We start from the raw sequence: 72,089 nt of genomic DNA on the forward strand, positions 1-72,089 counted from the left end.
CTTTTGGGACACGTGACAGGCCCCAGAAGACTACGGGGCCATTTGCAAAGCGCAGCGCTTCTCACGCATGCTGCCACAACCGGGTGCCCACACTGAAGATGCCAGCGCCGGGGAGAGAAGGTGGCCAGTGAAACCAGCGGTGTTGAGGACACCGCTGGACCAAGGGACAGGTAAATGTTTTTGTAGCTGCTGACTTTTATTTTTTTTTTCAGCTGGAACTCTGCTTTAAGTATTAAAGTGGTAATCCCAAAAAATTGTATTATATTGCAGCTCACTAATTCTTAGATGTGGTTGCCTCATTTGTTTCCTTTTTAGAGGCTTTTTCCCTTTATTTTCACCTGTTGATCCAAGCTCAAAAGTCTGTTGTTTTTCAACTTTGATAGGTACATAGTAAGGTTGAATAAAAACATTAGTCCATCCAGATCAACCTGTGTGGGTGTGTGTATTCATCTATCATAGCTCTCAACAGTCCCAACAGTCCCTGATTTCGAAGGACTGCCTCCGATTTGGAACAAAGTCCCTCTGTCCCTCTTTCCTCCTTATTTGTCACTCATTTTGGTCTTATCCATAGAGTTGGATAGAAAATGCACTTTTTATCTTTCAAAAAGTGTTTCCCAGGCTAAACCTTTCATCCAATGTCTAAATTGTTGCACTTGTAAATTTTAAAAGCCAACTTAAAGGAATAATAGTGGTAAAAAAAAATACTTGTGGGTTTAAATAATCATTTTTTTGTATAATTCTCCTTTAAGGAAGTGTGTCCAATGCAGGGGGTGTGTCCTATGCCTACATACCTTTGTTAACTACCTGCCGACCGCAGATAGCCGAATGACGGCTTCACTGCGGCCGGCCAGTTCTACGGACACAGCTGATCACGTGATGTGGTAAAAGGCCAATCACAGTGGCCTTTTACCACGTGATCAGCGGTGTCCAATGACACGCTGATCAGAGGGAAATGCAAGTGCCGGTTCTCGGCTGCACTTTCCTCACGCTGTCAGATCGTGAGGAAAGTACTGCCGAGAACCGGCAGTTGTCAGAGCGGGGATCGGCACCGATCATCAGGGCACTGATGATCAGTGCCCTGATGATCGGTGCCCAGCAGTGCCGCCCGCAAGTTCCGCCCACCTGTGCCCAGCAGTGCGCCCACTAGCTCCGCCCACCTGTGCCCAGCAGATCACCCACCTGTGCCCAGCAGTACACCCACCTGTGCCCAGCAGTGCACCCACCTGTGCCACTCTGCAGTGTCACACACCTGTGCCCAGAAGTGCCACCTACATGTGCCCAGCAGTGCCACCCACATGTGCCCACCCACCTGTGCCCACCAGTGCCACCCACCAGTGCTGCCCACCAGTGCCACCCACCAGTGCAGCCCAGCAGTGCTGCCAGTCAGTGCCACCAGTCAGTGCCCAGGGGTTGTGCCAGTCAGTGCCGCCAGTCAGTGCCCAGCAGTGATGCCAGTCAGTGCCGTCTATCAGTACCCATCATCAGTGTCACCTATCAGTGCCGCCTATCAGTGCTGCATATTAGTGCCGCCTATCCGTGACACCTCATTATTGCTGTCTATCAGTGCCGCCTATCCGTGCCACCTCATTAGTACTGCCTATCAGTGCCCTTTAGTGCTGCCTATCAGTGCCGCCTATCAGTGCCCATCAGTGCTGCCTCATCAACGCACATCAGTGAAGGAGAAAAAATGCCTGTTTGAAAAATTTTATAATAGAAACAAAGAAACTTTTTTTTTTTCAAATTTTTTGCATTTTTTTATTTATAGCGCAAAAAGTAAAGCGCCCAGTGGCGATTAAATACCACCAAAAGAAAGCTCTATTTGTGAGAAAAAAAATTATCAAAATTTCATATTATTATTATTATTATTATACAGTATTTATAAAGCGCCAATAGTTCGCTCAGCGCTGTACATTATAAAGGGGGACAGAACATGTGACAGAACAATACCAATACAATGCAAAACATGAGGGGATCGAGGGCCCTGCTCTTTCAAGCTTACAATCTAGGAGGGAGGGGATGGTGGCACAGGAGGAGATAGCTGTGGGGGATGGAGTGGTAGGAAGAGTGGAGGAGGTTGGCAAGTTAGCAGGGGGCGGGGTAGGCTTCCCTGAAGAGATGGGTTTTCAGGGTGCGCCTAAAGGAGAGGAGAGTAGGTGATAATCTGATGGGTTGGGGCAGGGAGTTCCAGAGGATGGGTGACACCCTGGAGAAGTCCTGGAGGCGGGCATGGGAGGAGGAGACCAGGGAACTAGAGAGAAGGAGGTCTTGTGAGGAGCGGAGTGTGCGTGTTGGGCGGTACTTGGATATTAGGTCAGAGATGTAGTTCGGGGCAGTATGGTGGACAGCTTTGTACGTCAGCGTTAGGATTTTGAATTTGATCCGTTGCGCAGTCGGAAGCCAGTGGAGGGATTGGCAGAGGGGGGTGGCGGAAACGGAGCGGTTGGAAAGGTGAATGAGTCTGGCAGCCGTATTCAGGATGGACTGAAGCGGGGATAGCCAGCGGCGAGGCAGGCCAGTGAGGAGGGAGTTGCAGTAGTCGAGTCGTGATATGATGAGGGAGTGGATGAGCTGTTTAGTGGTTTCTGGAGTTAGGAACGTGCGGATATTGGCGATGTTGCGGAGGTGGAGTCTGCACGAGTTTGTTAAAGAGTGGACTTGGGGCTGGAAGGATAGGTTGGAGTCCAAAATGACACCAAGTACTCTGGCCTGCGGGGCGGGTTTGATGGTGGCGTTGTTGGACATGATGGAGAAGTCAATGGGGGGTGGTGTCCGGGCTGGAGGGAAGACAAGAAACTCGGTTTTGGAGAGGTTCAGTTTAAGGAAGTGGAGCGACATCCAGTCTGATATGTCGCTCAACAGGTGTGTGATTCGGGCGGAGACCGAGGGGGTGAGGTGGGGGGTTGAGAGATAGATTTGTGTGTCGTCGGCATAGAGGTGGTAGTTGAAGCCGTGAGAGTGTATGAGTTGGCCAAGGGAGGAGGTGTAGATGGAGAAGAGAAGGGGCCCGAGGACAGAGCCTTGAGGGACCCCAACAGAGAGGGGGAGTGAGAGGGAGGTGGTGGCATTATAGGTAACGCTGAAAGAGCGTTGTGACAGGTAGGATGAGAGCCAGGAGAGAGCAGAATCTCTGAGGCCGAGGGAGTGTAGTTTTTTGAGGAGGAGGGGGTGGTCGACTGTGTCGAAGGCCGCAGAGAGGTCAAGGAGTAGGAGCACTGAATAGTGGCCATTAGCTTTGGCGGTTAGCAGGTCGTTGGAGAGTTTGAGTAAGGCAGTTTCGGTGGAGTGTAGGGGACGGAAGCCGGACTGTAGGGGATCGAGGAGGTTGTTGTCGTTGAGGTGAGAGCATAGGCGGGTGTAGACTAGGCGCTCGAGGAGTTTAGATGTAAATGGGAGCAGGGAGATGGGTCTGAGGTTGTTCGGGTCATTGGGGTCCAGGGAGGGCTTTTTAAGTATGGGGGTGATGTGTGCATGTTTCAGAGGGGAAGGGAAAGTGCCGGAGGAGAGGGAGAGATTGAAGATGTGGGTGAGGGAGCGTAGGATGGAGGGGGAGGGAGGTTGTAGGAGTTGTGAGGGGATAGGGTCAAGGGGGCAGGTGGTGAGGCGGGCATCAGAGAGGATCTTGGAGACTTCTTCGATGGTAGTAAGGTCAAAGGTGCGGAGTGTTGGGGGAGCTTCAGTATGAGGAATGTAGGGTGGGGTGGGAGAGGAGGTAAGAGCAGTGGTGGGGCCGTGGGAGAGGGGTGTAGAGGGGGTAGCTGAGTGAGGGGGAAGGGGGTTGGAGGGAGTTTGAGCAGCGACGAAGTCCCTGTGGGTTATTTCGAGGGGGAGGGGGGATGAGGGGGTAGCTGTGTGAGAGGGGACGGGTTGAGAAGGCGTGTGAGTTGCGGCAATGTCCTTGCGAATTGTGTCAATCTTGTTTTTGAAGTGATTGGCAATCTCAAGGGCAGTGAGTGAGGTGCTGGGTGGAGGTGGGGGTGGCGAGAGTAGAGAGTTGAAGGCGGAGAAGAGTCGGCGAGGATTGGAGGAGAGGGCCTTGATGAGGGTCAGGAAGTAGGCTTGTTTGGCAGTATGGAGGGAGGAGGTGTAGGTGTGGAAGGCAGATTTGTATCGGGTGAAGGCTTGTTGGGATTTGGTTTTGCGCCATAGTCGCTCCAGGGCACGACTGTGTCGTTTGAGGGTTTTGGTGTGATCAGTCTGCCAGGGCTGGAGCGGTCGGGGTCTGATGTTGCGTGTGGTTAAAGGCGCTAGTGAGTCAAGGGCTGTTGACAGCGCATTGTTGTAGGCGGTCATAGCCAAGTCGGGGCAGGACAGAGGGAGGATGCGGTCATGGAGTTGATCAACTGCGGAGTGGAGGGAGGCAGGGTTAAGGTTGCGGAGGTTACGGCTGGTAGTAGTGTGACATTTGGAGGGGTAGGCATTGGAGGATGAGGAGATAGAGAAGGTAATCAGGTTGTGGTCAGAGAGAGGGAAGGGGGTGTTAGTGAGGTTGTGGGGAGCGCAGCGGTTGGAGAAGACAAGATCAAGGATATTACCGTCGGAGTGGGTGTGGATTGTATGCACTGTGCAAGTGCAAAGGAGGAGGTTAAGTGGAGGAGACGGGCTGTGTCCGGGTTGTCGAGGTTGACAGGGATGTTGAAATCCCCAAGGATGATAGTGGGTAGCTCAGAGGAGAGGAAGAAGGGTAGCCATATGGGTACAATGTTGCATGACCGCGCAATTGTCAATCAAAGTGCGGCAGCGCTGAAAGCTGAAAATTGGCTTGGTAAATAAGGGGGTATAAGTGCCTGGTAGGCAAGTGGTTATTAGGTGTTTCAGAACGTTGAGAGGTATGATTTATGTCTACCAGTTCCTACATCTCTGTATGTTGTGTTCACTAAGATGTCCATCTAAAAGTTTTTTGAAATAGATGACACTTTCCTGCTGACATCACCGATTGTGGAAGAAAGTTCTACATGTTTACTATTCTAACAGTAAAGAACCCATTAGGCAGTGTAAGGTTAAACCTCTTCTCGTCCAACTTCATTGAGTGACCATGTCCTCTTCAGCAACCTGAGACTGAACAGTTTCTCCATATGCTAGGATCACCATATTTATATATTGCGATTATCTCTCCTCTTAAGCATCTCTTTTCCAGGGAAAATCAGCTTAATCTGTGTAGTCTTTCTTCATAACTGAGGACCTCCAGCCCCCTTATTAGTCTTTTAACGACCAAGCTGTCCAGAAAAAGTTACAGGGCTAAGGCAAGCCATTTACCACTTACAGGGCTGCTTCAATGACCAGCTTTTATTCATATCTGTAAAACCTTTCACCCCAAATGAAAACAATAACTGTTGTTGTAACTGCAATAAACTGGGGTTTGGCTTTAATTTGTTAAGCTGGCCATACACTTGTTCAAAATGTTTTGTTTTTAGAATATTTGTTACATGTTTTAATCATTAGTGGGGTCAAATTAGCGTTTGTTTTTGTTTGTGCGACAAGCAAATTCTAAGGAATAGAATGAAAAATTTTTCTTCAGCAAATGAATCCTGTATTGTGACAGTTCAGCTCGGCTGTCTGTTTTTACCACTCCCTTGCCACCCATGGCTGTGTAAAACCCTAGCCCTAACAGTGTGGTTTTCGTTCGGGAAATTTCACACATTCCAAAATTGAACATGAAAAGCAAACAATGTTTTAAAGTACTTTCAAACAACATTTGCCAACTCATCAAAAGTAGAATGAGAATTTTTGTTACATATTTTTGTCTACTAGTGTATGGCCAGCTTTAGTCACGTCCATCTAAATCTGCCAGTGCTTCTAACACTACCCTCTCCACAGATTGCTACTGTCCAAAGATGTCTCTGTTGCTCTTCTATTCAGAGTAGATACACCGTAAAACAGGGAATGTATTGCTGGCCGGATTATCAGGTGAAAATAAAGGAAAAAAGCCTCGGAAAAATACAGCCACCAGATTTACAGATTGGTAAGGTTTTTTTTCCAGAAAAACACCAAATTCAAACTCCAGTTATACAAGATTTTAGAAAGACACCTTATGACACATTGGACTGAACTCTGGGATGCAAACCATGGTTGGGGACCAGAATGGTGGAAGCATCATTGGTAACTAGGTTTCTGGCACAGGATATCCAGAGCAGGATGCTAAAGGAGTATAACATATATGGCATATTATATAAATGTAGATTATCTCCATAGCACAGTCCCTAGAGTCCTTCCTCAAACTGTAAACCCTATGCCTTTGTGCTCAACTTACCAATCCTCTGTAGGAGTTGTAACACTTGTATTAAAGGGAGGTGAGTGATCCTTCCTTCATGTTCCCTTCCTCTTTGGGCACCAAGTGTGGGTCACAAGAGGCCTACCCTGGGGTTGGTTCTTCTGGGCTACGCTGGGCACCTAGGACAGGTGATATCTTTAATTGTGCCATATTCACCAATGCCCTGGGACATAGCGGATGTCGCTTTCGGGGATAGCTCAACTTTAAGACAGACCTCTAACACAAAGATGGCCATACACTGAGTACACTTGAACAGATGACTGAACTCCAATTAACGCTCTTGAGACCCTTTTCAGGTACACCACTACTGTCACTTGTTGCATTTAGGAGGAACACGCATAGCCGATGCCAGTTCCACTTGTCCAGCGTATCTCCACTACCTCACTCCCAGTAAAGGAATGGAATACCGCCTTGAATCTAGCGTGGACTCCATGCATGCACTCACTTAACTATTTCTCTTCTGTACCTATGACCAGGGTGGGAACCTATGCAGTGCTGATCTGCTCCCATCACTATAAAAGACCAAACCACTTGGAGAGGGTGCCAACAACAACCCCCTTGTTGCTAGCGGACACCTTCACAACAGGCTTCTTATTAACCTGTTACCCCGGGTAACCTCTTGCTGTTTTCTGCATCACATTGACTCTCGCAATACCGTCTTCCTTCCCCAATGTGCTTTCTGACCCAGGCTGGAAATCATGCTGGTTACTTACGTACAACCCTTTAGAATAACTTCAGACCAGGTATGGCAAAATTTCAACACTTTACTTGGATAACTTGAGCATTACAGATGACAGAAACACAGTTCTAACCCTAACCTAGTCCCTAACTACAGCTGCTGCCCTAGCATACACAGGTATATAGGTGATAGTCCATACTTGGCATAGTTCCAACAATCCTCCCTACATTGTGGACAGGTTCTGGACTCAGCAAGCAACTGGATACAGTTATAGGACTTTGTGGATTCCCCAATGGGCTCATATAATGATTGTGATATAAATCATAGGTGAAACCCCTATATATCAGTCACTGAGTGTGAAGGAGACTACAACACCTTCCCCTGAAGATAACAGCTATATTGATAGTGCTAAACCACATGAAGTGTGCTTAGAAAAAGAAGAAAATATAAATGATATATACAAATCATAAACCATAAGTGAAAACATCCATATATCAATCTTCCAATATTGCGGGGACTACAAAACACCTTCCCTGGAAATGACCCTCAATAGATTGTGTTGAAATAATCCTTAAAAAAGAAGTGTCCCTAAAGATAAAGTCAATATATGAACAATAAATGTGCCAGTTCATATTAGGAAGCCCTGGTGCTACAGGAAACCTTCCACATCTAAAATGTCATAGTGACTTAGTGATGAGCTGGTGATCTTGACAACAATTTGTGATATGTGCTTCACTCGTGCTCCCCCCTCCAGAACCTCACTCATTGCAAGGTATTGACCACCTGAGCTTAGGTAGGTCAAAAGCGTTTTTGGGTGCTTCCTCAAGCCCCTGAAATGGAAAAACCAATGAAAGCTAGTCCAGGAAAGAACAGCACAGTATTACCCCCATCTTTCCTGGCTGGGGCAGGACCTAGCTAACTAGTAGCAGGCAACTTGCCTACACACTATACAGGCTTTACAGCCAAGATAGGTTTAATAACTTCCTATATCCAATTGGGATAGAAAAAAAAAAGTATGTTAAATCTTTGTTCTATGTGGATCCTGGTGGACTGAGTCAGTCCCTGGCTGCTGGCATGTTTTGGATGCTCTACCAGCAAGAACTCCATTTGTCATAATTCATGTCTACCTTGAAGTTTTGAGTGTCCACCACCATCTACATAGATAGCCATGTTTCAGCACCTCCTGTATAGGAAATATATTTTTATCAGCAGAACTGGAGTTACAGTAGATTTCAGCCACTGAGTGTCAATGCAAAGCACAGCTGCTCTGACCTATATAGAGAGTTCCTCCAGCACACTCATCTTGCTTCATTTACAGAATAGCGGAACTGCAGCATGCTGTGAAGGGGAGGCCATATACCTGTAGTATTTCATTTGAACAATTATACAGAAATTCTGTAAAATCCTGTCAGTGAATTTGATTTTGCCTTCAGTAAGTCAACTAATTTCTTTTGATCAATCAATCAATCAATCAATCAATCAATCACCGAACAAATCTCAGGCTTTGTAGAAAAAAATTTAAAACCGTTAGTCAAGAACACTGTTAGTTTGCTGCAAGACACAACTGACTTTCTGAACAAGATCAACAACATACAGCAATTACCATCTAATACACTTCTAGTGACTATGGATATAGTATCCCTGTACAGTAATATCCCTCACAAGGATGGATTAGCTGCCTGTCACAGATCCTTATCATCCTCACCAAACCACAAATACACTGCTGAGGATGTTACACAGCTCATTGAATTCATACTTACACACAATTACTTTGCTTTCAATAAAGACATCTATCTTCAATGTATGGGTACTGCGATGGGAAGTAAAATGGCACCCCAATATGCCAATTTATTTATGGCTGACCTGGAGGAAAAATTCCCGAACAGCATGGAACAAAAACCATACAGATACTATCGCTATATTGACGATATTTTCATCATATGGACAAAAGGTGAAGAAAACCTAAAACAATTTTACTCATTGATCAACACTTTTCATCCATCAATCAAACTAAAAATGGAATACTCAAACACACACACGTCAACTTCCTAGACATTCTTCCGGGAAATGGTGCTGCTGGCTACCCAGCATGCACCTCCAAATCTCGTGCCTGAGCTGTATAAAAAAGGTGCGGCACCTTCCTTGTATTAAAGGTTATCATAGCAATGATGGCGCTGGCGGAAGTTCTCGCCCTGTTGCTATGACAACTGTCAATCAATGCAGAAACCCGGAACGGAAGCAAGCCAGCCTTTCAAGCTGCCCATTGATCCCTGGGATTGATGATACAGTACATATATCCCAGGAACAAACCGGTGCGCAGATATAATGTACTGTACATAGGAAGTAAAGCATAGGAAGTAAAGGTACAAGGAAAAAAAGATATGAAAACAATGAAAAAAAAAAAGCCAAATATTGATGGGGCAGCAGGAAGAAAGAGATAGGGACAAACTTTAAAAATCAAGTGGAACTCTGTTTTAATGCATTCTCTGCCTTAAGTTAAAGAAAACAACCCACGACTTGTCCTACCCTCCATCCCCAAACATTTACCTGGCTCCATGTCATTGATCCAGTGCGGTCGCAGCTCCAGCATGGCTCTCTTCACTTCTTGCTTGTGGGCAGGGCCAGGTGTTTGGTACCCGAAGTGAAGAGAATACACACGGAGACCAAGGATTGCAGCAAAGTTTATTGACATAAAAGTTCCAACAAGGTGGCACCTAGGACATGTTTCTGCCTTGCACATGGAGTACCTTTACTTGTGCCATATTCACTTATGTCCTGGGACAGGGTGGAGGTAACTTTCAGGGATAGCCCAACCTTAAGGCGGACCTCTAACTCAAAGATGGCCATACATCGCATACACTTGAATAGATGACTGAACTCTAGTTAACTCTTATGAGCCCCATGTTTATGTACACCACTACTGTCACTTGTTGCATTTAGGAGGGACACACATAGCCGATGCCTGTGCCACTCATCCAGTTTATCTCTGCTACCTCACTCCCAGCAACTGAATGGAATCCCACTGTGCACCTATCCTGGACTCCATGCGCACTTCCAACAGCTGCTCTCCTGGTGACGTCTAAGAAGGCATCAGATGAACAAGAGTTCCTCCTGTCCTCCGTTCTTTCTGCATGGCGGCTCCCGTAATAGTGCCACATGTGCAAGGAAGCCAAACTGCACTTGCATACATGCTTTCACAGGAGAAACTGAGAGCAGTGGAGCATTAGCTCCTGCCGCTGTCAGTCAAATTCCTGTAAGGACTGGGGGTGCGGTGTACCCGTGCTGTGAGTATCTATGGACGCACACAGCCCTGGCTCGGGAGCATGCACAGGTGTCTCCTTAGCATTTGGCTTGCTACAGGAGACACCCAGAGGAGGGAGAAGCTGACAGTGCTGGTGTGAGATTGCCAGAAGGGGAATAAAGTGACCTCTCTGTGCAATATCATTACACAGAGCAGGTAAGTGTTGCCTCTTTTTATACTAAAACAAAAAAAAATTATATTTATTTATTACAGGTACTTATATAGCTTTACATATATTGTAAAGTCCCTAACCCTCAAGGAACGTACAATCTAAGGTCCCTAACTCTGTCTTAATACAATCATGGGCCCCTGGCAAAGTAATGCCCCGGGTCCCCTACCAGCCTGCTCCCACAGACAGGGGGAATCAGGAGGGCACAATATTGGGGTCAGGAGGGAACAATACTGCGCCATCTTGGGATAGTTTAATAAAAAGCATGACTGTCCAGGCAAATCCGGGACAGTTGGCAAGTATGATGTAATGCAAGATTATTATGGGGCCCCCGGGAAGTGCCCAAGGGCGCCCATGCATTAGGACATACACATACAAAGGCCAATTTAGACAGGAGCCAATTAACGTATAAGCATGTCTTTGTAGTGTGGGAGGACACCCACACAACCACAGGGAGAACATGCAAACTTCAGGCAGGTAGTGCTGTGGCTGGGGTTTGAACCAACAGCCCTAGTGCTGCCCTCCTAAAGTGCTACCCACTTAGCCACTGTGTTCCCTTTGGTGTAATTTTAGGCCCACTAAACATTGGGACATTAAATGAACTTTCTGAAAATGAAAAAATCTCATACAAAATTCTACTAATGTATGCCTGTTCTTCCATCCCACCTACGACTGACAGAGCCCTTTCTAGTCAGCTCTGACCAACCAATCAGAAATTAGGGTTTTAATTCTAAAAAAGGACCATCGTCCCAACTGAGGGACAGTAGAGAGATACTGTTTTCAAGACATACCGTATTTTATTGTTTCAGATGAAATCATGAGATTAGGGTGAGTGTAATGTGGTCTGTCCCCGAATCAAGATCTGGTAGGACGTGATCTGTCACCATGGCCTTTGATATTGTGTACAAAAACTCTGGCAATCTACTTATCAGGGAAGAAATACAGGGTGCTCTTTAATTATAGTGTTCCATCCATATCTTTTATCAATACTGCAAAATAGAGGCCATAAATCTGGGCGAGCGGATTTCACTGGCTCTGTAAAAACTATACAGGCTTCTCATGAGGAGCGGGCAATAATGAACAAATCCCTATTGCATTTTTCTAATATGAATCAGGAGCTGCTCTTCATCAGTTTTATGAGGGCCTGTCATATACTCAGCTCTCCTCTTAATGTACACTATCTCCTTGTACAATATGATTTAACATAAAACGTCCCTATAAAAATGGGAGCCGGGGCCGTCTGTCTCCTCGTTTTCCTGGAAGTCGCCCGTGTCAAGAACTGGCTCTTGCTGCCATCTACTGAATTAACTGCAGATTAATTAGTGAAATTAGTTACACAACATTTCCCCATCTACTCCTTGTGGAGGATAACGCGCAGGCTGCTCTTCCTACAGCGAGGAGAACTTCAGCTTAATGATAGCAGTAATAATTAGTAATACAATGCAATGAAATCTAAATTGTATCGTTTTAATTTAGGAAAGAAATAAAGGCTTTTTTACAGGAAAGAAATAGAATTTGCACAAGGTTTTTATTGCTATAACATGTTTATACAATAAGGCGGTAAAAAAGTGAACTGTATAACCCACAATAGCCAATCAAAAGGGTTTGTTAAAGCTGTATTCTTAATTGAATCTTGGCCTTCTTTGTGTATTTCTTCCATATCTGTGCAGTAATCTGATGTGAGAGTTTGCCTCTGTACTAGAGCTTCCTGTAATAAAGACCAGTCACCGTTACTCTCTCCTTGTGCAAGATGACTGGTCTTGTCTCCATTTCCTCCTGTAGTTTTTTGCAGGCGGCCTGTAGTGGGTGTAGCCTACAGGGTCCCTTCCACAGCTCTGCTGTCTGCGCAGGCTATGTACAGCACAGTGACGATGTCACTGCTGCTTTTACAATGTAATATCTGGATTTGAAAAGGCATTTGGTGTACAAAGAGAATACTTATATCTTGCGTGGCTACTGAGAACTATACTCAAAGGATTTTGTATGCCTGGAGGCCTCCTTTACACTTGCCATTAGTGGTGGTAAATACATGCAGCTGAAATGTAGTTTTACTGTCCCCCCATCCCCAACAGCTCCCCTTTAAGCTGCAAAGGCAGCAGAGGGGGGTGTGCATATGCCACAGAAAAATGTATTTTCCTGTTCAACTGATTCAGGCCGTGCTGCAACCAAGTGCAATGCGAGTAGTTGTGGCATGGTGGTGCGGGCTTCTAGGGGATGAAACATGCCTCCTCACCACCTGTCAAACACCCTCTAAAGAGTGATCCAGCGCAAATCTGTTCTAATAGAACTACTGACTATAATTGTGAAACCTCTGTCTGGCTGATATACCTGACAAGTTTTCCCATCCATTGAGTATACAAAGGTGCCATGAGACCAATGGCTCATTATATGTGTGGGCGGGGCTAACTGGATGGCAGTAATTTAAAGGGACCAGGAAAGACCACATCTTCTGGGAAATTTCTGGTTTTAGGTAATGGGTAAAGAACAGTACAGCAACACAGTAATAATCCCATGTATCCATAAGTGCAAAAAGGCACTTTACAGTTCTATAACAAGGTACTCAATATGCAGAACTTACAGGTGGCAGTGCACTTATAGGTAGGTGCAGTCTGCTTTCTCCACTGTAGGTGGCGATTGACCAGAGCAGTACTGCAGTCAAAGGGGAAATCAAGATAAACCTGTTGGCTACCTTGGTGGACATCTTGGGGTTTATTTACTAAAGCTGGAGAGTCCAAAATCAGACTCCCTTCTGCATAGAAACCAATCAGCTTCCAGGTTTCATTGCCAAAGCTTCATTGAACAAGCTGAGGTTAGAAGCTGATTGGTTTCTATGCAGAAGGGAGTCTGATTTTGGACTCTCCAGCTTTAGTAAATAAACCCCCTTGGGTCAGCAGAGCCTTTTTAAGTGCCTGGCTCCAGGATTTGGTGAGTGGATATAGTAGGGACAAAGCACCCACCTGTCAGGGAAAGTGATTAGCCACAGGAGAAGCTTCCGGATGAGTAGGGGCAGGATAGGGACACTCCATCCTGTTTTGGAATCCTTCTAAATGGGCTCAGACTAGCCTGATGACATTCTGCCCTTGGAGACAGATGATGTTGGTGCAACTGAACCTGCTCTATTCTACAAGTCGCACAGAACTGGAGTGCTTCCCCAGTGTGGCACTTTCCTGCTAGGCTGTTTGTACATTTGGGTCGTTTGTTCAATGAAAATCTTGTTATTTGCAACCAGACTGTACCACACTGCACCTACCCACACATTCAAGGAGTGTTCCATAACAGGTCTCATTGCTTGGATGCTGTGCTGACAGGGTGCACAAATGCATCAGACCAGCTACAATTTTGAACAAAGTCCTTTTCCACACTTAAAGCAGTCTCCAGGGGACATCTGGATCATCTGACACAGTTCCTCCACATCCCTGCACTAGGCCTATCTCTTTCTAGGCAACTTGTGCACTGCCCCTATTAGGTACCCCCCCCACACTGCTGGTGCACCATACTTACCCAATGGGGGCTATATAAAGCCTTTCTGGGTCCAAAATGTCTACCAAAATCTCAAGAGAACAGACACTGTTTTTTCCAAGATGTTCACTGGAAGCCCAGTAGAGAGGACAACGCAGTCCTCTGTAAAGCTCCCCTGGCATCAGAGGTAAGCTGTCCCTTGCTCGAGTGGTATCAATGCTGAATTTATGGGGTCAATTTATGAAAAAATGCTTTGTGAATGTCTCAGCATTTGTGTAAAATCATAGATAATATTGTGTAACACGGTGCTGATGGCACCACTAGTATCTCAGTATATAAAAGCACTTAGTGTACACAAAGTGGGTTTGCATGATTTTTGTGGCTATTGTAAAAAATACTTAAATGAAAGTATTTGTGCTCAGAGTTCAACTTTAACATCTATGGTTTAATAAGTGTTTACCCTAGGTTTAACATGATTTCCTATGGATCTAGGTCACATCTGTGCATTTTGAACAAGTGCATTTTTTGGAAAGGGTCAGGGACTTTTTTTCTCACAGGATATTGCGTTTTGCATGTAATAGACTTCAATAGACCTGTACCAAAAATGCAATGCAAGTGATGCGTTTTTGATGCATTTTCGATGCGTATTGCAGTTTGCTGGGTTTTTTGCTAATTCATGTAGTGCAAGTTTGATGCAACTTTGATGCAATGTGATTTACACTCTTTGGCTTTCAAGTAACATCAAAGTTGCATCAAAAGTGCACCAAACTAGCGCAGGAACCTTTTATGTGTCCAAAAGTCGCATATTAGGGTTAGGGTTATGGGTTAGGATTAGCGTTGAATATTAGGGCTAGGGTTAAATGTTAGGTTTATAGTTAGGATTAGTGGTAATTGATAGGGTTACAAATGGTAACCCTAACAATTACCGCTAACCCTAACAAGGACCACTAACCGTAATGTTTACCGCTAACCCTAGCCCTTAACCCTAACATAAACACATACAAACATAAACCAGAATGAGTTTGGAGTGCGCTACTATGGAGAAAGAATTGAAAGCACCAAAACTAAAAAAGTCACCAAATGAGTCTAAAGTAGTGTAAAATGAGAAACCTTATATGTAAACAATCAAGGTAAACCATCAAACCATACTGAAATTGAAAGAGTTAAAAATTGCAATAAAGGCTCATACTAAGTCATTACACATGTGTAAAGGCTAAGGTGCTATCGGAAATCCAAGGCCAGGTAGAAAAAAAAGGGGGCGGGGAAAGGGTCAAGGAATAGGGAGGGTGAGCATAAAGTACAGAGAGGATTTGAGTTAAAGGGGGAAGGGGGAGGGGGGGGGGAGAGAGACCCCTGGGATTCTAAATCATGGTTATCCAATGATATACAGTCCTTAACCTTAGGGGTAAAATTTAGAGATGTAATGCCCTGTGATTGGGTTGGAAGAAAAAAGGAAGTAAACATCAGTGAAACCCTTGTGGGTCCACCATAGGAATCTAGAGGGGGCATCAAAGCCCAGCTAAAACATTGGGCAGTGAACTAAGTTCAAGAGTGGCAAATATGGTGAGATGCAGTGGTGACTCAAGGAACAATAAATAGGGGGGCACATAAGATACCACAGTCAAAACGAAATACACATATACTGTATATATAACACTAATATTAGTGACTGCAACACTCAATCTCAGTCTCCATGGGACTGATATTGAGCTCTGCAGTCACTTTTGCAGCAATTGGTTTCTGCACAATGTCCATTTGTCTCTTTCGGTCAATTGACCACATCGACCGTGCTTATTTGAGATGATGTTTTCCCGTAAGCTGTATATGCTGTTATAACCTTTGATACTATACCCCGTGACATGGCAAATAAATTGGCAACTTCAATCATGTAGCGTTTCCATTTTTTTGTCTAACCCCTGTATATTTGTTTTTTTTATGAACCCAAACTTCTCCTTTAAATGGACAAGTCTGTGATAGGGAGCCCTTACCTCCCAGCCAGTTGGATGAGATGTTTTATAGCACAGTGAATGGAATACAGAAGAAGTCTTGCTGTGAGCAAGGCAGCAGATAAGGATATTGGTGATTGTCCTCATGGCTTTGGTCCTGGCCACCAAATAGAGGACTAAAGAGTTCCCAAACAAAGCCAGTACAAAAATGATGACACAGATGACAACAAAGGCGATCTTAAAAGGGGCAGAGAGCTCAGGGAAGTAGATCAAGGGCTGCAGCTGGTACAGCTCAAAAAAATGGTGACACTATTCTCCCGCAGAAGTCTGGCGTTCAGCTCTGGACTGATGTTCAGGGAACGCATCAGGCCAGCCTCAGGTTGACCACTGTACTTTGAACAATGACAAGACTCCCCATGAATGATAACATTCTATGGGACACAAGTAGAGGTGATCACACTGGAACACAACCCAATGGGAATGGCTTGTCAGGGCCCCCAGGTGGAAAAATGCCAGGGCCTGTTTGCTTTGACCCTGGTAGTTCTGCCACTGCCCATCAGCCTAATTTAGAGGGGGCACGGGGGGGGGCAAAGAATGACCTAGGGGGAGCAATTGCCCCCTTGTAGTGACGCCACTAGTGAGATGAGACCACTCAAGTATTTAATGGAGAACCAAACCATAAGGGAGTGTGCTAGAGGAGGAGCATGGACAGTAGCTGGATGGAAGCCAAATTAGTGAAGGTAAGGGCATATTACTGCAGTGTATCGAGTCTAACAGCACCTGATTTTGACTTTCATTGGTGGTATGTAAATGTGTGAGTGGGGCCAATTGTGCAGCCCTATGGTAATAGAGTGAGCAGGGGACCTTCCAAGCCTCTGCTGAGCCTATAAGAAAGCAAATAATTGCTTTGAGTTAAATTCCACTTTAACACATTACACTTTCTACCTCTATTTCTTTCTAAAGATCATTAGTGGAGCTCTCCTTTAATAGGTCTGGAAGGTTAGCAAGTAGATGTGTATTTATGGTCATACCAGCCATTTTATGAGCAGCAGTTTGGTATATGTTGGCTTGATCAAGCAGTGCACCCTCCCTTACCCATACAATGCTCTAATTCAGAACCTGCCAGCAGCAGAGAATTATATGGCTCAAAATAAAAAACATAAAAAAAGACATTTCAAAGTTCCTATGTTCGGAGTACTGGAAATTTTTATTGTGACTGGAATTCTCCTTTAAGCTCACCCCTCTGATTGTGTACCAGACTCACTTGGAGCTCAGTATTTTATGCCTGCTCCCCAATCTTTATTACCATGACCCCAATTCTTTGTCGCAGCACGTACTCTTGTGTCTTCCAGATGTTTCTATATTCCGCCTTTCTCATCTCTTCCTGATTACATTCCTGGAAATTGAAATATGCATGAGAGGCTTCTCGAGTGAAGCTGGGCAATGACTGTGTGCACATTTATTACAGGAATCAGGGGTTGCGGCTCAGAGATTTATTGGCAAAAAGGCGGACTCGGCTAAGAAGATACAATGCCTGGTTCTTGACATATACACAGTGATTGTGCTTATTCTAAAGCAACACTAGGGTCGCGGATCATGGGTAAGGGGCAGCTATTAAATTTCATTTTAGTGCCATCAGATCACCATATTATCAGACAATGGCTATTGGTCAGATGTTACTTTCCATTGTTCTGACTGTTCAGACTGATCAGGTGATTTTATACTGGTTGCTGCACCTTGAAATGGGGGTTAATGGTTGATTAAAAAAAGCACAATTTAAAAGAATACAGTTTGCAAGTACCAATATTTAGTAATGATCCTAAACATTAGGGGCAGTAGGGGTTCCCTGAGGGAATGGGAACCTGAGGACTTAATGGACTCTTAGCTGCCAGCTATGGACATATTACCTTTATGGCCATACTGCCAATTATGGACTTTAAGGATACCTGTTACTTCTTGTGGATAATTTGCTAACTCAAGTATGATTACCCTGTGGGCACTAGAGAACCTCTTTACAGGGGTGTATGTGAAGCTGTTACAAGAAGACTGTGGTGTATCTAAAGAACAGGGCTTACATCATGGCAGTAAGCTTAGAGGAGATATAATACATTTTAGCCCAGCATGTAGTTTTCTGTATAGTGTAGGCTATATTGCTGTTGCTAGGGACAACCATACATGTATCAGTACTTAAGGCAGCCAACCAGTTAGGAGACTGAAGGCTTGGTGTAGGGTGATGGTTACCCTGGTATTAAAGGGATGTTTTGCCTGGCCCCTTCTCTTACGGCCAGATTCCCAACATACTGGGACTGGATCCACACCACAGCATATCAAGAGAACTAGCATGGGAGTCATGGGAGAGGGAGTTATGAAAAGGGCCCCCTGGAAAGAAAACAAGCATGTAGTTGTGGTGGAGTTGTTTCCTATATCCATTAGCAACAACTGGACATGTCCATATCCAGTTTCCTTTGGAGGGTCAGGAAGGAAATTTGCGAAAATGCAGAAGCTGAGGAGACTGATCTAGCTGCGAGGTGTAGGATCAGGTAAGTATATTTGCTTTTATTGTTCCTCTAGACATAAGAACTCAATTAACCCTTTGCAGCGTGGGAACAGCCCCATTGCAATGGATCATTTATTATTTACCAAGAGTTGGGCTTTAAATGATAAAATGTTAAACTTTTTTTTCAAAATGTTATATTGCTGCCTTTTATTGTGACATATGTCATAAATGTATTCATGCATACTTGTAAAGTCCTGAAAGGTCCTCCTTTAAGGGAAAGTCAGATGAGACTGGCACAGCTGGTATGTTGGGAAGAGAGATGGTTCTGCAAAAATAGAAGCAAAAAGAGAGAAAAATGAAGACAATGCTGAAGGACAGAAGGACCAACTTGACATCTCTCTCCTCTGCAGTTCTATTCTCTTAAGTTTTCTCTCTTGAGATTGTTCTCAGGCTGGCCATAGATGGATAGAATTCTGAATGAACATTCTTAGCAAAAGTCTTAAGAAAATAAGTATGAAAACTCTCAGAACATTCAAATGTCATTTGAAAGATTTTCTTTGCTTTTAATAGCTGTTTTTGTAATGAATGGACTTTATATCTATGCCAAAGGTTTCAAGGCATTAGCTAAACCCCGGGATAAGTGTATAAATGTAGCAGGTGAGTATGTCGAAAAATAAATGCAGTTTAAACAGTTTACACTTTTTGAAATTTGTTAAGGTTACATAGTTGGTAAGGTTGAATAAAGACACCTGAGTGTGTGTGTTTATGTCACCACCATTTTCCATATCTCTGTACACTGCGTTTACTCAAAAGCACATCTAAAAGTTTTTTTTACTTTATCTACACTCCCCACTGACACCCCCAACTGTGGAAGGGAGTTCCGTATCCTTACAAAATAAAATACCATATTTTTCACTCCATAAGATGCACTTGACCAAAAGACGCACCTAGGTTTTAGAGGAGGAAAACTAGAAAAAAATATTCTGAACCAATGGACTGCAGACATAGTACAGGAGATGACCATAGACTGCGGAGATAGTACAGGAGATGACCAGAGACTGTGGACACAGTACAGGAGATGACCATAGACTGCGGACATAGTACAGGAGATGACCAGAGACTGCGGACATAGTACAGGAGATGACCAGAGACTGCGGACATAGTAAAGGAGATGACCAGAGACTGCGGACATACTACAGGAGATGACCAGAGACTGCGGACATAGTACAGGAGATGACCAGAGACTGCGGACATAGTACAGGAGATGACCAGAGACTGCGGACATAATACAAGAGATGACCAAACACAGCGGACCTTTGGGGAGCAGGGGGGGGGGGGTTGTACCCGAATTTAACAGATACCTGTTCCCACCTCAGCAGAGTTGTCCTCCCTCCCCGTCTTCTGGGACATGTGACAGGTCCCAGAAGACTGCTGGACCATTCACAAAGCGCAGTGCTTCTCGTGCATGCGCAGTGGGCACCCAGCTGTGAAGCCGCAAGCTGTCACAGCCGGGTGCCCATACTAAAGATGCCGGTGCAGGGGAGAGAAGATGGTGAGGACAGCGCTTGGCTGAGGAACAGGTAGGACCGAGGAGCACAGAAGAGCTGAGCGGATGGCCCGGTATTCTAACACAGCGGCAGCGGGAATTCCCGGCCGGTGGCTCCATATTCGCTCCATATGACGCACAGACATTTTCCCCCATTTTTTTGGAGCGACAAATACAGTAAATGTTGCGATGTCCAAAAATAGATAACTCATATATCATAACACGCGTGAATGAATTCAGTGTGAGTCCCAGGTGTAAACTATTAGGGTTTGTTCACACTTGACTAAATTTCTGACTCTTGAAAAGTGCTCCTATAGCGTTAGTATGGACTTTAGGCAGGCGTTAATGAGCTTTAGTACAAGCGTTAAAAATGCTCCCAAAACGCCCTATCTGTGGTTTTGAGGTGTTTTCTAAGCATTTTAGAGTTCAAAGGCTTCAAACTCTTCCAGACTGGACATGAGGCTTCACCTTTAAAGAAACGCAATGCTAACGCTTCATGTTTTGATAATGTGAACAGCACTGTGTGCTGTCCATAGTATCATTTGCATAGGCAATTGAGGAATGTTACAAATGCTCCTCAAATGACTGCTTTCAATGTCAGTGTGAACTAGACCTTAAGAATCTACTGTGAATCAATCTTGATACACCCAATGTGCACCAGCCACCAGGTATAAAAACAAAGCTGCTTACCAGAAGCCTAGATCTCACATTGAATAAGAGGTCTAAAAGCACATGTAGATGGGACAAAACCCACAGGGATAGATGGATGAGCAACTCCACACAGCCAGATATTTTTTGCTTAATTTTCCCTTACATCGAAATCAGACCACAGGATAAGCTCAGATCCACACAGTATATCCATTTTTTCACTATAAAAACATTCCCAATAAAAGCATCCCATAGTGAAGTACTGTAAGTGAATTTATTAAAAACAAACAGCAAAAGGTACTCACAAACATATGAGATTCAGAGCATTAAAACAGTGACCGCTACTCTCCTCCCAACCTACATTTCGTTCAATAGAACGTTTTCTGAGGCATCAGAGACTGGACAGTGCAAGGAGAAGCAGCACAGTGAAGAACTAATCTCTCTGTAACTGTTTTCTCCTCTTATGAGCATGCTATGTCAGCCTATGCTGACAAGATCATGTACTGATCTTCCTCTCACACTCCAGCTCTGCTATACAGACAGTGCAAGAGGCTGATACCAGGTCAAATTCAGGTACTAAACCGCTTGTATTTAAACAATGTATTAAAGTGACACTAGACAATATCCTTTTTTTCCAAATGATTCCATACACACCCACTACTTAATGGCCCTGTCAGGGGCGTACCTACAGGGGTTGCATGGGTTGTAATTGTGACTCGGCCCCATGCTCCAGGGGGCCTGTGTAGTCTACATCTTGCTGCCCCCAGACCACATGTGCTCCCCTCACTTGTAAACTTGCTTCTTCATCATGTGCCTGAAAACAAAGCATACAACAAGTTCAATCACATGTCTGAGCCTAATAATTAAAAAAAAAAACATTTACATTGGAAAGACAAAAGCCTGCTCATAATCTTGCATTATGGATCAGAAAATGCAGACTGCAAAAATCAGAATGTGCTGTAATCGGTAGCAACCAATCAGGAATGAGCCTTCTGTTGAGATACAGTCAGAGTTTGAAGCGATGAAATAGAGAAGGGATGCAGACATAGGGCAATGCCACATAGGAGATCTTGATGCTGGTGAAAAATCAGCAGTGTCAGGATCACATAGGCTGATGTCAAACGGACAAATCTACCACTGAAGACAAACCACCAGTGGTAGGATCGTCAAAAAGACTGCCTGTCTGTCCCTGTGGAGTCATAGTTACATAGTTAGTCTGGCTGAAAAAAGACAAAAGTCCATCCAGTTAAACCATTGAAAAAAAAAAAAGTTATAACCCTATACCCACAGTTGATCCAGAGGAAGGCAAAAAAAAAAAAAACCCAGCAAAGCACTATCCAATTTGCTCCTGCAGGGAAGAAAAATTCCTTCCTGATCCCCCGAGAGGCAATCGGATAATCCCTGGATCAACTTTACCTATAAATGTTAGTATCCAGTTATATTCTGTGTATATAAGAAAGAATCCAGGCCTTTTTTAAAGCAATCCACTGAGTTGGCCAGAACCAACTCTTGAGGGAGTCTATTCCACATTTTCACAGCTCTCACTGTGAAGAAACCTTTCCGTGTTTGGAGATTAAATTTCTTTTCCTCCAGACATAAAGAGTGCCCCCTTTATTCTGTGATGACCTCAGGGTGAATAGCTCTACACCGCGTTCACTGTATGAACCACTGATGTATTTATACATGTTGATCATATCCCCCCTTAATCTCCTCTTCTCAAGAGAGAATAAATTCAGTTCCTCTAATCTTTCCTCATAGCTGATCTCCTCCATGCCTCTTATCAGTTTAGTTGCCCTTCTCTGTACTTTCTCCAGTTCCCCAATGTACTTTTTGTGAGTCTCTTTTAATACAAGAGAGGATTTTGCTCGCTTTAGAAACCACAGCTTGGCATTGCATACCATTATTAAACTTGTGATCTACCAGAACTCCCAGATCCTTCTCCACCATTGATTCCCCCAGTTGTGTTGCCCCTAGTATGTATGATGCATGCATATTCTTAGCCCCCAATTGTAGAACCTTACATTTTTCAACAATAAACCTCATTTGCCACATAGTTGCCCAATTAAACAGTGCATTGAGGTTGGCTTGTAAGTTGAAGACATCCTGTAAGGACGTTATTCCACTGCACAGCTTGGTGTCATCTGCAAAGACTGAAATGGGATCTCTAATCTCAGATCCTATATCGTTTAAAGTAAGGGACCCAACACTGAACCCTGGGGTACACCACTGATGACCCCAGACCATTCAGAGTATGAATCATTAACCACTACTCTGAATATGATCTTTTAGCCAGTTTTCTATCCATTTACATATGGATTTTTCCTAGTTTATAGACTTTACCTTACACATTAACCGTGTGTGAGGAATTGTATCAAATGCTTTTGCAAAATCCAAGTATACCACATCCATCGCCATCCCTCTGTTCAAGTATACCATGTCCACCGCCACCCCTCTGTCCAAGGTTTTGCTCACACCCTCATAAAAAGAAATCAGATTTGTTTGACAACTTCTATCTTTCATGAATCCATGTTGTCTGTTGCTTAAAATATTTTTTTCCAGCAAGAACTCATCTATATGGTCTTTTATTAAACTCTCCAGTATCTTTCCAACTATAGAAGTTACCGTATATACTCGAGTATAAGCCGAGTTTTTCAGCACATTTTTTGTGCTGAAAAAAGGCCCCCTCGGCTTATACTCGAGTCAACGTCTGCAGATGTCTAGCAGGGGGCGCTGCTTCTAAAGCAGCGGTTCTCAACCCGTGGGTCGCGACCCCTTTGGGGGTCGAACGACACTTCCACAGGGGTCGCCTAAGACCATCGGAAAACACATATTTCCGATTGCCTTAGGAACCGAGACACCGCTCCTCTATCCGTCTCCAGGTGTGGGCGGGATGACATGCCGTCCCTGTCATCTGGACACACCCCCGGGATCAATCCTCGCCGGTGATTGGCCGCCGGAACTGTAGCTCAGGAGAGGCACACAGGCGCCCAATCACCGGCGAGGAGGTGGAGCTTGGAGAGGAGGAGCCGAGTGGCACCGCGAAGATCGAGCGAGTGAAGAGGAGGAAAGCGGCCGGAGAAGGAAGACATCTGACCGGTAAGTGTGTACCATGGGAGAGGGAGGGAGCGAGCGAGCCCAGGCTGGAACAGGGGTCAGCAAGGTAAGTATAATTGGTGTCAGTGGGAGGAATAGCGCCCAATCATTGGTGTCACTAATATCAACGATGGGGCACTATTCCTCCCCCCACTGACACCAACGATGGTGCACTATTCCTCCCCCCACTGACACCAATGATGGGGCACTATTCCTCCCCCCACTGACACCAACGATGGGGCACTATTCCTCCCCCCACTGACACCAACGATGGGGCACTATTCCTCCCCCACTGACACCCTCGGCTTATACTCGAGTCAATAGTTTTTCCCAGTTTTTTGTGGTAAAATTAGGTACCTCGGCTTATATTCGGGTCGGCTTATACTCGAGTATATACGGTAAACCTACCGTATTTGCCGGCGTATAAGACGACTTTTTACCCCTTGAAAATCTTCTCAAAAGTCAGGGGTCGTCTTATACGCCGCTATACGGCATACTGACACTTTTTAGGGGGGCGGCGCGGTGCCGCCGCCGCCCCACCCCTTCCAACGGAAGGGACACTAAGTACAGGAGTGGGCAGGGGCTGTTTCTTACCTGGCTCCGGTCCCACAACGATCCGGTCCAGGAAGCGCGGCTGCACCTTCAGTTCGGCCACTGGATGTTCGCGCGGCTGCTCGGCTCCGCCTCCTCACCGGTGATTGGCCGCCAGAACTGTAGCTCAGGAAAGGCACACGGGCGGCCAATCACTGGTGAGGGGGCGGAGCCGAGCGGCCCCGCGAAAATCGAGTGCAGGACCAGCAGGTAAGTGTTCAGTGTAGAGGTGCTGCTGCAACCACATATGCTGGCTGCAGCAGCACCATACGAGAACAGGGTCAGCAAGTGTCAGTGGGAGGAATAGTGCCCCATCAATGGTGTCACTGATACCAATGATGGAGCACTATTCCTCCCACTGACACCAATGATGGGGCACTATTCCTCCCACTGACACCAACGATGGGGCACTATTCCTCCCCCCTACTGACACCAACGATGGGGCACTATTCCACCCTCCACTGACACCAATGATGGGGCACTATTCCACCCCCCACTGACACCAATGACGGGGCACTATTCCACCCCCCACTGACACCAATGACGGGGCACTATTCCACCCCCCACTGACACCAATGATGGGACACTATTCCACCCCCCACTGACAACAATGATGGGACACCATTCCTCCCACTGACACCAATGATGGGGCACTATTCCTGCCACTGATACCAATGATGGGGCACTATTCCTGCCACTGATACCAATGATGGGGCACTATTCCTGCCAATGATACCAATGATGGGGCACTATTCCCCCCACTGATACTAATGATGGGGCACTATTCCTGCCACTAATGCCAATGATGGTGCACTATTCCTGCCACTGATACCAATGATGGGGCACTATTCCTCCCACTGACACCAATGATGGGGCACTATTCCTCCCACTGACACCAATGATGGGGCACTATTCCTCCCACTGATACCAATGATGGGGCACTATTCCTCCCAATAATACCAATGATGGGGCACTATTCCTCCCACTGACACCAATGATGGGGCACGATTCCTCCCACTGGTGTGCATTGGAAGAGGGGTAGTCTTATACGGCGAGTATAGCCCAAACACTACATTTTAACAGGAAAAGTAAGGGGTCGTCTTATACGCCCAGTCGTCTTACACGCCGGCATATACGGTAATTAACTTATTAATTACTTGGTAAAGATTTTGACCCCTTTTTAAATATTGGCACCACATTGGCCTTACGCCAATCCAGTGGTACTATGCCAGTCATTAAAGAGTCCCTAAAAATGAGAAAAAATGGCATTGAAATGAAAGAGCTCAATTCTTTAAGGACCCGTGGGTGTATGCCATCCGGTCCAGGTGCTTTATTCACCTTTATTCTGTCTAAATATTTTTTGGATCATATCAGTTGTGAGCCAATGTGGATCATCTGGAGCTGTGTCAATACCATGTCCATTATGGACAAGAGCTCCCCCTTGCTCATTTATATACACAGAGCTGAAGAAGGTATTAAATAAATTTGCCTTCTCTTTGTCCCCAGTCACCCACTCTAGATTATTTTGTAAAGGGCTTACGTGCTCAGACCGGACCTTTTAGCATTAATATATTTGAAGAATTTTTTGGGGTTGGTCCTGCTATCTTTTGCAATCTGTTGTTCATTTTCAATTTTTGCAGCCTTTATTTCCTTTTTGCATATTCTGTTATATTCTTTGTAATGTTTAAAGAATGATAGTGTTCCTTCATTTAAATATTTAATAAAAGCTATTTTCTTTTTATCTATAGCTTTATTAACTTTGGCCGTAAGCCACTTAGGTTTGATTTTTAGCCTTTTAAACTTGTTGCCCATCGGAATATATTTTGCAGTGTGTTTACATACAGTCTTTTTTAAGAACTCCCATTTCTGTGTTGTGTTCATCAATGTTAATTCCCTACCAGTCTAACTCATGGAGAGCATCTCTCAGCCTTGGAAAATTAGCTCTCTTGAAATTGAGCATTTTTATTTTTCCTGTATGTGTTTGTTGTTTACAGCTAACAATAAATGAAATCATGTTGTGGTCACTGCTACCCAGATGTTCTTTTATATGGACATACGTAATAAGCTCTCCATGGTTTGAGATGACCAGGTCCAGCAGAGCATCATTCTTAGTAAGGGCCTCTATGAACTGTACCATAAAATTGTCCTGTAGTAGGTTTAAAAATGTTTGCCCTTTAACTGTTCCTGCAGTACCATTACTCCAGTCAGTTTCTGGGTAGTTAAAATCCCCCATTATTATCACTGTCCCAGCCCTTGCAGCCCTTTCGATCTGTACAAGGAGCTGAGTCTCCACCTCCTCATTAACACTGGGAGGCCTATAACAAACTCCAATAGTTACCTTTGTAGTACGCACCCCCAAGTACAGTCCCACCCATAATACTTCAGCCTCATCACACTCTCCATCAACTAGGTCCTCTTTCTAACGCCCTCTGAGATCACTTCTCACGTACAGACAGACACCACCACCTTTCCTATTTATTCTGTCTCTCCGATAGAGAACATAGCCAGGAATATTAATGGCCCAGTCATGCAAAGAATGAAGCCAAGATTCAGCAATACCAATTAAATCATAGCTCTCTTCATGCAACAAAGCTTCCAACTCACCTTTTTGCTTGGCAGACTTCTGGCATTGGTGAACAAACACTTTAATTGATTGACACCTTGTTCACACGTATTTTGCTTATTTTTTATTTTCATACAAATGGTACCAATTCCACTGGTTGTTTATAACATGGGAACCTCTTTATCATCTGCCATAGCCTTCCCCTCATCTTTCCCCATTCCACCCTCCACTAAGTACTGACCCCTGTCTGATCTGTCCACCCCGTTATAATCTAATTCTCCCTCCCCCCTCGATCCTAGTTTAAATACGCCTCCAGCCTTCCCATAAACCTTTCCCCCAGCACAGCAGACCCCCTTCCATTTAGGTGCTCCTTCCATAGCTGGATCAGTGGTGGCCAACAAGCTTGATATGGGGTGTCAAGTGTGTCCCTCCACATCACCACAGAGACAGCTGATACACAACAGGGCATAGACAAAGACTAATGGCATGATACATGAGATGGTCAGAGACTGCAGACATTGATACAGGAGATGGTCAGAGACTGCAGACATGATACAAAATATGGTCAGAGCCTGTGGACATGATACAAGAGACAGTCAGAGTTTGCAGAGATGATTGCATTTGCGTTTATGCACAGGAGAATGGGGGTGCTTTTAAATTTTTTCTTAATTATTTTTGTTTTATTTACATTATATGTTTACACTTTTTCCCTTTAACCACTTGCCCTCCAGAGGATGTACACCCCTTCCTGACCAGGCCATTTTTTGCGATACAGTGCTGCGTTACTTTAACTGACAATCGCGCAGTCATGCAACGCTGCACCCAAATGAAATTTATGTCCTTTCTTCCCACAACTAGAGCATTATTTTGGTGGTATTTGAACGCCTGTGTGTTTTTTATTTATTGCACTGTAAACATAAAAAGACCGAAACTTTTGAAAAAACAATATTTTTGACTTTTTGCTATAAAACCTATGCAGTAAAACAATTGTAAAAATCAAATTTCGCCATAAATTTAGGCCAAAATGTATTCTTTTACATGTCTTTGCTAAAGAAAAATCCCAATATATGTAAATTAATTGGTTTACGTGAAAGTTGTAGTGTCTACAAATGACGGTATATATATATACTGGAATTTTTATTTTTATACTAGCAATGGCGGCAATCAGCGACTTATAGCGGGACTGCGGCGGGCATTCTGACACTGGAGAGGAACTGACTAACTGCCACTGACATCCCCACTGACATCAATACAGTGATCAGTGCTAATAAATAGCACTGACACTGTACTAATGACACTGGGCAGGAAGGGGTTAACATCTGGGGCGATCAAAGGGTTAGCTGTGTGCTGTTTTACTGTGTAGTCTGTGTGTGCTTTACTGTGTAAGCACGATGCTTTGTATTGCTCTGCTATGCTGCTCTGCATACAAAGCAGCATGCTGGAGCTGACAGGTGAGAGATCTGTATTGTTTACATACAGACCTCTCCTCTGTCAGTGTTCCTTGGTGGGGAATCTCCAGCTGGGACCCGGTGATTGACAGCTGAACCCGCCAATGGTGGTGCGGGTAGGGAGGCGCACGCACCTCCTACCCAGAAATACAAAATCATGTATATATATGTGATTTTGCATAGCCCTGCCACCCTGTAGCAGTAGTTCTATTATAGGGCAGTCGTGAAGCAGTTAAGGAGGGGTGGGAAGATGTCCATGATGACGCAAGAATGGATACAAATGTGGACAGAGATCGAATCCTCATATGCTCAGATCCAAGATTGAGTGTACGAATGATGATAGTAGAATTGAAAATGAACAAAGAAACACTGCTGCAGATTTAATGGAGGGCTTGGGAGTGAGAAAGATTTCCACAAACATGGTGCCTCGAATCTGAACAGAAGATCAGAAAGAACATCATCTTCAAATTTCACTCGATCTTTTGAAGAATGCAGAGGTGTTTGATAGGATTATTACTGGGAATTGAATTGTCGCAACTCGTATGTGTTGGTTCTATCTGCATATTTATTGCTATATCTACAACACACTGATCACATTAATGTACCGCAAGCTGACGATGAAAAATTATTTTAGGGGTTCCCTGAGATCTCCAAATGTTTTCAAGGGTTCCTCTGGGGTAAATAGGTTGAGAAAGGCTGCTCTAACACATCAGGCCCTATGTGGCTTACTCATTTTACCTCAGCAGATGTTCAGCAGAGATGCTGCGTTTCCTCGCTGATATACCATAGGGAGAACGGATGTTCTCTTCACTCCCTGCTATAATCTAGAAGAAGAATCTGCAAATCTCTACATAAAATATTGTCATGAAAATATAGAACAGCCAGAAAATAAAAATGCGAAAGTCACGTCAAAAATGACTATCGGCTAAACTTTTTGCTGCACGGCATGCAAATATAATGTTACTCTCTGTAGTAGCCTTCCACAAACATTTCAGCAGAGAAAGGGTGTTCAGCTATCATGCTGCGTTATGGGGCAACCCTGACCTACTCTATATGCTTCAAAAGCCAGCTGACACACTCAAGCTTTCAGCTGCCCCGTCTCGATGATCTCTCTTGAAAGCTTCATTCTAAAGTATCCACATCTAAGCCAAGCTTTATAAAATATAAATGGACAAAGCCACAATTCAGCTTGACAGAGCTGGCTTCCTCCTCGCAACCTTCTCGAAAAAACAAGAGACACAAACATAAGATGTTTGTTTGGACAAAAAAAAAAAAGCTCTCCCCCCCATCTCATCCTCATTTGTTACCGCTCACCTCAACCGCATTTCAGTCGTATCACAAGACAGTCCTTACATAAAGAGGGAAGGAAGAAAAAGGAGAAGGCGAGAGAGAGAGAGAGAGAGAGAGAGATGGAGAGAGAGCCTAGCAGGAAACAACTTCACAGTCAATTAGGAAGAGGTCAGAGGGATGTGAAAGGACTTCATAAAATGGTTAGGACAATATACAGAAGCCGTCATTCAGGGAACTACTGAAATATAAGCACGTTTTATTGCGATCAATATTTCCTGAAAATCATAGCTGCCATTCTGGCAGAGGTATTGACAATGCAATAAGGGGGAAGGCCAGGTGGTCATACCATTCCATTTATGCTGTTTGGAGAGGTCATTTCATAATGTGACATATATTTAACACGTCTTAACTATCATGTCCTGGTGTTCTCCTATAACTCAGGGGCAGATTTGACTGCTTCTGTAATTGATTCTTTTTTATTTCTATGCACAAGGGTAGCTAATGCTTCTTACATACAAGCAATCAAAATGGAGCAAGCGTGTGTACTAGCACTGCGTTGCATTTGTGGTGTGAAAGCTGATCTCTGGGAAAACATCCTAATTAAACCTCTGCAAAAAGAAAAAATGTTTTATTAGGCCCCAGGAGCTATTACCATATTGTGCTAGTATGCACAGCATAAAACACTTTATGGAAGACTTAAAGGAGAAGTAGGGTCCAAGCTCTTTTGGCCTTACTTCTCCTGTGACCCATATTCAGCCAACAGTGGGCTAACATCCACTGTTGGCTGACATCACTTAGCCAGTCCAGACTCCAGACTTTGGAAGGATCATGAATTTAATATCAGGAGTCACCCAAATTCCTGACTGGCAGCTGGCTCAGGCTCTCAGCATGCCACTGAGAGCCTAAGTTAGCCACTTCTGGCCTTTCCTCTTCCACAGCTTGGAGAACCAGTGAGCACTGGAGGGGCAGAGCACAGAGCCGGTGACTGACAGATAAACTGATAAACAAATAACCAGCGCACTTGGAGATTGCAGTTGCCGATAAACTGACTATGCCAATACATTCCAAAATCAAATACCAGTTTAGTCCAACAAAAAGGATAATTGATCCTTTTAATAAAGTCCTTTAAAAAATCACATGTATTGTATGGTAAAAACCACCATGTAGTAATGCAGACTAATCAGTAGCAAAGAACAGTCTCACCACACTGACGGTAACAATCCGTGGTAAAGTGTGGAGGCCAACAAGGCAGCTGGGACATGTGGCAGATGTAAAAGCCGCCACGGGTGGACCGGCTATAGTGACTGCAAAAAACACGAGCGGTACTGGTAGTGGTTCTCAAGTTCTGCAGTTTCTCATCCCATATACCCCTAGACTCCATTCAAGTTCTTAACTCCTAATAAAATCTCAAAACCAAGCTCAAGGACTGTTCTTTGACTTCAGTGTGCAAGGTGGAAAATGTGCGTTGCCTGGACATGTAGAGCTTAGGGGGATCCAAAAATCAGCAACTCCTAAGGGGGTAGTGCTACAATAATATACACTGTCATTGTACTAATGACATTGGCTGGGAAGGGGTTAAAATCTTGAGGTAATCAAGGGGTTAAGTGTGTGCCTAACAAGTATTAATGTGTGCAATATGTGTTCCTTTTTTTTTTACTAAAGATTGGTTTGTTCTTTCTCCCTTCTTTGCACACAAAGAAGAAACAAACAGATTGTTTCCTCTGTACAGAGCTCTGTGTTGATTGTCAACACAGAGCTCTGGGCTGTGATTGGACACAGCCAATCAGCAGGTCTCGGCCATGAATTATTGGCTGAAACCTGTTGACAAAATCCCACTGTGTCCAATTACCATGGGAGCTGGCTGGGGGGGGCAGCCTAGAGCCCATAAGACACTGCCAACGTACAAGTACAGGATCGTGCCTGTATGAGCCGCCCGTCCGCAGTAAAATGTGGGTGAGTAGTCAGAAAGTGGTTAAGGTAAAATAAGTTTTTCTATCTGCTGTACCCTTTCCCACTCCAACTACTTACCTAACTTCTGGATCGATCCATCACTGTGCCCAGTTTCAGTTCATCTCTCACAAGTGTGGCTAAGAGCAGTGGGAACCATTGGTGCCTGCTGCTGTCAGTCAAATTCTGTGAGCAGAGTATGGGGCGGGTCGAGCCAAACTGTGTGTCAATGGACACACATAGCCAGGCTCAGGACAGACACAGAAGAGGAGGCAGGAATGTCAGTGGGTTACCCCAGAAGGGGAGGTTTGGGGCTGCTCTGTGCAATACCGTTGCACAGAACAGGTGAGTAGAAAATATTTATAATTTACATTTTAAAAAATTTCCTTTTTAGGTGTCTACTAATCCCTTCCAGCTCTGTGCTGACTGCACTTTTGTTGGTCACGGGTGCTGCCATCCTCTCCCAGTGTTTCTTCTGAGTTCTGGGAATCTTCGGTTGCTTACTTGGCCATGCTGCGATGACGCCACTCCAATATATGTGCACAGCAGTCACATTATCACGGTACAGAGCCATGCTGTAAATGTATGCTGAGCTGCAAATGCACAGCTTAGTATGCACAAACGCTGACAGCCAGGGAGAAGGGTCTTAGACAGAAAAGACCAATAGGTGAAAAACACTGACATCACCAGAGTGTTACCAATTTAGCAAACCAAATTCAGCTGGAAAAAATATAGCACCTGAAAACAGAACAAGAAAATGCAGATTGTTGTTCTTTGTTCTTTTGTCTTTCTCCAGGCTTTCAGAGTACAAGAAGGCAGATGCTTTGGTGTATTAGTGTAATTTTGCTGGAGGCAGATCCATGCTGAAAGATTGTTTGAACTTTGCCGTTTTATTGGAGCTTGACATTTCAGTTGATGCAAGTGTTTGCTAATGGCATATTATATTACTGTTATTATTGTTACTAACTCCTTTCTGTCGTTACAGTTCATCGATCTATTGATTTATTCATGGCTTTTTGAAAATTCTCTTCACTTCCACCATTATTGGTTATATCAGTACTATAAGAGGGGGAACTCTGAGCATGTTCCTATCCATACACTCACCAGTATGAATGAGGCAAGTAACCTTGCAGCAAAATTGCTAATTTTGCAAAAATTTTAAAGAAACAATTTATTTTGCTGTGTGAACTGCTTGGGTGAAATTATGCTTTAAAGTGGAATTAAAGGCAAAGCATTTGTAGCTGGGTGCAGCTGTCTCTGTTCACTACTTTCCCTCTCCCCCCTGCTGCATAGTAACAAAGGTAATGTAGCCAGTGTTTATCTTTCTCATTCATGGTTGTACTGTAATTTTGTGTGTTGCCCGCTCGCTCCTGCTCACCCTTCTCCTTCCTGACAGATCAGTGTGGATGCAATCAGAGGGAAGAGAAGGAGCCAATGGAAGCCTCAGAGAGAACTTGCTGGGCATACTCTATGGATGATGGGAATTGTAGTTCTTAAAGAGGAACTGCACCATACTTAAAGTGGAACTTCACTCTCTCAATCAACATTGACTATTTTTCATGAATCATCTGCCCTTACTCAAGATGGCCACTGCCGGAAATAAAAAGTTTTTTTTTTCAAAATTAATTCTCAGAAAAATAAAGTATGTAAACATGGATGGATGGGTGAGTTTGCTTTGAATATTAACAATGAAATAAGTAACATTTTTGGTTTGTGGTTGTCAGATGCAGTGTAGTTCCACATTAATGAAGGCTAACAGACTGTGGACTTCAACTCCCACACATTTTTGCACCTAGAGGAGGAGAAGCTTCACTGTTTTCCAGGGAAGAGAGCAAAAAGGACAGATCTGTTGTCAGGGACTGTGCCTCATATCTGAGACACAGACACATTACAGAACAGCTAAGAGGAACTGTTGCCGCACTTGTTCCCCCATATCAGGGAGAGGGAACGGACCTGCACATGAGACTACCCAACCTGCCTTCAGAGACTAAGTTGAGAGAGTCACTGGGGTTTATTTACTAAAGCTGGAGAGTCCAAAATCAGACTCCCTTCTGCATAGAAACCAATCAGCTTCTAACCTTAGCTTGTTCAATGAAGCTTTGGCAATGAAACCTGGAAGCTAATTGGTTTCTATGCAGAAGGGAGTCTGATTTTGGACTCTCCAGCTTTAGTAAATAAACCCCACTGTGTCTTCAGCATCTGAGCTGAGCTGAGCATCTGAGCTGACCGCAGCTTGTGTGAGGATTTGTGGCCTGATTTCTGGGAACTGCTGACTACCAAGCAACCAGGACCTGATTAGGCACCTGCCCGGAAATGGTGAGCTGGACTACATGTTCTAAATGCCCACTACACTTTGTAAGCCAAACAGAGACTGCCCCTACTTAGCCTCTGTCGTCTAACACTCCTACAGAGACAAAATTATTTTTTTAAATTCTTTTGGGAAAAAAATGAAACATTAAATATTTAAAAAAGTATAAAGGAACTTCCCTAACCCTTGGGAGCTTTAAAAGTCCATTCCACCCTTTATTTTTACATTTTGGCAAAATGGCAAATTTTGCCAAAATATCTGGAATTTTTGCCAAAATGTCTGGAATTTTGCTTTAAAAGAGAAGCAAGGAGGTACTTCTAATACTGGGTAACAGGAGTGCACTCATTCTTGCACTCCCATGACTCAGAATCAACCAAGAGTGGGCTAAAGCTTGCTATTGGCCAGCCACTGCCGCCCCCTCTCCTGTCTGGCACTCAAGTGAACACTGGAGGGGCAGAGCATAGAGCAGTACCTGACCATCACTGCTCTCTGCTCAGAGAGGATATGAGAAATAGGTGAGTTGGAAGCTTTGGTGCATGAAGAGAACTAGGATTTAATTGGTATTGCTTAATCTTGGCTTCATTCTTCACATAACTGGGGCATTATTATTACTGGCTATATTCTCTTTTGGAAAAGGAAAGGTGGTAGTGTCTGTCTCTATGTGAGAAGGGATCTCAGAGCAAGTGTGAAGGAGGACCTAGTTGATGGAGAGTGTGATGAGGCTGAAGCATTATAGGTGGAACTGTCCACAGGTCAGGTGCAATGCTTTGGCCAATCACAGCACAATTGGGCGTACCTAGCATGATGTCACCATTATCTCCACCCAATTGTTTACATCTGACCAGCAAATGTCAGACAGCAGCAAATGCTCAGTGGGTGCAGATGGGTCAGCGGGCGGCGGGTCTTTTTATTTCAGCGAGTCGTTCCCATACTCATTTACAAGGGGGGGGGAGAACTGGGGGCTCCCTTGTTAAAGATAAGTCACCCCCCACAAACCCCCACAACCACAGCCCAGGATTGTGGGGAAGAGCCCCTTGTCAACATGGAGACAAAGCACCTTGGGGGGGAGGGGGCCTACTCCAAAGCAACCCCCCATGTTGAGGGCATGTGGCCTGGTACAGTTCATCCCCTCCCTTTCCAGGCCTGTGCTCGGATCAAGGGTCTGGTAGAAATTTAGGGGGGACCCTACGCTTTCCTCCCCCATTTTTTTGGGGTGGGGTTCCCCTTAAAAGTCCTATCAGGCCTAAAGGGTCTGATATGGCTTTTAGGGGGAAACCCATGCACTTTTTTCCCCTGATTTTTGGGAGGTGGGGTTCCTCTTAAAAGCCCTACCTTGCTGCTATATTTGCTCTTCATTGCCTTGAAGTGAGCATGGACTGCCAGACTTTAGGATGCTGATGCTGCAATTTCTGTTCACCTGCATTGCGTACCCCAGTACACTCCTACCAAACATATGCAGTATGGACATTGGATATACAGTACTTTACATCCAGCACACATGTGTACTCAGCCTAAGCCCATGGTCACATCGGGTGCGACTTGGCATGCAACCAACTAGACCAAGTTGGAACCGCACCGATTTCTAAAGTAGTGCATGTACTACTTTTGTTGTGACTTGCATAGACATCTGTGTCAGATGTCTTGCAAATCACAATGAAATCGGCAGGTCACCCGATTTTGAAATCACGCAACTTCACTGTAAGTCGCACGATTGTAAAAGCAGCAATGGAGGCCTTTAGGCTAGATACCCATAAGCTTGAAGCAGGGGCGGACTGACCATTTGTAAACTCAGGCACTGCCCGAGGGCCCGGGGTCAGTAGGGGGCCCCATGAGATGCCTCTGGTACCTTTTTCATAGGCTTTTTTGAGTTTGGCCAAGGACACAGGGGCCCCTTGATCCCCTATTGCCCGGGGGCCCCATGAGTTGTCAGTCCGCCCCTGGCTTGAAGTGTATGTAAGCATAAGTTAGTCATGGTGTAGCAAATATACTTTGCATACCTGTATCTGGAATCCCAGATGACAGGCTGTAAAGAGCTTGAGCTGTGCTCAGCTGTAAGCATGTATTCACACATCCAATGGTTACCTGTGGTTGGGGCCAGTTGTTAAGCCCTGGACGCAATGTAGGAGAATTACTAAAAGTGGGGCACACAGAATCTGCTGCAACTGTGTATAGTAACCAATCACCTTCCAAGTTTTAGTGTCAAAGATTAATTGAACAAGCTGAAGTTAGAAGCTGATTGGTTACTATGGAGAGCTGCATCAGATTCTGTGTGCACCAGTTTTAGTAAATCAGTCAGAACACCTGGGATCCCGATCACAGGTATCAGCAGCGTACTTGCCGCACCATCTCTGATTTAGAAAGTGTGAATGAGGCCTAACAATGAACTTTTCTTATTTCATTCATTTTGGTCTGTTAACCACTTCCAGGCCGGGCACTTTTACCCCCTTCCTGTCCAGGGCAATTTTCAGCTTTCAGCGTTATCACACTTTGAATGACAATTGTGCGGTCATGCAGCACTTTACCCATATGAATTTTTTACCATTTTTTTGAGACAGATAAAACGTTATTTTGCTGGTATTTATTCACCGCTGGAATTTTTATTTTTTTTGCTATGTAAATGAAAAAGTCCAAAAATTTTGAAAAAAGTGTTTTTCTTTTAAAATTTTGCAAATAAATAATCTTTCATCATAAATCTTGACCAAAATGTATTCTGTTATATTTTTAGTAAAAAAAAATAAGCCAAATTAGTTTATAACCAAAAATTATAATTTTTTAACTTTTTTTTAAATTTTTATTTTATTTTTTTATATTATTATTTATTTTTACATACTATCACCCTAGCAGTACAGTGTCACCATGGTTACACTGTACTACTTGTGGGGGGTGATGAAGATTTTTTTTAATTTTTTTTTTACAGTGATTGCTTTTACACCCATATAGGATGTAAAATCAATCATTTCTCTTTCTCTCTGTCTGCATTCTTGCAACCATTGAGAAATACTGAGTGAGCTGTGATTGGTCACACCTTGTCACATGGTACAAGGCTGTTGTTAATAGCCTTGTACCATGTGACCTCTGTGATCATTCACAGATTTCACACGTAGTAAGCAATGATGTCACAAGTGACGTCTTGCTTACTACTTTGCATGTGATCACTGATTGGCCAATCAGTGATCACATGATCAGGACCTCGTACAGAGGTTCTGTCCGACGATCAGTGTTTCACTGTGTCTGGAGGACACAGCGGGCACCGGATCGCGGTGCTGCACGCTCCCAGGGAGCGCGCACAGCTAGAAAAGGCGGGGTGCCGTTTATGAATGGCAACCCGCCCCTGGAGTGCCACCGTCCTGCCGTTTATAAACAGCAGGCGGACGGCAAGTGGTTAAATACACCATTGGAAGTGTTTTGTTATATCTGTTCGATAAGTGTAAACACATACCTGTTGATCCTGTCAGAAATCTTATGAACTGATAGCTTCCTGTGTTTTGTGCCTCTTATGAGTTAGCAGTCCACACTCTGTCTAACCCACTGAAAATAATTGCAGGCAAGGAGGTGTTATCATGGCTGCAGATATAATAGTGTCTGTCATCCCCATGATGACTCTTCTTTCCAACTTCAGAAACCAGAGCAAGAACTCTCACTGTCAGCCTAATTTGAAATGAGATGTTCCTTTTCATCTGGTATAAAGAGGACGATGGGAATGTGAAAAAAAACTCTGATCTCCTAGACAAGCAGGATATTGCTTATAAAACGATGTACTTGCAAAATCAATAAATATGTCAAATGAACCATTTTACTAAGTGTCCTGGAAAAATGCAAACAACTCATTTGCAATACAAGTCTTTCACCCTTGAAAATAACGTGCCCGCCGTCTCTGCTCAAATAAATGTCCGGTATGCAAGTTAAGGAAAAATCCATTTCATTACAGGTGTTTTCTCATATTTGCCTATCTATTTTAAGCCCTCATGCACACTGGATGTTTTTACAGCGGCTGTTTTTGGCTTTTGACTTTTTTTTCTACAGCCAATAAACACCCCATCATGTTATCCTATGTGTCCATACACACATAGACTGTAATCAACGTTTTTTTACTGGGACGTTTTTTGGCTGGAAAAAGAACCCAGGACTAGTTGGTTTCTAGAGGAGTTTTTTAGCTGTAAAAACGCTCTAACTCTGAAAAACGCAGCAAAATGCGGTAAAATGCCGCACACCTGCGTTTTTGGATGTTTTTTGACCAAAAAAACATTTGTTTTGGTAACAAAAATGCTAAAAACCACAAAAGCGGAAAAACGTGGGAAAACGCAGCTAATCCTGGAAAAACGCCACCAAACGCTAATGCAAAAAAGCAAAAAAAAAGAAAAACTCACGTTTTTAACATGACTTTACACAGCTAACGTTACCAGCTTTATCAAAACGTCAAGTGTGCATAAGGGCAAAAGCTGAAATCCAAAAACTAAAAAAAACAGGCTTAAAGTGTATTTCCATGTTTGCATTTGCGTCAACAGAAGGTAATATAAAACAAATAAAAGAATAAGGATGTGGCATACTTAGAGTATTTGACACCCAAGGTCATTGTATACCACAAAAATTGTCTTCAGTCAAAATAATAATATTTAATCAAACTATAATAATGGCCAGAAAAGAGATGCAGACAATGTAAATGGTAGTGTCCATACATTGGTAGTTAGTTGGAAATGGGACCCCTTTGCACTCGTGGTCAGAGTGAAAGATGCTCCTTACATTAGTGGTCAATGGGAAGAATGCCCCCCTCATAGATAGCCAAAAAGATCATTGGTGTCTTATTATCTGAGAGGCAGAAATTGGTAATTGCTCAAGGAACTCCTAAAAACCTCTGGAGGAACTATATGGTTCCACAGAGTCCAGGTTGAGAAAGGCTGGTCTAGAGGAACCCTGTGGTGTGTCGGTGGCAGAAACATGAACTTTGTATTGCAGAAAGTTCCAACAAGGTACAACTGGGCCAGGCGGGAATAGCCACTTAAAGAACCAGTAGCAACGGTCTTTTAGCTTGTTATGATGCCGACAGCTTCTGCAATGCAGCCTGGCTGGTCTACACCCAACTGGAAGGCTTCCTAAGGCGGAGGATAACGTGGTCCCTGCACTCTCCCTACTCCTCTGGAACCTCTTCCTTACTCTACAGTATATACCTTCTCTACACTGGCCACTTGCAAAAAGCATGCCAAATCAGAGGGCTAATGTCCTAAATAAGTATTGCCCTCACCCAAAAGGTCAGTCAAGGCCCCAGTGTCTAGTCAGACAGCTGAACCCGATGATTGCAGGAAGTCATAGAGGAACCAAGCTCCTCATACTTTCCTTCCCCTTCTACATTGCTGCACCACCTACAGAGAGGAGTACAGACTACACCTGTCTACACTCTGGCAGCCAGTGATTTTCTCTTCCTTCTGATGCCCCCGGTAGCCAAGCCCTTGGTATCTTCATATACAATGCTGGTTCTGCATTGTACACAAGGATATCAGAGTGCAACTGAAGGACGGAGCATTGAAGAGAAGCAGCTTCAGGGCACCAGAAGGGTAGAAGCCTTTGGAAGCGAGGGATAGGGTGAGTAAAACTGCTTTTAAATGGTACCTTAGGAAAAAGCCTCACTGCTATAGTTGTTTTTATGTTTCCCCAGAGTTCAACTCTAAAATAAAAGGACTAAATGGATACTTCACACATTTGCCTGGAGGTCCAGTGCACGCCTCAGATAATTTGAAATAGCGGGATCGTCAGCTAAATGGCTTTTTGAGAAGACACACGTGTTTGTGGCTGCAAAAGGCGTGCTGCTGAGTTATCTGCACTGTCGGCTCACACAGGATAGAAGCTCGGGGGTCAGGTGACATCTCCGATAAAACTGCATTTTATCACAATCAGTGTCACAAGCTGTTTGGATCTCTCTGTCTGTATCTCTCGAGATGTGTTCGGTCACCCAATCATGCATCGCTGCCATGTGTTTCTGAAAGGACGTTCCCTGTCATTTTTCACTTGAAATCTAATCACAGACTGACTCGAGAGATGCATCACAAAGCCGAGCTATTACAGAGCTGAGTGTCAACCAATGCCTGTACACTCATTACTTGTGTTGCTGGCATCTCACTGCTACATCTTACATGCATTTATAAGTGGTCAGAAAAACTCCACTTCAACTCCTGGTGTTGGAAAAGAAAATGTAAAAAGCTGCTGCACAAAGATATAATTTTCTGGAAAACAAAATAAATTAGAGTGATTTATTTACTCTACAGAAGTCTGTCGCCTTTTAAAGGGTCAGACAACCCAACATTGTCAGATTCAGTAGTTAGACCTTCCAACATGCAGAGAAGGCCTTATTAAAATGTGCTTCTAAATGAAAGTGGAAGCCTCAGTGGCATATACAGGGCGGGGCAAAAGTAGGAATACATTACTGATGGGATCATGGCATTTTATTTTTATGTATTTGTAGCGCACCCCCTAGAGAGCCGTTGGTGAATTTAGCCTTATTCCCCAGTTAAAGCACACACAGCCAGGCACATAGCATTTTCTTCACTCTTCCACTGGCTCAAAGGAACAGTCTAGGGGTGTCTTTTTAGGGTTTTATTGGAACATGAAGCTTGGATGGGGTGTGGGATACCCCAGAACTGAAGAACTGAACACTCAGAGGACTCCTTAACAATCTTGTTGCACTTTTAGCACTACCCCTGTGGGAGTTGATGAAGTTTTAGGTCCCCCTATAGTCCTGCACAGCAAGGCAACACGCACGTCTCAGACTTGAATTCCAGAGACAGTAAACAGTCCTTGAGCTTGTTTTTTTTAGTTTTATTAGCTGAATTGAAATTGGCTGGGGTAAGGGGTGTATGGGATGCCCAAGGGAACTGCAAACTGAGGACAACTTCTTGTCAACTACAGGTGAAACTCCAAAAATTAGAATATCGTGCAAAAGTTCATTTATTTCAGTAATGCAACTTAAAAGGTGAACCTAATATATGAGATAGACTCATTACATGCAAAGCAAGATAGTTCAAGCTGCGATTTGTCATAATCGTGATGATTATGGCTTACAGCTCATGAAAACCCCAAATCCACAATCTCAGAAAATTAGAATATTACATGCAATCAATAAAACAAGGATTGTACATAGAACAATATGGGACCTCTGAAAAGTATAAGCATGCATATGTACTCAGTACTTGGTTTGGGCCCCTTTTGCAGCAATTACTGCCTCAATGCGGCGTGGCATGGAAGCTATCAGCCTGTGGCACTGCTGAGGTGTTATGGAAGACCAGGATGCCTTAATAGTGGCCTTCAGCTCTTCTGCATTGTTCGGTCTCATGTCTCTCATCTTTCTCTTGGCAATGCCCCATAGATTCTCTATGGGGTTCAGGTCAAGCGAGTTTGCTGGCCAATCAAGCACAGTAATCCCACGGTCATTGAACCAGGTTTTGGTGCTTTTGGCAGTGTGGGCAGGTGCCAGGTCCTGCTGGAAAATGAAGTCAGCATCCCCATAAAGCTCGTCTGCGGAAGGAAGCATGAAGTGCTCCAAAATCTCCTGGTAGATGGCTGCGTTGACCCTGGACTTAATGAAGCACAGTGGACCAACACCAGCAGATGACATGGCTCCCCAAATCAACACAGACTGTGGAAACTTCACACTGGACTTCAAGCATCTTGCAGGGTGTGCCTCTCCATTCTTCCTCCATACTCTGGGTCCTTGGTTTCCAAATGAGATGCAAAAGTTGCTCTCATCAGAAAAGAGGACTTTGGACCACTGAGCAACAGACCAGGTCTGTTTTTCTTTAGCCCAGGTCAGACGCTTCTGACGTTGCTTGTTGTTAAGGAGGAATACAACATTTGAAGCCCATGTCCAGGATCCGTCTGTGTGTGGTGGCTCTTGATGCACTGACTCCAGCCTCAGTCCACTCCTTGTGAAAGTCCCCAACACTTTTGAATGGCCTTTTCCTGACAATCCTCTGCAGGCTGTGGTCATCCCTGCTGCTTGTGCACCTTTTTCTTCCACACTTTTCCCTTCCACATAACTTTCTATTAATGTGCTTTGATACAGCACTTTGGGAACATCCAACTTCTTTTGCAATTACCTTTTGAGGCTTTCCCTCCTTATGGAGGGTATCAATGATGGTTTTCTGCACAACTGTCAGGTCAGCAGTCTTTTCCATGATTGTGATTCCTACTGAACCAGACCGAGAGACCATTTAAAGTCTATCGAACCCTTTGCAGGTGTTATGGCTTAATTAGCTGATTAGAGTGGGACACTTTGAGCCGAGAATATTGCACCTTTTCACAATATTCAAATTTTCTGAGATTGTGTATTTGGGGTTTCATGAGCTGTAAGCCATAATCATTACAATTATGACAAATCATGGCTTGAACTATCTTGCTTTGCATGTAATGAATCTATCTCATATATTAGTTTCACCTTTTAAGTTGCATTACTGAAATAAATGAACTTTTGCACGATATTCTAATTTTTCGAGTTTCACCTGTATATACAAGTCCAAAGACAGAACGGGGTTTATTTACTAAAGCTGGAGAGTCCAAAATCAGACTCCCTTCTGCATAGAAACCAATCAGCTTCCAGGTTTCATTGCCAAAGCTTCATTGAACAAGCTGAGGTTAGAAGCTGATTGGTTTCTAGGCAGAAGGGAGTCTGATTTTGGACTCTCCAGCTTTAGTAAATAAACCCCCACATGTCAGAGCATGCTGGAGTGCACAGTGAGCAGAAGTCGCCAACTGTCTAGAGAGTCAAAAGCTAAAGACCTCCAAACTTGGTGTGGCCTTCAGATTAGCACAACAAAAGTGCACAGAGAGCTTCATGGAATTGGTTTCCATGGCTGAGTAGCTGCATCCAAGCCTTACATCACCAAGTACAAAGCAAAGCGTCGGATGCAGTGGTGTAAAGTCACCACTGGACTCTAGAACAGTGAAAACAAGTTCTCTTGAGTGATGAATCACACTTCTCTGTCTAGCAATCTGTTGGACATGTCTGGGTTTGGTGGTTTCCAGGAGAACGGTACTTGTCTGACTGCACTGTGCCAAGTGTAAACTTTGGTGGAGGTGGGATTATGGTGTGGGGTTGTTTTTTAGAGGTTGGGCACGGCCCCCTTAGTACCAGTGAAGGGAACTCTTAAGGCATCAGCATACCAAGAAATTTTAGACAATTTCATGCTCCCAACTTTGTGGGAAGAGTTTTGGGGATGACCCCTTCCTGTTCCAACATGACTGCGCACCAGTGCACAAAGCAAGGTCCATAAAGACATGGATGAGTGATTTTGGGGTGGAGGAACTTGACTGTCCTGTACAGAGTCCTGACCTCAACCTGATAGAACACCTTTGGGATGAATTAGAGCGGAGACTTCGAGCCGGACCTTCTCGTCCGACATCAGTGCTTGACCTTACAAATGGGCTTCTGGAAGAATGGTCAAACATTCCCATAGGCACACTCCTACACCTTGTGGACAGCCTTCCCAGAAGAGTTTAAGCTGTTATAGCTGCAAAGGGTGGGATAACGCAATATTGAACCCTACGGACTAAGACAGGGATGCCATTAAAGTTCATGTGCGTGTAAAGGCAGGTGTCCCAATATACATATATATATAGTAACCTATTGAAATATGATTACTTGCAGTACATTAAAATGGACTATAGATAGTTGTGGTCTGCCATTCAGGGTCACTCAGATGGACAGAACAGCCCTCTGGAACTTGTATGCTGTATAGCAGGACTCCGGTGGTGAGCAGGGCAGTCTGGGGTGTGGGTGGGGGCATATAAATATCAATGTCTGGGAGATTGGCCAGGAGAGTGCGGAGAGAGACTGAAATGAGATGTGCTGATGGCTGAAGTCCTGAACTAGGCCGCGGAGCGAGTTGGAGAGAGCAGAAGAGCGGAAAGAGCCTACTGACCACCCGGTCTGCCATGCTGCCCAGCAGGCCAATCTGACAGCAGGAGATCAGCCAGGACACTGAGACTGAGGCGGAGAGTCCGTGGACTGACCCCATTGCAGAGAAAGACAGACTTTTATGATCTGCCAGACTACCTAATTGGGTGAGAGAGACAAATGCATCCACTAACCAAGTGAATACTGACAGTTTTCCACCTCAGTTATATACCTACACATAGTGTAGTGAATATTATATATAGTTGCTTCAGGTTGCAGTCTAGTTTTCGCAGTCGCCATCGTTGAGATACATATACATTACAGTTTCTTGTACAAGCTGACCGCAGGACATACAGTTGCAGGTCAGAATACAGCAGTGTCCACTGAAACAATAAGTTTCCCTTCCTCAAAAAAGTTGGATTCCCATTACTGTTAACTTTTGCCCTTGATGTACAAAAGGGAGCTGTCTTTGACTATAGATGTTTATGCTAATTGTTGCTATTCATTACTTCAAGTCTGCCCCATGTTTGGTGCTTTAAAGGGGACCCTGCCTTAATTCTCTACCATCAAGAAGAAAAGTGTTAATTCTCCTCTTGTTCCTTCACTATCCTTGTGTCACCATCTCAAGGGACTATATTACACACCTCAACTCAACTTCATACAATTGGGCCCCAATGAGCGTGCAGAAGACATTGTAGTGTTATTAAAAGGGACAGTGTTCAATTTTATATGATAATTCTCTTTCTTTCACATCTAATCCTTGTCATTTAGTTTTGAGGACCCACAACGAGCTTACCTGTTTCTTGATAGTTGTGTTCTACTCACTGGGGATTCAGCAGTCCCCTCAGATTGAAGGCAGTGGATTATTTCTGAAAGCAGGCCTGCTAACAGTTATTGTTGCTTTATGGGGTGTGTCATTATTTTTGCTCAAAATTACCAAGAATGATTATATTTTGCTGCATATATCAATGTCACTTTGTTCTTTATGACCAAGTTACTTTAATTCCAACATAAACTTCGCATTGGTTTACACTAACTTGTGCGTGAGTCCACTTTACAGTTGCGGTTTAATTTGGTCACAGGAGCACGGTGGTGTCAGCAGAGGTTGAATTTGCCACAAGAGGTTCAGATTGACAGGGAACCCAAAACAAATTACTAAGTAACCCTTAAGTGGGTAGTGCTACAATATCTTTCAGATGGAACGCTTTGGATTCTTTGGATTTGTCTGTGTAATTTTTAAATTTACTCTTCAATAAATGTTAAGTACAGCAAGCCCCGTTTGGATTTTTGCACCTAGAAGCTCAACAATGTGCTCATCACACCTGTTTTATATATATACAGTATATATATATATATATATATATATATTTTTTTTTTACCCATCAGCAAACTCAGTGGGAAACAATTTTATTGATCTTTAGGACTCTGTCATTCATCCAGCCACAACTTTGAGCTTCTGTACAAATATATACATTTTTTCCCTTTAAAGCCTGCAAGTGAGGATAGTGGAGACACCACACTAGGAAAAAAAGCAAAGTCTTGCAGTTTCTCAATCGTCAGCCTTAATAATTCATCACCTCTTATTTCAGCCCCCGGCCCAAAGCTACTTTAAGGTCTTAATAAGGAATGCAATGATCCCCTAAACCAGCAAGAAATTCACAAGAGGCTTCGTACAATAAATGCTACAACACATCTATCAAGCTCAAGAGAGCAACACCAACTCTCCAATTTTCTAGATTCCTAGAAATACAGATTAAAAGGAATTAACCATTTTAGTTTTAACCTTAGTGATTGCCCTTGGTAATTACAAGGAGAAGTCCTCACCTCCGACAAAAAACGCTTTTAAATGGATCCTATAATGGTTTTTGGACATTTATATTTGATGTTGCTTTAAACACTTTAGAGTATATAAATTGATGTTTATAAAACTATGAATATAAAATTTTGTAAGCACTACCTTGTTTCTAACAAAGATCTTTCTACAATAACCCCTGTGTTGGGCAGGATCAGGATTAGCTGTAGTCACTTAAAGCGGAACTTTAGCCAGAATATGAAGTCCTGCTAGATCACTTCAGGCTGTCCCCTTTTCCTTGTATAGCTGTGTAAAACATTAAAATTAAGTGCCTAAACTGTGTAAAATCCAGTAATACATTGTGTCACCCTGCTCTGCACATGTTCAGTTGGTCCTTATTTTTAGGCACTGTGCCAAATTTGTAGAGGCCAATCTGCTGACAGCCTAAAGATTTAATGCTACTCAGGGTCTCTGGGCTTCAGCAAAATGGCAGCCTTCAGAAAGAAGAAACAGGAACAATGTTGGAGGCAATAATTAATAATGTGGAATGTAGGTTTCTTGCTAAAAAATGTTATTTTTTGTCAAGTTGAAGTTTCATTTTAAGTCATTCTTCTGTTTGTGCAATATGATATGCTACTAATCAAACTGGTTTTACTGCTAATCTATAATCTGTGCCTCAAGAAAGCAGATAGTTTTGCTTAATGTTGTCACCTGATTGTAGCAAGTGTAAATTATAATAATAGCAATTAAACTAATTAAAAAGACAATGCTATTTTTGCCTTCCTGTCTCAGTGAAAACTGCATCCCCTTTTCTTGTGGAGACATCACAGGGGCAATGCATTCTACACAAGTCTTTCTTATAATCTCCCTCCCACATTCCAGCAAAACCAGTTCTTCATTCAGGAAGAGTGGAGAGGCTGAGCCATAATTTAGGAATTGAACCTTGCATCTCCAGTAGTGGGTGTTAACTCAGACCAAGAAACAATCTAATGCGTGGTGGTCTTCACAAAAAAACCCTGCAGGAACATTGGGCACTCGTGTGAAAGTCCTTAGGTTTGCATAGCAGACAACAGTTGACAACCATATAGCAACCGAAGCTGATTTAAAGCGGACTTAAACTTACACTATCAACTTTACACCATTAACATGATGATGCTATATACTTTTGGCTGATAGCATTATGATCATTAACATTCTTTTCCTTAATAGGATATTGCTGTTAGAAGCTGTGGTAATGTCATCGGTGCATGCGCAGGTGATGGCTCATTCCCAGCAGGTGCAGTCTCTCTTCTCCACTGCAGGTGGCGCTTAACCACAGAGGCAATGCAGTTGGAAGGGGAAGTTGAGAGGAACTGGGTTTCTATATGATTTACCCGGGGAAGTGATCCAGTTGGATGCTAATGTCCCATATGACCCTGGTGGCCCTCTTGGGTCAGGTAGAGACTATTTAAGACTCTGACCCCTGGGTTTGGCGAGCTTTATGCGAGTGGCTAGTGTAGGGACAGGTTCCCCATCTGTCAGGGACAGTGCTAGCGATAAGGAAAGGTTCTGGAGTAGGGAGAGAGAAGGTACTACGTCTACCTTCTCAGAAAACTTCCCCTTTGGGTTGCACTGGACAGGCGACACTTTGCTCCTCGTGGCAGATGCTGTCGGCATCCTTGAGTCTTCAGACCACTGTCTCTGCACAGTTGTACTGTAAGTGGCATCGGACAGGTGAACCTCCAGCCGGGTCTGTTTGTACTATTGACCCACTGTTCCAATACATTGTTCTTTGCAAATCAGGACTTTGTGTGCTTACTGCCTGTGCTGTTCTCCTCATATTTGTTATATAACTGTACATTGTATTACCAATTCTTATTTCACCATGTTGTTTCTATGCATTAATCTGTTTGCTGCCATCTGCTGGCCAGAATTTGCATGCTGCACGCCTCTGCTCTTGTTAGTAAGTTTTTCCTCTGCTGGGCGTGGTTTTAGGCAGCCTTGGTTCTGGTCACTTCCTGCAGCCATTTTATGTGCTTCATAACTGTGTAACAGGACATTCAATACCCTGGGCTTGTGAAGGCATCAGTTTTTGAACAGCAGTTAGCCTCAGGAAAGATATCACAGGACAGCATCAATACCTCTACTACATTACAGTATTGTATCACCGTTTGTCGCTGTATTTGGATCAAATAAACCCACGCTGATTTCATTCCCGTGTATACGTTTGGATCCATCTAACCCGAGCATCTGCCGGTCCGGTCTGCTCCACTGCTTGGATATGAAGGTAGGAAGTTACGCAGCCATTATCTGTTATACCTTCATTTGCCTTCATGTGGGGACAGAACACTGCCCACCACACCATGCGGCATCTACCCAACAAGCATGCTGGTTAAGCTGTGGTCTGCAAAGTACCTTGCTGTGGTTACATCATCTGTCCCTAGCAAGGCATGTGATCTCACAATGCCTATTTCTTCCTCACAAACCCTTATGTGACTAGCGAAGTAACCATGTATGCACACGATTTCTCTCTGTAAGGAGAGAAGCAGCAGTAAGTGAAGAAAAGAATATTCTTGGCTTCAGCAGTAGGGAGTGAAAAATGACCTAGGACAAAAATAACTACTGTTTGGATCATAACAATAGTGTATAGATTGTTTAATAAAAAAATGCTTATCTCTTTAAAGGAGGTTCTGTGTTTTTATAGGGTCATACTGCTTAGTTTAATTCTGCTTTAACAAGCAAAATTATAGTTCATGGACCAGAAGGCTTGGACAGGCATGGTTTAGATAAAAGTGCATCACAGGCAGAAGGTCAAGATAGGCAGCAGATGACTGATTACAATATCAAGAGATCAGGCCAAGGTCATAGCCAGGGAGGCAGACAGGTCTTCAAAGAGGCAGATGAATAGTTCTGAAAATACATGTTCAAATACATAGGTCAGGATGCCAAAATCCTTGCAAGGAAGCAGCAGCAACATTTTCCCAGGTACTCCTAAGAAAAGGTTTTTGTTGTAGCGAGCAGTCTGTACATGGCTCTGAGTAATGTTGGAGGCACACTTCAGCCTGCAGTATTCTATTAGGCCGGCAGATGATGCAGCACAGCAGGAAGACGATTTTGGCATGTAGCCAATCACAAGGTCAAAAGACCAGCAGCTTCCAAGGCAGGGTAATCGGGAGCCAGATCCCTCCAGTATATAGGAGGAATATCTTAAACTATACCCTGTAGGCCAGACTTAAAGCTGAAAGAGAAGCCAGCTAATTACATGTAAAGCTGTAGCTCTGATAATAAAAATTTCTGTGAAATAAAGTGTACTAGGAAATGTCATAACTCGCATCGCAATGATTGATGAATATTCCATTTCTAAAGCAGCGAATCCTCTTCAAATGAACAAAAATAATGGCCATCGTTGACCCGCTAACCCCATTTCAGCTGCATGTTCATTCAATTAACTTTAAATTAAAGTGGGTCTATAATGTTTACATGAAGCTAAATAAAGAGTAATAGTGGAGCTGAAATTCTTTTTTAGAGAAAATGCTGCTACAGATTTCCTTAGTCTTAGGTACTTGGCCACATGATCTCTATAGAAAGGGATGGTCAAAGTTCAGATTTGCTGTTCTTTGGGGGAAGATCAAGTTCCTTGACCTTAGGCTGCATTCACAACTAAGCATTCCAGCAGCAAAACACGCATTGTGCTTGAGGTACCATTATCACTTTATGGCACCCCAAAAAGCACATAATAACCCCACATTTTATCAAGTAACATAATTTGCTTGGCTCAGTGCAAAAAAAAAGTACATGAGCTACTTAGGCATGTTTGTCACATGTAGGGCAGCTCATTTGAGTGAATGGGCTGCCTAGTGGTGTATCATCCATGTGCGTAGTGTGTGCAGGCCACACGGGCCTTGTGGAAAGGGGTACACTGTGCTCTGGTCCACACTGCACACTTGGAGGAGACAAGTCTCATCTGCTGCAGCCAAGTGCTCACACACACACACACACAGATCCTGTCTGTATCGGGGAGATGCTGGCAGCATTCTGGAGGTGGGTTCAGCATCAGTGGGGACGGGGCGCTGATGTCATCCTTACTACTGGAGCCCAGGAGAAAGGAAATCTCCCATGCAGCTGAGATGAGGTCAGTAAACATAGGGAAGGGGGATTATGCAGACTGATCTGGGGAGTGTAATGATTGTACTGGGGGACAGACTGCTACCTCCCAATGTAATGTGCTCTGTTGTCCCCCCCATGCAATCTAGTGTGTTGTGCTGTGCCCCCCAGTAATGTACTGATATGTACTGTGCTGTGCCCCTTCCCCCATTAATGTACTGTGCTGTGCCCCTGTTAGGGATCCGGGTATGACCAGAAATGTGTGGTAACACAGGCGTAGTCAGGGCTGGAGAGGTGGGATGGTCAGGCAGGCCATTAGGTACTGTACAGGGCGCGGGGTCTAAGTCCCAATCTGCTTATTCACCAGAGCCCCTGATGGTGGGGATGGACTTGGAACAGACTGAGACCAGGTCGCGACCCCTGAGTACGTCCGGCAATGGTAAAGAGCATCGTCAGAGGTGTGCGGGGAAAGGAGCCTGACGTGAAGAGGCTGGCAGACCTGGTAACAGGGACAGATCCGTGCGGGATGGATGGATGGATCGTCTGGGTAGCATCAGGCGTAGTCAGGCAGGCCAGTAACGTACGGGCAGGTAGCGGAGGAGCAGGCAGAGAATAGTCAGGGTCACAAGCCGGGTTCAGTAACTCACGGGCAGCGCGGTACAGAGGATCAGGCAGTAGGATGGTCAGGCAAGCCAGGGGTTAAACAGGAGACGGTCAGCAGAGGTCAGGATCAAAGCAGGGTCAGCAACTAGGCAGATAGGCAGGAACACAGGATACCAAGTACAGGGGCTCATGGGAAACAATACACCAATACACTGACTGCAGGTCTGGCCATTCCTTAAATACACCTCCTGCAATCAGCCTCAGGGGATGGCTTATTTCAGCAGTGAGTTTCTGGTTGCTGAGAGCACCCACTGGCCAGCCCTGGTACTGCAGCCCACACGGCAGGTGAGTCCCACCACCAGTAGTGAATCCATTCCTGACAGCCCCCTATGTAATGAAATATACTGTGCTGTGCCCCCCAGCCGGTTCAGCAGGAACTGGACACATTTTCAATCCACCTATGGCAAGGCTGGTTGTACTGAAGACGATCTATCGATCAACTTCAGTGCAACCAGTCTGTTGGTTTTTTTCAGATGATCACTGCCAACAGCTATAGTCTGCAGCTGTAGTCATTGTAATCTGATGGCAGGGAAACCTAACGCTGTCAGAATACAATAGTGCAGCGGGAGAAATTCCCCTATCAACACTGACTTTGTTGATGGGCAAATCAAACCGTGGTTTAGGGAAAGAAAATTTCCTAATGTATGGTCAGCCTAACTCAGTGCAGGCCCAGATTCACTACTAGGGAGGATTTTTTTATTTTCCCGGTTTTTGAGTTGAAGCATGTAGTTGTTTTTTCCGAAGATATATATTTGTCAGCTGCTGCGAATACTTGATCCTCAAGCATGTGAAATATCAACATTCAGATAAGTACTTGTGTATAGCCTTTGGATAAAATGCAGAATTTGCATAAGAGTTTTGGAATGAGATCTGAGTCTTGTTGTTATTGAACTGACAGTTCCCCTTTACCTGCATTGAAATTAGTTTGGTATGTTGCAGGTGTGCTACTAGAATAGTGTAGGCAAATCATTTGTGCATGACTCATGGCAACTAAGGTCAGGTTACTGTAGGACAAGCTGGACGACTTAACAGGTTGGGACTCTATCGCCTCCAACTGGTTCTGGAGGACCATGGGAACCTTCCAGAAGCCAGTAGGTGGAAGAGGTGAAGACCTAATCCGCATGTTTGTTGGAGTCTAACCAATTCCAGGTTTGGAGGCCCTGGTAGAGTTGTGGCCCAGCCCATAAACATGGGATAATCAGGCCGGCTGGGGAGTCGGGTGGAAGATGGAGTGCTGAGGAGACTGTCGGTGGCCTAGGAAGGGTCCCCTAGACCTAGGCCTCCAGGCTGGGCTTGGGTTGGCTCAGGAGAATCCATTCATCATCACGGCATGAACAGGATCAAGGTCTAGGAGCAATGGGAGCAAAGAGGACTGAGTGAGCACATCAGCACACCCAGGGATTTAAAGGGGAGAGACTGCCACATGTAGCAAGCTTTCAAAGGACAGCACTATGCTTAATCATTTATCATTGTCCTGAGAGATCTTCAGAGCAGCCAGGAGTGTAGTGTCTGCAGGCTGTTGAGCTGGGAGCAGTTCTAAAGGGTAGAGGAGACATCTTTGCAAGTAGTTTACAAGAAGCTAAGTTGATTTCAGAGGGGCTGCAAGTTCCTCAGCCGTAAGGGACTATTTCTATAAATCCACAATGACTGATGGTGTTAGGGATCCGGGTATGACCAGAGGTGTGTGGACTGACACAGGGAAACGCAGACTTCAGGTATGGTATAATAATAATATTCATTATTAGCTGCACAAATAAACAAACACAGTGCAAACAAGCTAACCTTAAGCTAATAGGTAACACAGTGCTAACAAACAAACTAATAGGTACACAGTGCAAACAAACAAACAAACCAATAGGTACACAGTGCAGTCAGGGCTGGAGAGGTGGAGTGGTCAGGCAGGCCAAGCCCACAGCACGGATTTCCTCAGGGAGCGGAGTCTAAGTCCCAGCCTGCTATTCACCAGGGCCCCTGATGGTGGGGATGGACTTGGTGCAGACTGGAACCAGGTCGCGACCCCTGAGTGCGTCCGGCTGTGGTAGAGAGTGCTGGCAGGTCCAGGTCCGAGTGGGATGGATGGATGGATGACAGTCAGGAGTGACGTGGTCAGACTAGCCGGGTCAGTAACGGTGGGGACAGGCACGGTACAAGCAGCAGACAAGGGTAGTCAGGTCACACGCCGGGTTCAGTAACTCACGGGCAGCACGGTACAGAGGATCAGGCAGAAGGATGGTCAGGGACGAGCCGGGGGTCAGAGCAAGAGAATGTCAGCATGGATCAGAACAGGCAGGGTCGACAACAAGGAACGCACTACAGGAACACAGGAATCAGGAACAGGAACACAGGTTTACAAGGTACAGGGGCCCATGGAAAAACACACACCAAGGCACAGACTGCAGGTCTGGCCATCCCTTAAATACACCTGCAATCAGCCCCAGGTGATGGCTAATTGCCGAAGTGAACCTCTGGTTGTTGAGAGCACCCGCTGGCCAGCCCTGGTACTGCAGCCCACAAGGCAGGTGAGTCCCACCACTATTGGCAAGTCCATTCCTGACAGATGGCTTTCAAGGAAAAGAACAGTCCAGGATCTGTTTCTGTACATAGGAAGGAAGTTGTCCCCCTGTTTTGATTCAATTAAACTGGGCATCCCATAATCCTTATTACCCTATCCAAGTTATATTCCTATAATAAAATAACAAAAACCAAGCTCATGGATTGTTCACTGTCTGTGGATGATAGTGTGGAAAATGCGTGTTGCCTGGCTGTGTTTAGCGGTACCAAGAAACACAGCGGCCCCAACAACGGTAGCGGTACACAGGATTATGGTGTTGAAATCTTCAGATCTTTAGACTATACAAGCTAATGCATGATCATTATGTATTTTTACAAATGATACATGATAAATTATGATTTTTTTTTATTATTTGTGAGATGCTGATCGCTTGTTTGATACTATACAAAAAGGTAGTTGAAAATATCGAGTTTGTACACACACTTAGCTAACTGGTGGAGGTGTGCACTATGTTGGAAGAATAAGTAATATTCAAAGGTCTATAATCTGAGGACAAGTTCACTTTAAAGTATGGATTGTTGGATTTTTACTCCTATCTGCTGCTTTGTTCCATGCTTTTCTGCCAAGGTGACAACGGTTTCATGAGGCAGGAAGTGAGGAAACGATTGCAATGACACGGGTTCCAACGATTCTCTACTCTGCTGGAATAAAAACTGCCTCGTTTCTTTGTAGCTGCTTTTTCCTCTTTTCTTGTGTGGTGAAACCATTGCCAGCAAAACATTAAGTGAGGCAAAATCTTGCTAATAGTGCTCCAGCAAGAAGTAAAACCTGACAGGGGTTTTAATCCTGCCCCACTTGATTTAGAAAAAAAGGTTTTGGCAGAAATGTCACCAACATTGAAGGGAACTTGCAGTTGCATTTTCAGAGGATCAGATTAAGAAGGTGTAGAAACTAGCAATTTGAAGTGAATTGTTACAGGCTGAGCAACTACACAAGGACTCTCTTGGACATAGCGGCCCGTTTATAAAACATGATATACATAAACAGAAAGTGCGGCGCTAGTGAATAAGAAATAAATATCTTCAGATGATCTGAAAGACACACTGTGGTATATGGCACAAGCTGTGGTATATGGCACAGACAAAAGTGATGGCTAATACATCAGATGATAATAATATTAATGTCCAGACAAGATGTCGCAGGATCCTGCGTAAAAGGTGAATATGCCAGGATCAAATAGTAAAATTGCGCACTCACCGGACGCGCTAAGGATATGCGCATTTGATATATAACCACCGGAAATCCCTCATCTAGTGGAGAAGGTAGATATCCATCTGGGCGCAGATGATCCTGATGCTCCCTCTTATTGGTATGTAGTAGGCAGTTTCCAGGTCCAGGAATCCCCTTAAGACTGAATAAACCTTTTCTTATGGGTATGAAACTCCCTCCGGTGGCAATGGTGGGTAATAGGATATCCTGGAATTTATTAGCCAAAAGTAAGATGGCTGCCGGGCCTCCTCGTGGCTCCGGGCGGCTAAGACGTCACGCTCTGTGGGCTCCTCCTAAGGCCTTTCGTGCCAATGCACATCATCAGAGGGGAGGCCACACCTGGTGAGTGCGCAATTTTACTATTTGATCCTGGCATATTCACCTTTTACGCAGGATCCTGCGACATCTTGTCTGGACATTAATATTATTATCATCTGATGTATTAGCCATCACTTTTGTCTGTGCCATATACCACAGCTTGTGTCATATACCACAGTGTGTCTTTCAGATCATCTGAAGATATTTATTTCTTATTCTCTAGCGCCGCACTTTCTATTTATGTATATTATTTGAAGGTTTGCTGAGATTACCTTGTGTGCATTGGCTGCTGATTGGAGAGCGCTCACTTTTTATTTTTCCTATAAAACATGATAGTGGGGTGGCTGATTGGCCCTTCATTTGTCGCATAGATCAAGAAATTGTTCACTAATGGGGCAAATGAGATCTAGGAAATGTTCTTCATGGGGGTCTAATTGACTTTTTTGATTGTTTTAGTTAAAGTGACACTAAACAATATTCTTACTCTCCAAATTTAATCCACACACATCCACTGCTCAATGGCCCTATGATCTATTTTTCATCCTTTCTGAACCATTTCAACACAGAGGAACCCTAGGAATAACTTTCTTGTGATGGTCACTAGGAAGAATACTCCTTACACATGTTGTCATTGGGAAGACTTACCTCCTTACAGATACAGTTGCAAGAAAAAGTATGTGAACCCCTTGGGATTACATGGAGTTTTGCATGAATTGGGCATAAAATGTGCTCTGAACGTCATCTAAGTCACAACAATAGAAGAGCACAGTCTGCTGAACATAATACTACACAAACATTAGATGTTGCCATGGTTTAATTGCACATAACATGTAAACATTCACAGTGCAGGGAGGAAAAAGTATGTGAACCTTTGGACTTAATAACTGGTTGACCCTCCTTTGGCAGCAATAACCTCAACCAAACGTTTCCTGTAGCTGCGGATCAGACCTGCACAACGATCTGGAGTCATTTTGGACCACTCCTCTTCACAAAACTGTTTCAGTGTAGCAATATTATTTGGATGTCTGGTGTGAATCGCTCTCTTAAGGTCATGCCACAGCATTTCAATCAGGTTGAGGTCAGGACTCTGACTGGGCCACTCCAGAAGGCATATTCTGTGCTGTTGCAGCCATTGTTTTGTTGAATTACTTGTATGCTTTGGGTCATTGTCCTGTTGCATCACCCATCCTCTGCGGAGCTTCAGTTGGCGGACAGATGGTCATTCAACTGGGATTCCAGAGCTGTCAGCTGGTACTTCCCAATAGTTCCAGGCAAAGGGAGCTCAGCCCTGTAGCTGAGCAGAGTCTAGTAGCCATCTGTAGGTGATCTTCAGCTTCCATTCCTGAATGGCTAGAAACTCAAAATCTTCCTGTTCCCAGAGCACTACTGAGATGTTCAGCATCTGGTCTCTGTATTCCATGATTTCCTCCAAACGCCACTCCAGATAGCTCCTGAAGTCATTGTCCCATGACAGCTTCCCATACAACAGCCCCAGGCTGTTGTAGCCAAAGCCTTCCCAAGGGCACACTTGAGCTACATACCAGCGGAGGGCTCTGTAGTTCTCATCCAGCTGCATCTTTGCCCAGACCAGCCTGCTTAACTCAGCTGTCCACTCCTTGTGCGGTTGCTCTCCCAATAACAGCACCCGCACTTCATACTTCGAACATTACATTTCTGGATGGAGGAGAGAATTTTTCTCTGGTGGCACTGCTCTCAGTCTAGCACTTCCTTCCAGAGTTACTGGCGAATGTAGTCATGCCATCCCAGCAGGACCTGCTCTGGTACTGGTCCTCTGTGCTACATCTGCATCTCTCTCAGCCTTTCAAATTCTACTTTCATGATGGCTGGTATCTGTTCCTCTCCTCTTCTGCTAACCGGACATCGGGTCCCGGTGTTGGTTTAGATGTCCCAGACTGAAGGAAGCAACCCACTGCTGCCACCAAATGTGCCGGAACACCTGTCACCCCAAATGGGTGACTCAGTCAGAGAACTGAGCACAGGACCAAGGTATTATAGCTGGGCATTGCACCCAAGACTAGGTAGCATTAGCTTAGATGCCAGTCAAGAACTCTTTATTGAACAGAAATCACAGGTTTTATACACTTCATAAATAGGGGAAGTCACCACATGAACAATAACCACAAATACTATACATTAGGATAAACATCCCACGCTGATTAGATAACGATGTGAGGCTGACATCAGTCTAATCTCATCATGTAGCAGCCTCCAAGAGGACTTGCCAACAGATAAAGAATAGGTGACTCAATTACCTCAATTAACAATGGAATGCATACCTAGAAGGCACACAATGGTAGAAAGACATATAATACCTTAATAAACAGATTAGAGAAAGAATCCTCACATCAGGTTTGCTTTGAGCTGATTATATCAACATCTTATTAGAGTCTGAGTCTAGGAAGGGGGGGGGGGGAGTAGAAGCAGTCAATGCTGGTTTGGGCACAGAGATCCCAAATCTGTATCCTGGTCCTCCAGGACCTTTTCAGAGTCTGTGAGTTTTGGGGAGACATGGACTTAATCTGAAGTAAACTACTGCAAAGGTACTCCCTGGCACCTACCAAAGAATAGAGCCCCCTCAGATGCCAGAGCAATGGTGAGTAAGCAAAAGGATAGCCTGTAGTTCTCTCCAAAAGACCCTGTCCCCATTGGATTTGTCACACATTTTTTCACAAATGTTTGTAGAAGCAGTCTGCATGCATAGGTGCTTGAATTTATACACCCGTGACCATGGAGGTGATTGGAACACCTGAATCCAATGATTTGGAGGAGTGTCCCAGTATTTTTGGCAATATAGTGTATGTGCACATGCAGGTAAATGCCATTCACTTCTATAGCCAGCTGTATATCCTACTTGCATCTCAATGGGTGCAGGAAAACACAAAGAATTTATGCTAGTTATATGTTAGGTCTGCAAACACCCATGTGCATGAGGTCTAAAAGGGCATTTCATTTACCCCCATCCTGTATGACAATGAGACATGCAGAATTCTTCTACCTTCTGTACCTAAAGTTAATGGTCTGACTGAATAATATGGACAATGAGAGAAAGTCTACTCATTTGATCTATCTATCTATCTATCTATCTATCTATCTATCTATCTATCTATCTATCTATCTATCTATCTCTTTCAGAGAATGTGTGCTTAGGCAGTAATTGAATCAAGGTGCCCAAAAATTGCTCTTGCACAAGAACACGTTGGGGAATAGATCCGCCACTCCCTATCTGTAACAATTGGGAATTAGCTGATGGGCTTCCAAGGTAAATGTCGTTAAAATTAACACCATTCAGCAGTTCAGCCGAGACACTATAATTCTATAGCAGTCATGTTTGACGTAATGCACAATAATATGTTCTAACATTTGTATAGTTCTATAATTCCTCCTCATCACATACAACACACACAATGATAGATGCATTTTGTTCCATATTGTTCAGTAAATTGATCTGTCTAGAAGACAGCAGCAAGAACAACAGGCCTAATTACCCCTGACTTGATCCTGCTATAACCAGGTGCAAGATTAGAAATAAACTAGATAGTTCTTCATGTACTGTACACTCTGCTTTAAATGACCTTTAGATTCGATGAAGGAGTCTTGAAGACAAACGTGTCTGACACAACCATCAATTGTGTTAATATCTCCTTTTTTGCAGCCACTTGCTGGAGGCAGCCCGGCAGCTGAGGCCTCCACAGATTATAGGTCCCCGGCGCAGGATCCAGCATCGTTAACCTTCTGTCCTTTGTCTTCTGCCATAGAACGTCCCCACAAAGAAGACAAATGAAGCCTATTAATATCCCACAAAAAATACAGCTTGTATCACCAAGAATTTTTTCATCCCCAGACCACTGTCAAGGTTCATCCTACTCAATCCGTAATTTACTTTTGTCAGTAAATTCCAGGAAAATTCTCAGGAACCAATGGTTGCTGAATATAGATGGGTTAAAATTTAAGTACATTTCTAGATAAAATCATATTTTGAGTTTTTATAGAGTGGGGTAGGGTTAGACCCTTTGTCAATTTTTTATTGCCACCTGTGTTCCCATTTGCCAGATTCACCCTTCTATATTGGTAACAAATGTCACCGAGAAAGAAAGTGAGGGCGTTGTTCATGGCCTTCATGACACGTATAGCAGCTTGTTAATGCCAGGTCTCCCTAGTGACTGAGATACATAAATTGAAGCCACCCCTTCCAGCAGGTTCATCCAAGCCTCCAACCTTCTAGAAAGTTCAGAAATACGAGGGCCAGTATCCCAGGCCGTGTCTACAGCTCGCAGCTCAACATCAGAAGACGAACATCTTGACTCAAGAGGCCTCTCTTTTCCCAGTAGCTTAAGGCTCTGAACAAGGGGCCAATTCTTCACCTCTCCAGTGTGATCCTGCGGCCTCAAGTGGCCTTTCCATTTCAATTATAGCACCCTCTAGTGTGCTACTAGGGCAGTGAAGGTAAATTTATTGTGTATGACTCATGGCAACTGTGTGAGTCTGTACTTAGGTCGGGTTACTGCAGGTCAGGCTGGATGGCTTAACAGGTTGGGGCTCCTCCTGGTTCTGGAGGACCATGGAGCCTTCCAGAAGCCAGGTTTGGAGGCCATGGTAGTGCTGATGAGAATGTTGGTGGCCAGGAAGGGGTCCCCTAGGTCTGGGGGATGCTGGTCTCCAGGCTAAGCTTGGGCTGGCTCACGATAGTCCATTCAGCATCATGGGAAGAACAGGATCAAGGCCTGGGAGCAGTGGGAGCAAGGAGCATAGAGTGAGTACATTAGCACACTCAGGGATTTAAAAGTGGAGAGACAGCCACATGTAGCAAGCTTTCAAAGGACACCTTTATCCTGGTCCATGGAGATCTTCAGAGCAGCCAGGAGGTCTGGTAGTGTCTGCAGGCTGTGGAGCTCAGAGCGGTTCTACAGGGGAGAAGAGACATTTCTGCATTTAATTTGCAACATGCTAAGCTAACTTTCTGAGGGGAGCTGGAAGTCCCTAGCCCATAAAGGGCTGTTGCTACTGATCTGCAATGACTGACTGCTTTCAAAGAAAAGAACAATCCAGGATATGTTTCTGTAAATAGGAAGGAAGTTGTCCCCATGCATTAATTCAGTCAAGTTGGGTATCTATTACCTATTACCATATCCTAGTTATTTCCCCCAATAAAATAACAAAAAACAAGCTCATGGACTGTTAACTGACTATGGTTGCAATTTGGAAAATGTGTGCTGCTTGGAGGTGCAGAGCCTTGGGGGGACCTAAAAACCCAGTGGCCCTCAAGAGGCTAGTGCTACACAATTAATGGGAGACCCAAGAGCTCTACTTCATCACAATGCCCTCCCTGGTATAGGCCAGCTACTCCTTCTCTACAGAATTCATTAGTATTCTCACTCCCTCTCCATCCGAGCACCTTACAGACACAGGTTCAGATTTACTCTTTTATGTTTACAATCAGTGAACAATCTTATAATCACAACAAGGCATCTCCAACATAGTGTTTTATGACAAGTTTCAATAGAATAAACATCATCCATAACTTCTTGTACTCAGGTGTTAAAAACAACATGGTTGCTCAGTTAGTCTCTTAAAAAGATGGAGATGTCACCTCTGTCTTCTCTGTCACCACAAAGTCTCTATGACCCTAAGGGTAAAGTCCTTGCCAGCATGGGTCATCACAGCATTTTGCAGCATCTATACAGTAACACTAAGGGCATTTCTGCTTCTCCAAAGGGGAAAGGCCATGCAACGGAGTCTCTGGAGCACAGCAGTGTTCTTCATACCCCTCCCCAATTAGCCCTGTGCTCAAAAAGAGTCACCAACATGGAACAATCTATCCACTCATATCATGGCGGTGTCCTCTGTGCTCTTCCCATCAAGGTCTCCCCATGGTATTTATAAACCATATCTGCACCAAAATGGCTAACAATTCTTGCAGGAATCCCACGTCTTTATAAGCACAGGCTTAGTCACCCACAAGCTCAACCCAGATCAAGTCTGTCCGCTTCAATTTTCCCTCTAGTTCTTGAGCACAGTAGCAATCAAGTGAATGCTTTGTATACTGGGGTAGCATTAGGACACAATCTTGCCCAATTTCATTCTGTGGGCACCTTTGGGAGGTTGGCTGTGAAAGGAAACACCACTCCCAACCCTCTCCTACAACACCCTACTGCAAAGGGAACCTCTGCATCTCTGGAACAGGAAGTGAAGGGACTACAAGAGTAAAATGCTATTTCTTTGTGTAGTGGAACATTAAAAAGGATCTTTAGTTACCTTATCTGTCACTTCTCTCCTGTTCTGTCTACCACTCTGGGTTGTAGCAGGTTCCTGGCACCCTTACTTTCAATGCAGGACTTCTGACCCTGCATCATACATGATGACATGAGAGTGTGACCAACAGACAGAGTGTCGAAGAGAAGTAATTCCAGGAGACTGGTCTAGTGGATAGCAGGAAGGCTGCAGGAGTGAAGAATAAGGTGAGTAAACTACATTTGAAGGTAGCTTAGTCTAACATCATTCCACCCTTTCAAAGGGGGGGGGGGGAGCCCACTACAAGCTTAGTTTTGAATTTACCCTGGAGTTCAGCTTTAAATTTACCCTTTTTGAAGTGGTTCTAAAGGCTCAAGGTTCTTTACATTCATGCATTCTATGCATGAAGGTAAAAAACCTTCAGTGTGCAGCTCCCCTCAGTCCCCTTAAATACTTACTAGAGCCTGATCTCGATCCAGTGCATGAAAGCTCTCCCAGCTCTCTCCCCCCTCATTGGCTTAAACACAGCAGAGGGAGCCATTGGCCCCTGCTGCTGCCAATCACAGCCAGTGAGGAGAGAGTGGGGGTCAGGGTTGTCTTATGGACACACAGGGGTTGATTTACAGACAGGTAGACTGTGCACTTTGCAAAGTGCAGTTGCAGTCTGAAAACAGTTGCTCCAGAGCTTAGTAAATGAGGTAAAGCTCTACATTGCAAAGAATACCCAATCACGTGCAAGGAAAACTAAAAAGAAACAGCATTTTTGCTTACACATGATTGGATGACGAAAGTCAGCAGAGCTTCTGCTCATTTACTAAGCCCTGGTGCAACTGCTCTTGGAGAGTGCAACTGCACTTTGCAAAGTGCACATTTTATTTGCCTTTAGTAAATCAACCCCACAGAGTGGGGCTCAGGAATTAGCACGCACAAGTGCCCCCATAGCAAGCGGCCAGCTTTCGGGGCACTCAGCAGGGTGGAGGAGCCAGGGGGGAGGAGACCTGAGAAGAGGAGGATTGAGGCTGCTCTGTGCAAAACCATTACACTAAGCAGATAAGTGTGATGTGTTATTTAAAAATAAATTTTACCTTTACAATTACTTTAAGTTCCTTCCAGTTTATTAGAGAGCTGCATAACTGAGCCATGTGAGCGGATGTTGCACTGCTACTGCATCTATTTGCAAATCAGGCGATCATGCATTTTATAAACTCAGATTACAGTAAACTGAGTGAAGTTGTCATATTTGGCACAGTTTTAGTGCTTGCTGAACAACATTGGCAGTTTATAAACTAATTTCACTAGTTGCTGAGAGTTGCTCTTAAAGCACAAATAAATGTTAGAGGAAAACAAATAATGATAGAAGATCCAAAACTGTAATGCCTAGTACACACAATCAGAAAATCGGACGAAAAATACAGCTTTCTAAGTGATTGTATGATAATCTGATCTTTAGTATACAGTTTTAGAGAGCCAATCACGACAGTTCATGCAAAATTATCAAAAGGGACATGAACATTTTTCTTGTATGACACCAGAACGTATGATTTTCATTTAATCAGTACACTATTCATAAAAAAAAAAAAAGAAACGAAAAACCAAGACTACGCATGCTCAGAAATGAAAGAATACATTACAATACAATACAATACAATACATCACTTCTGAAATTGTATTCTGCTGTATGAAAATTTTCATAACTTTAGTAACCTCTTCATTTTGGAGATGAGACTAGCATGCAAAAAAAAAAAGTACAATCATTTGTTCGATTTTCTCATCGTGTATACGAGCCCTTAGGCTGACCCTCACTTTGAAGACATTTTATCTCACTTCCTATTGTATTTGCATGTACTTTAGGTTTGACTTTCTTTTTATAGGAAACCTGTACTGAGAGGTATATGCAATCTGCCATTGCTGCCTTGAAAATACCAGCAGTCTGGCTGCCCTTGATTTCAATATTTTTTGAGCTACTTAACATGTATAGGGCAGCTGACATCACAACTCAGTGATCTCTAAAGGAGGAACGTGACTGAAAAAGAACAGAAAAAGTCAGTGGATTAGCATGACAGCCAGGCACCTAATTGTTTTCAGATAGAGAGGCCAACAATGGTAGCTTACATACAGGGGCGGACTGGCCATTTGAACACTCGGGCACTGCCCAAGGGCCCAGGGTCAGTAGGGGGCCCCATGAAATGCCCCTGGTACCTTTTTTATAGGCATTTTTGAGTGTGGGCAAAGACACAGAGGCCCCATGATCCCCTGTTGCCCGGGGCCCCATGAGTTGTCAGTCCGCCCCTGCTTACATACTGTATTTCTGCCAGCATAAGTTGCTTTAAAAGCAATTTCTTTGTAAAGTTGATGAAGCTGAAACCACCCCAACACCCCTGTGTGATTTTGATAGCCACTTATTAATAAATCAAACATGAAAATGGACTCCTCGGCCTTGGAAGTTGCCTAAAAAGGAAAGTGTAAATCCTCTAAATGGGACACGGGAAAGGGATTAATGATGTTTTGTAAAATGAAGTGGTGCTGATGAGATGTTGCTATGGCAACTTCATGCCAGAACTAAACAAGTCACTCATATTAAATAAGAGTAGATTTATCGTCCAGCATGTGCTCTAATTCAATTTGCCGGCGAGGAGTGGGTAGCCATTGAAACGGAGAGATTTGCTGCAGTTTAAAGTATTATTTAATATATTGGTTCTGCAGCATTACCCGGAATTACGAGAGAGGTGAGGAAAGGTCCCGATTAAGATTATCTGGTGGATGAATGGCTCTGAGCTTTGGGAACAGACATGAAGGAGTGTGAAGGCAAAACTGCTAATTGAAACACAGTGGCAAGGCTAACATCATAGTTAACTATAAGTAAAAAGTAAAATGTTCTTTAAATCTATAATATGTGATATTTCACTGGACTATAAACATCACATTTATTTTAAAGTGGACCATCCAATAACTATACAAGTAATAAATGCTGTACTTTTTATCATTACACGTGAAGTTTAGGTATGGTCTCTTTTACATAGTTACATTTGTCCAGCTTGGACCAGTGTAAGTATACATGTTCCATACCTGGCTGATACCCATGGCAGCTGCAAATCAATGTAGTAGGCACCACTGCTTCATAGATCTCCACCAACTCCAGGGTTTCATGATGAGCAGCTGTCCAGGGGTGCCCGCAGCGAAAAGAAATGAAAGAGAAGAAAAGCGCACGGCAGACATGACTAGGTGAAGAGGGAAAAAAAGACAGGAAAGGGTTAAGTTAAAGGGGAAGGGTTAAAACAGGAAGGTTACCTGATTGGTGATGCTACTAGCATGGGGTGGGATCATTGAGGATTTTGGGGGAGTGTTGGGGGGTCGGACAAGCCTGTTCTGGTTTAGCAGCTGAAGAGGAAACTTCCCACCCACCCTCCCCTGGGGTGTTTTTTGGGGGTCTTTTTGTGCTTGATTGGTTTAGTTTTGGGGGCAGTTGTCGGTCTTGGGAGGTGGCAAATTGTTTTGAAGAAAAAGTGTATGGTTGGGAGCCATCTGTGGTATGGTGTGCCTGGGTGAATTCCAGTTAACCGAGGTTTAAATGGAAGGTGGAGGTGTACACTGTGGAAGGTGTGTCTTTGTCTCTGAGTCTGTGCGTTGTGGCTGGAGGCCTAGTAGGGACATTAAGGTTAAGGTTCCGCAGAGGGAGATCAATATTGTTTTGGGTGCCTTCCTAGACCAACAACTCATTTTGTAGGTTATGTATGTTTCTGTTTTAAGGAATGTTTTCTGTGATTTAAGTTGAATTGTTAATAAAAGGCCGTGAAGGCCATTTTTACTCCAGAAATGTGTGGTCTCCTTTTTTGGTGGAGGGAGTGTTTGGGAAAAAGGGGGTTTTCGAGAAAGTTGGGTTAGTATGGTTTAGGGCGTTAGCATTTGCCAACACATCTCTTCTACACTAGTCATGCTGCTTAGTGAACACAGGAGTTCACTTGCTTGGCATGGGTGCCATTCAGAGAGGACTGTGCATTTTCTCAATGAATGCAAAGCATTCTCTGATCGCACAGGATGGAGAAGCGGAGACGTGTTACCATGATCTCTACCTTGTCCAATCAGAGCAAACTTTTCAAACATTGAAAAAATGCAAAGTGTTTTCTGAATGGTGCCTGTACCAAGCAAGCAACCTCCTGTGTTCACTAAGTAGCAGGGAAAACTCTTGACATGGGACCCAGAAGCTAGCGGCAATCAGCGGCAATAGTAGTAGCAGTGAGGAAAATTGATTAAGGCTCATTTACATGTGTGGCAGGCCTTGGCACCACTCTAAAAAGTGATCTGCAGTGGATGGCTGACAGGTAGTTGGAAGACAATATGTCACCTCACTCACTGTTGTAACCTTCAGAAGCCTGCACCACCTTGTCCCAACTGCATGAATTGAACAACCATCCACTTGGGTCTCATTCAGCTGTGGTACTGCTTGCTGAAAGTGTGGGGGGAGTGTATCATTTTTGTTGTGGCCACAAAGCATCATGTAGGTGGCATGTGTACAACCCCTCCACCCGCTGTCTTGGGATTAGGGGGACAGTCAGTGATGTATTTTGGTTTTGTGCTGCCCTAGGCAAGACTGAAATCGGGCACCCCCCCGATCTAAATTTGTCCCACCCCTTCCTGTTTAAGATCCACCCCTTCATCTGTAAACTCCACCCCTTCCTATTTAGACACCACCCCTTCCTATTAGAGCTCCACCCACTGACAACAATGGGGTGCTATTCCTCCCACTGACAACAATGGTGAGGCACTATTCCTCTCACTGATATCAATGATGGGGCACTATTCCTCTCACTGACACCAATGATGGGGCACTATTCCTCCCACTGACACCAACAATGGGGCACTATTCCTCCCACACTAACACCAATGATGGGGCACTATTCCTCCCACTAACACCAACGGTGGGGTACTATTACTTCCACACTGGCACTAATGATGGGGCACTATTCCTCCCACACTGGCACTAATGATGGGGCACTATTCCTCCCACTGACACCAATGATGGGGCACTATTCCTCCCACTGACAGCAATGATACTTACCTTGCTGACCCCCGCTCCAGCCTGGGCTCGCTCCCTCCCTCTCCCATCTACAGCCAGCATATCTAGCTGCAACAGCACCATATGCACGGTACGGACACTTACCGCTCAGCTGTCTTCCTTCTCCGGCCACTCTCCTCCTCTTCACTCGCTCCGGCCGCTCCCTCACTCGATCTTATTTGATCTTCGTGCTGCCACTCGGCTCCACCTTTCCAAGCTCCGCCTCCTTGCTGGTGATTGGCCACCTGTGTGCCTTTCCTGAACTACAGTTCTGGTGGCCAATCACCGTCGAGGAGGCGGAGCTTGCAGAGGGAGGGACAAGCTGCCATAGGCTGTTGAGTGATCCCAGGGGTGTGGCCAGATGACAGGGGCTGCATGTCATCCCGCCCACTCGTCGCGATCCAGGGAAATGAAGACTCCGGACCTGCTGACTAGACAACCTCTACCTCTCCTCCAGCAGTGCCTCATGGACCAGATCGACGTGGGACTGAGACACGGAGTCGCGGACCCAGGTAACACACAGCAGCCCGCCCCTGTACTAAGTGTCCCTTCTGTGGAAAGGGGGGGGCGCAGGGGTGGACTGACCATTTGGAAACTCAGGCACTGCCCGAGGGCCCGGGGTCAGTAGGGGGCCCCATGAGATGCAGACCAAAAAGGGGTTTGTGAAAAGAAATTCACAGGAAAGCGGCTACATTATGAACAGAATGCGATACTCAGAAAAATTTCCAAAAATTATGCTTTATTTCACATTAATGATTGACATACGGGCAATCGCCCTGGTTTACCATCACCTCAGTATGAGACAATACACACAGACCTAAAACCATTAAAATCACACCAAGACCGGTCTAGGTATATGTGCTGCAAAGGCTATGACCACCATAGTCTAAAGCACTTGCAGCACTGGCACATAGGTAACACTCCCTAGAGGAGGTATATTCAAAAAAATTATACTATAGGTATGCAATATCACATGCTATATATGTAAGCATATATCATTACCATATAGGTTACACCCCATTAAAGGAGATTTTCCAAAAATTATACCATAGGTGTGTCATATCACATGCACGCAAAAAAGACAGACACAGTTACCATCTGGAGAGAGACATAACCCTAAGCCTATATAAGGCAATATGGGTAAAACATTATATGAAAAGGGGGGGAATAACCCCAATGATGTAATACTGGATACATGCAGTACAACCCTATAAAGGCACACGTGGTTGGGGTCCATAAATCTGTAATATACGTGAATAGTTGCAAGGGTTCTTATAGCTGAAAGAGTCCCTGTTGTTGTCTTGATGGAGAGATAGATGCAAATAGCAGAGGCCTGCTTTAAATGGTTTCTTCACCACAGCATGTGGACTGCAAACCACTTTAATATTTGAAACAAGATAAGGCCCAGTAGATCTTCCGCCTGTTGCAATATATGTAGTATGCCTTGTTTCTATATATAGCACCATAATGTCCCCATCCTGTAATAAGACAAACGATATAAGGATAGTCACTGTAAGAGCTTTCACTCTATTGTATATATAATATCATATAGATCGCAAGGAGCCTTTATCAAATGTCCTGTAACAGTCCACTCACCACCTGTGCAATGGGTAGTAGAAAAAAGAAGAAAAATCCTTCATAGGTACTGCCGTGTTGATCCAGGGAACTACCGCTTACATCAGCCGACATTTCGCGGGTTCCGACCTCTCCATGGCGTCTGTACAGCCTTTGCATGACTCATGGCATGTGAAGATGACTGCCTCCTTGTAGGTCGGCGTGCATATCGCCAGTGCGCATGACCGGAAGTGACATATCTGACGTATGATGTCAACGCGTTTCGCCGATGGGCGTATCTCACTCAGCTTCGTGTCTGACACCTGCACCTTCAAGCTAGACCAACTTTCGCACCTGACGCCTGAACCTTCAAGCTAGACCAACTTTCATATTCTGTTTTATATATTCGCGAGGACAGTATAACCTGCCAGTTCCAACGACATGCAATGAAAAGACGTTGATGGTAAATTTGGTGATTTGTCCTGTATTTTAATCTCTATGTATGTAGTGCCCCCCAAATATGAAGTGCCTCATGCTCTGTCAAGGTATAAATTTGGCATTGGATGTAGTACCACATCTGAAGCCTTTTGGTTGCTAGTTTTATTCTGCAACCTTTAGATTTTACATTAAAGTGTTTGTAAACCTCAGACATGAAATATGAACAAAGCATATCCCTCTAAAGTGTGTATTTGTCCTAATTAAACCGAAACTCCACCCAAAAGGGGAAGTTCCGCTTTAAGTAAGGACTGCTCCCCCGCTCCCCATTAAGGATTGGCACCTTTGGGGGGCGGGGGGGAGCGGCTACTCGAATTTAACAGGTACTCGTTCTCACATCCGGTCTGATTGCCTAGGAGATCGGAAACGGAAGGTGTCCTCCCTCCCTCTCTGTAGTCTTTTGGGACACGTGACAGGTCCCAGAAGACTACAGGACCATTCTCGCGCATGCGCAGTGGGTAGCCGGCTGTAAAGCCACAAGCAGTCACAGCCGGGTGCCCACACTGAAGATGCCGGCCTCCTGGAACCTTGAGACAGATAAGTGGCTGTTTTTTTAAAAGTCAGCAGCTACAGTTTTTGTAGCTGATGACTTTTATTTTTTTACAGGATGAGTGGAACTCTGCTTTAAAAGCACTAAGTGCCATTTCTGTCTGCTGCTTTGTTCCTCTGCCATCAGCATGAATTACTTCTGACAAGTTTTCCTGACACCAAGAGAAAATGGTGACTGGAGAGGGACCTCCAGCAGATTGACAGCCTCAGCTCTGTTCCTGTGTGAGGGTTTGTGTCTTTTTCCTCCAATCAGCTCTCAGAGCTCCCCTCACTGAGCTCTGCAGTGTGTAATTTCAGCCTACCGCCCCTTTTTCTAAACTTTCAGACAAGCTACATAAATTCAGCACTTTGAAGGAATGTAGAGAAGAGAATCCTGCAGATAAACAGGTACATCTTATGTAGTAGTATTTGTTTATGTATCACCTGAGATCAGTCACTTCACTGGGTATATGTGGGGTTTACAATCATTTTAAGACAAAACATTATATTTACAGTGGAACTAAACCCATAACGGTTGCCCCAAACAGTTGCATGAAGGGCATGCCATAAAAGATAAATGTCACAACAGCTTATTTCCTCCACTGAACTGTTAAGCCATCAAAAGGCTGGTGTCATAGTTGATCACATGTGCGGCACCATGGAAAATGCAGATCAAACAGAGGCTAAGATGGCAGCCCCCTTGGCTGTAAAGGATAGGAGGGTTTAGTTCCACTTTAACTCTCTGAAAAAGCCATTTCAGGCAGACTGGCTGTTTTGCATATCACCAATGTCTTTGACAAGATCAATGCTCATGCAGTTGGCAGTACATTGTTGAGTGGTGTGTGACTCAATTCCCCAATGGGAGTTGGTCTCAGAATAAATATTTAAGCCTGCACTAGATTAAAATGTGATTAGAACCTTATGACTGACTGATATGCAAATGAAAGAAGACATCAGAACATTTTTATGTACGTTTAATTTATTCACTGACTTTATGGACTTTCTTAAATTGCTTGGATTTTTATAGACTGTGTTAAATTCAGACTGCTGGCAAACCTGCTTTTTGTAGCTGTTCAGATTCACCCTTTTATTTGGCCGTGCTGCACAGGGATGATGAAAATAAGTTGATTGGCTGCTCTAGGAAAGAGTTGTTCTTTCTGCATCCTTGATAAATCACACTGGTTTTTAATAACGCTCTGCTTGTAATTTATTCTAAAGGGATGGCTACTGGTTGGCCAGCAATGGCCTTTGCCTTCATAGGGGCCTCTTGTGGGCCAACACACTTTCACAGATTGCAGGTATTTTTACTGAGCATTTCAACAGCAGGTTCTTGCAAGTGGTGCAGTATATATACTGGCATTGAACTCCTATCACAGTGCTAGGATTTTCCAATATGAAAACATGGTGAGCAGCCGCTGATCTAGAGTTCAGTCATCATATAGCAAACATTGATGGCTGTGTATATGTTGCAACACGGAATACCTAAAGATCTGAGTTAAAGTGGTTAAAACGCTGATCTCTCTCTCCTCATAGGCTCAGAGACAGCAGCGGGAGCCATTGTGTCACTCACAGCCTGTGAGGCGAGAGCAGAGGGGCGGGGTTGAGCTGTGTGTAGACATTACAGCTTTGGATCAGTGGCCCCCCCCCCACCCAGAACCGGCGCCGGCTAACAACTTGTATGAGGGACCTAGGTGAGTTTATCTGGCTTCACACTGTAAAGAGAAAAAAAATCGCATATCAGCATGGTTTAAAGGGGGGTTCAAAGTAGAGAATGGTAAAAATGTGTTTTAGCAGGGCTTGGCTTTAAAGTGTTACTAAACCCAGGACCCTGCATTCACTATTTCTGGTCTCCCAAAGTACACAGAACATGGAAATGCAATTATTTTAGTAAATATAAACTGCTAAATATCTTTCTCATCAGCAGTTAAAGCAGTCTTGTGGCTTCTATCAGTGTTCAGCCAAACACTAGCTAAAGCTTGTAGAAGTTTTCTTTCTGCTCTAGGAGAATGCAACACCCCCGACCTCTGTCAGGGCAGTGCTGACTGGCCCTGTGCTGATCACATACACTCTCCCAAGAGAGAAAAAAAAAAAACCCTCTCTAGCAGTACACACCAAACTGAGCATGCACAAAATCAAAATGCCTACCGTTCAGTCTGTCTTATCAGGAGATAAGAGGTGGTTGGTTAAACAAGAGGAGGAACAGAGCAATCAGGGTCAAATGGTCTTTTTACACAATGCAGAGGATTAACCCCTTAGGTTCCACAGTGAGTATAACAAGCATGCATTACTGCATCTACAGACTCATTTTACTGTGGTGGGTTTAGTAACACTGTAACTCTACGGCCTCCTTTACATTTCTGTTGCTCTCTGAAGAGCGTTCCATGCAGGGGCGGACTGACAACTCATAGGTTCCCCGGGCAATAGGAGATCATGGGGCCCCTGTGTCCTTGCCTACACTCAAAGCACACCCAAAAAAGCCTATAAAAGGCACCAGGGGCATTTCATGGGGCCCCCTACTGACCCCGGGCCCTCAGGCAGTGCCCGAGTGCTTAAATGGTCAGTCCGTCCCTGGTTCCATGTTTGGATTGCTCTCCAGAAAGCATTTGACAGGCGTCGAGGAGGTATCACCTCCTCACCTTCTCTTTTAACCCCCTAAATCAGTGGTTCTCAACCTTCCTAATGCCGTGACCCTTTAATACAGTTCCTCATGCTGTGGTGACCCCCAACCATAAAATTATTTACCCAGTAATTATAATTAATGAAGTGTTTTACCTCCAATACTGCTGATTTCAACACAGCAGCTACTTTCTGCACAGTAGCTGCTCTTTACACATCAGAAATATGTTTTCCAATGGTCTTAGGCGACCCCTGTGAAAGGGTCGTTCAACCCCCAAAGGGGTCGCGACCCACAGGTTGAGAACCACTGCCCTAAATGCTGGACTATTGTGCTGCAACCACATGCATTGCGCCCAATTGAGGGGTGGTTGCAGAACGGCCCCATTCACTTGCACTACTGCCACTACAGGGGTATAATTCCACCCACGGCTGCTAAGCTAAACATTGCAGCCACAGTATGTGTACACCCCCTGGAGGCTGCCTATTCAGCTAAAGGGGAAGCAGTTGAGGGACAGTAAAAACACAGCTCAACCATCTGGTTTTTAGCCCCACCAACCGCTAGTGTACACGAGCCCTAACAGTGGAAGTGGTGTCACCCTCCTGGCTGTCTTGTTTGGCAGAAGTGCACTACAAAAGTAGATGAACAGAATTTCACATATCTTTGGCAGGTAAGACAACAACTGTGTGTTTACCAGTTTGCTTGTGTTTCAGCTTTAAATGCAACCCTATTTATATTCCTCTAATAATGCATGCATTTATAAAATGGACACATCTTCTGAAATGAGATCGGTGCTAGTATAATTCATTTATATGGGAGACAAACAATTAAGTCTTTTAAGTAACAACACAGACACAGGTAGGCTTTCATCTATGTCAGATCAGAGGCCGGGATATGTGATTGGTGCTTGGGCAACAGTTATATACAACAAGGAATCCTTATTGCTGATAGATTGCCATATTATTTATGATTGCTTGCAACAACAGAGACACGGGCTATTTGTTTAGATCTTTAAGACCGAGGCATGAGACCGGTGCTAGGGAAGCCATGATACACAGCAAGGAATTCTCAACATATTAGGATCATTTGGAAGTGTTGATGAGCACAGTTATAGATTTATCTGTGATTAGTGGGAAACTTTAGCAACTGGTTTGGAAGCAGATCCTTTGGAACATTGTGGAAATATCTGAAAACCTTGGAATATTGTTGTATATTATGACATTATAATGTATTATAATCTAACTACCTACATTAAGCATTTTAGATTCAGTTACTTCTTGCAAAATGTTTTTTTCCTTTATAGCCATTGCAATGCTAAACTGAAAT

General features: G+C 44.2%; 1 long non-coding RNA gene across 1 annotated transcript; it reads right to left on the minus strand.

The window, feature by feature from the left end:
- Positions 1–17,031: 17,031 nt before the first annotated feature.
- On the minus strand, positions 17,032–29,604 carry LOC149460235 (uncharacterized). Its single transcript, XR_016313103.1, has 4 exons — positions 29,523–29,604; positions 21,199–21,327; positions 18,564–18,644; positions 17,032–17,218 (listed from the first exon to the last, which is right to left on the minus strand). It is a non-coding gene; the product is annotated as an uncharacterized LOC149460235 (long non-coding RNA).
- Positions 29,605–72,089: the final 42,485 nt, after the last annotated feature.

Source organism: Staurois parvus, unplaced genomic scaffold, assembly GCF_062004578.1.
Source record: "Staurois parvus isolate SC_StPar_1 unplaced genomic scaffold, SC_StPar_1.0 ptg000232l, whole genome shotgun sequence".
Classification (NCBI taxonomy): Eukaryota; Metazoa; Chordata; class Amphibia; order Anura; family Ranidae; genus Staurois; species Staurois parvus.